The sequence below is a fragment of the Stylophora pistillata genome, chromosome 3 (assembly GCF_964205215.1).
Source record: "Stylophora pistillata chromosome 3, jaStyPist1.2, whole genome shotgun sequence".
Taxonomy (NCBI): Eukaryota; Metazoa; Cnidaria; class Anthozoa; order Scleractinia; family Pocilloporidae; genus Stylophora; species Stylophora pistillata.
In genome coordinates, this window is record NC_142521.1 from 26433285 (window position 1) to 26504232 (window position 70948).

The 70948-nt window shown below is 38.5% G+C and overlaps 4 protein-coding genes and 1 long non-coding RNA gene across 11 annotated transcripts in view; 3 read left to right on the forward strand and 2 right to left on the reverse strand.

Annotated features, from left to right (window-relative positions):
- The first annotated feature begins 14583 nt into the window (after positions 1-14583).
- On the forward strand, positions 14584-25748 carry LOC148735340 (polycystin-1-like protein 2). 3 transcript variants are annotated; one of them, XM_088752217.1, is made up of 10 exons: positions 14584-15128; positions 15614-15754; positions 16091-16216; positions 17788-17976; positions 18248-18481; positions 18922-19557; positions 20174-20410; positions 20856-22085; positions 22484-22622; positions 22699-25748. In XM_088752217.1, the coding sequence occupies exons 3-10, from the start codon at positions 16124-16126 to the stop codon at positions 24252-24254; spliced, it is 4314 nt and encodes a 1437-aa protein (XP_088608343.1). In that variant the 5' UTR covers positions 14584-15128; positions 15614-15754; positions 16091-16123; the 3' UTR covers positions 24255-25748. The 3 variants fall into 3 exon arrangements, with proteins under 3 accessions (XP_088608343.1, XP_088608345.1, XP_088608344.1); XM_088752219.1 differs by lacking the exon at positions 17788-17976 and having other exon boundaries at positions 14585-15128; XM_088752218.1 differs by lacking the exons at positions 14584-15128; positions 15614-15754; positions 16091-16216 and adding an exon at positions 16551-16646.
- LOC148735341 (uncharacterized) lies at positions 25742-30210 on the reverse strand. Its single transcript, XR_015998452.1, has 2 exons — positions 29836-30210; positions 25742-27955 (listed from the first exon to the last, which is right to left on the reverse strand). It is a non-coding gene; the product is annotated as an uncharacterized LOC148735341 (long non-coding RNA).
- A 532-nt stretch (positions 30211-30742) lies between these two features.
- Positions 30743-45610, forward strand: LOC148735342 (splicing factor 3A subunit 1-like). 3 transcript variants are annotated; one of them, XM_088752221.1, is made up of 19 exons: positions 30743-31755; positions 33221-33423; positions 33791-33829; positions 35064-35195; positions 36037-36074; positions 36494-36606; positions 36955-37033; positions 37762-37842; positions 37950-38012; positions 38446-38536; positions 39110-39181; positions 39834-39910; positions 40008-40130; positions 40397-40706; positions 41263-41497; positions 42382-42596; positions 43232-43530; positions 43783-43854; positions 45142-45610. In XM_088752221.1, the coding sequence occupies exons 2-19, from the start codon at positions 33381-33383 to the stop codon at positions 45241-45243; spliced, it is 2184 nt and encodes a 727-aa protein (XP_088608347.1). In that variant the 5' UTR covers positions 30743-31755; positions 33221-33380; the 3' UTR covers positions 45244-45610. The 3 variants fall into 3 exon arrangements, with proteins under 3 accessions (XP_088608347.1, XP_088608348.1, XP_088608346.1); XM_088752220.1 differs by lacking the exon at positions 30743-31755 and adding an exon at positions 32812-32966; XM_088752222.1 differs by lacking the exons at positions 30743-31755; positions 39110-39181 and adding an exon at positions 32810-32966.
- Positions 45611-49405: 3795 nt separating this feature from the next.
- LOC148735343 (uncharacterized) lies at positions 49406-60004 on the forward strand. 2 transcript variants are annotated; one of them, XR_015998453.1, is made up of 6 exons: positions 49406-49563; positions 49761-49924; positions 53355-55307; positions 56069-56144; positions 57067-57173; positions 57882-60004. XR_015998453.1 is itself a non-coding variant. In XM_088752223.1 (5 exons), exons 1-4 carry the CDS (start codon positions 49536-49538, stop codon positions 56120-56122), a joined length of 2199 nt encoding a protein of 732 aa, XP_088608349.1. In that variant the 5' UTR covers positions 49406-49535; the 3' UTR covers positions 56123-56144; positions 57067-60004. The 2 variants fall into 2 exon arrangements, 1 of the variants encoding a protein (XP_088608349.1); XM_088752223.1 differs by having other exon boundaries at positions 57067-60004.
- Positions 60005-66455: 6451 nt separating this feature from the next.
- LOC111340514 (polycystin-2) overlaps positions 66456-70948 on the reverse strand; it is a 7915-nt gene continuing 3422 nt past the window's right edge. For both annotated transcript variants that reach the window (XM_022947373.2, XM_088755002.1), the window contains 3 exons: positions 70742-70948; positions 69372-69510; positions 66456-69297 (listed from right to left, as the gene is read on the reverse strand). The exon at positions 70742-70948 is cut by the window's right edge. Coding sequence is in view for 1 of the 2 variants with exons in the window: in XM_088755002.1 (XP_088611128.1) it covers positions 68411-69297; positions 69372-69510; positions 70742-70948 (1233 nt within the window). In the remaining variant the exon portion in view is untranslated. The remainder of the gene's footprint in view (positions 69298-69371; positions 69511-70741) is intronic.

Here is a 70948-nt window from a genome sequence, read left to right on the forward strand (position 1 = left end):
TTAAACATTTTATACCAATCTCTGTTTCGAGAACTACTGTAGAAAAAGATAGATCACCCTACTTGCCAAAGAAATATGATTGCCAATCTTATTCCATCCATGCCTGTACTTATCCCGTGCGTTTCATCGGTTCACGATACATCTTACGGTAGATGGAGGTAAGGGTTAAAAAAAATAACTTGAAAAAATACTTGATAGGAAGAAAGTCTCTTGCGTATGGAGTTAATTTTTCTAATTATCCAACTTGTACACTAAGATTATGACAAAAAGGTCACCTTGTTCATTCCAAAGAAAAAGACCAGCGCACCTGTTTTACCACCTCCATTGATTGAAAAAAAAAACCAATACCATGTTCTCGTAATGCGCACGCACTTATTCGCCTAATTACGTGATGTCATAACAGTTAAGAATGTATAGCGCAATATACTGAAGAGCCACCTTAACCCAGAGCTGTTTAGATTCAACCTATTTCAGTTAGGTATGTACATATGTATGTAACGATGAGCCGACAGTCTGCCTTTACCTCAGACACTAGCAAATTACACTCCAAGAGAACTAATTTTGACGCCAAACCAATCAAAGCTGAGTTTGGCTAGGACGTACATCATAACCTCTAAACAAATATTTTTTCGTCCGGCCCTACAGCCCAGTCAATAAGTACATAATTTATTCTCTGACCCATGAGGAGACTTAGCAATAATTCCACGAGCGCGTGTTGCATCTGAGATGCTGAATATCCAACGAGCCACATGGCACCGAGTCGGCTATAACCAATCTCGTATCCAACAAGCATAGTCGAAAAATTGTCCCATGAAATTTTATCAAATTCCTGAAAGTTTGGATATTTTCAGCAAAAGTTTTCAGCTTCCAACACTTGTCGCAAAGCATTTCCATCTCAGGTTTTCTTCTACTAGTTATGTGAAAAACACAAAAACTGACCGTTTTGAAAAGTTCGTAAAGAACAAGTTTGCCACTTATTTAAATCAAAATGTATAAAAATCCATTATTTATTATTGTATTTTGTAAGCTTACTTCCATGTATACAATTTGCTGACTATACCTGTAGCGGGCCGGTGAGAGGCCTACATGGGATCTGGCACAACTAAAACAATATTTACCTGTAGCATTCATCGCGATTTGACATTTCAAATAATTTATTATGGGTCGATACATGGCTTGAGTGATCCATCAGTTGCAATTTTTAAACGGAAAGAGCATTAACAAACTCGAGAATGTGAGCAAGATGCATTTGCAGTTTTTTTGCGGCATAATCTCTGGCTTTAAGGCCTTATTATCAGAGGAATGTTCCTGCTCTTCGTTATAAGAAATCTCTATTGACTAACAAACGTTTTGAAATATTTTTCATCACAGATACCTCGACTAAGGCTAGCACACCGTCACCAACAAGCCAAACTGGTACCCCTTTTAAAGGTAATCATATCAAAATATGACGGGCTAAACTTTACGTTCTCCCGCCCTTTTTTTACAACGAATAAATACTTCCATTTAAGGTAATTTTAGAAGATGCAGTGGCCTTATGGTCAATGCACTGGACTCCGGGTCCAGAGTCCGGGTTCGACAGCTGACCCGGTCAATGTGTTCTGTTTTTTCATAGAGCCTCTCTCCACTCAGGAAAATAAATGGGTACCGGCGAATGTCAGGGTAGCCTGATGAAATGCTGGGGGGGGAGGGTGACCTTGCAATGGACCAGCATCCCATCCAGGGGAGAGTGGTAATACTGTTAGTCGCTTCATACCACAGGGAAACCGGGATATGTTCCGGCTGAGGAGGGGAAGGGGAGGCAATATGCTTGATTACAGACTTTACCCTTGGGGATAATCCTAAGAACTGAAATTTGTCGAACGATTTCTTTTAAACATTTTATACCAATCTCTGTTTCGAGAACTACTGTAGAAAAAGATAGATCACCCTACTTGCCAAAGAAATATGATTGCCAATCTTATTCCATCCATGCCTGTACTTATCCCGTGCGTTTCATCGGTTCACGATACATCTTACGGTAGATGGAGGTAAGGGTTAAAAAAAATAACTTGAAAAAATACTTGATAGGAAGAAAGTCTCTTGCGTATGGAGTTAATTTTTCTAATTATCCAACTTGTACACTAAGATTATGACAAAAAGGTCACCTTGTTCATTCCAAAGAAAAAGACCAGCGCACCTGTTTTACCACCTCCATTGATTGAAAAAAAAAACCAATACCATGTTCTCGTAATGCGCACGCACTTATTCGCCTAATTACGTGATGTCATAACAGTTAAGAATGTATAGCGCAATATACTGAAGAGCCACCTTAACCCAGAGCTGTTTAGATTCAACCTATTTCAGTTAGGTATGTACATATGTATGTAACGATGAGCCGACAGTCTGCCTTTACCTCAGACACTAGCAAATTACACTCCAAGAGAACTAATTTTGACGCCAAACCAATCAAAGCTGAGTTTGGCTAGGACGTAGATCATAACCTCTAAACAAATATTTTTTCGTCCGGCCCTACAGCCCAGTCAATAAGTACATAATTTATTCTCTGACCCATGAGGAGACTTAGCAATAATTCCACGAGCGCGTGTTGCATCTGAGATGCTGAATATCCAACGAGCCACATGGCACCGAGTCGGCTATAACCAATCTCGTATCCAACAAGCATAGTCGAAAAATTGTCCCATGAAATTTTATCAAATTCCTGAAAGTTTGGATATTTTCAGCAAAAGTTTTCAGCTTCCAACACTTGTCGCAAAGCATTTCCATCTCAGGTTTTCTTCTACTAGTTATGTGAAAAACACAAAAACTGACCGTTTTGAAAAGTTCGTAAAGAACAAGTTTGCCACTTATTTAAATCAAAATGTATAAAAATCCATTATTTATTATTGTATTTTGTAAGCTTACTTCCATGTATACAATTTGCTGACTATACCTGTAGCGGGCCGGTGAGAGGCCTACATGGGATCTGGCACAACTAAAACAATATTTACCTGTAGCATTCATCGCGATTTGACATTTCAAATAATTTATTATGGGTCGATACATGGCTTGAGTGATCCATCAGTTGCAATTTTTAAACGGAAAGAGCATTAACAAACTCGAGAATGTGAGCAAGATGCATTTGCAGTTTTTTTGCGGCATAATCTCTGGCTTTAAGGCCTTATTATCAGAGGAATGTTCCTGCTCTTCGTTATAAGAAATCTCTATTGACTAACAAACGTTTTGAAATATTTTTCATCACAGATACCTCGACTAAGGCTAGCACACCGTCACCAACAAGCCAAACTGGTACCCCTTTTAAAGGTAATCATATCAAAATATGACGGGCTAAACTTTACGTTCTCCCGCCCTTTTTTTACAACGAATAAATACTTCCATTTAAGGTAATTTTAGAAGATGCAGTGGCCTTATGGTCAATGCACTGGACTCCGGGTCCAGAGTCCGGGTTCGACAGCTGACCCGGTCAATGTGTTCTGTTTTTTCATAGAGCCTCTCTCCACTCAGGAAAATAAATGGGTACCGGCGAATGTCAGGGTAGCCTGATGAAATGCTGGGGGGGGAGGGTGACCTTGCAATGGACCAGCATCCCATCCAGGGGAGAGTGGTAATACTGTTAGTCGCTTCATACCACAGGGAAACCGGGATATGTTCCGGCTGAGGAGGGGAAGGGGAGGCAATATGCTTGATTACAGACTTTACCCTTGGGGATAATCCTAAGAACTGAAATTTGTCGAACGATTTCTTTTAAACATTTTATACCAATCTCTGTTTCGAGAACTACTGTAGAAAAAGATAGATCACCCTACTTGCCAAAGAAATATGATTGCCAATCTTATTCCATTCATGCCTGTACTTATCCCGTGCGTTTCATCGGTTCACGATACATCTTACGGTAGATGGAGGTAAGGGTTAAAAAAAATAACTTGAAAAAATACTTGATAGGAAGAAAGTCTCTTGCGTATGGAGTTAATTTTTCTAATTATCCAACTTGTACACTAAGATTATGACAAAAAGGTCACCTTGTTCATTCCAAAGAAAAAGACCAGCGCACCTGTTTTACCACCTCCATTGATTGAAAAAAAAAACCAATACCATGTTCTCGTAATGCGCACGCACTTATTCGCCTAATTACGTGATGTCATAACAGTTAAGAATGTATAGCGCAATATACTGAAGAGCCACCTTAACCCAGAGCTGTTTAGATTCAACCTATTTCAGTTAGGTATGTACATATGTATGTAACGATGAGCCGACAGTCTGCCTTTACCTCAGACACTAGCAAATTACACTCCAAGAGAACTAATTTTGACGCCAAACCAATCAAAGCTGAGTTTGGCTAGGACGTACATCATAACCTCTAAACAAATATTTTTTCGTCCGGCCCTACAGCCCAGTCAATAAGTACATAATTTATTCTCTGACCCATGAGGAGACTTAGCAATAATTCCACGAGCGCGTGTTGCATCTGAGATGCTGAATATCCAACGAGCCACATGGCACCGAGTCGGCTATAACCAATCTCGTATCCAACAAGCATAGTCGAAAAATTGTCCCATGAAATTTTATCAAATTCCTGAAAGTTTGGATATTTTCAGCAAAAGTTTTCAGCTTCCAACACTTGTCGCAAAGCATTTCCATCTCAGGTTTTCTTCTACTAGTTATGTGAAAAACACAAAAACTGACCGTTTTGAAAAGTTCGTAAAGAACAAGTTTGCCACTTATTTAAATCAAAATGTATAAAAATCCATTATTTATTATTGTATTTTGTAAGCTTACTTCCATGTATACAATTTGCTGACTATACCTGTAGCGGGCCGGTGAGAGGCCTACATGGGATCTGGCACAACTAAAACAATATTTACCTGTAGCATTCATCGCGATTTGACATTTCAAATAATTTATTATGGGTCGATACATGGCTTGAGTGATCCATCAGTTGCAATTTTTAAACGGAAAGAGCATTAACAAACTCGAGAATGTGAGCAAGATGCATTTGCAGTTTTTTTGCGGCATAATCTCTGGCTTTAAGGCCTTATTATCAGAGGAATGTTCCTGCTCTTCGTTATAAGAAATCTCTATTGACTAACAAACGTTTTGAAATATTTTTCATCACAGATACCTCGACTAAGGCTAGCACACCGTCACCAACAAGCCAAACTGGTACCCCTTTTAAAGGTAATCATATCAAAATATGACGGGCTAAACTTTACGTTCTCCCGCCCTTTTTTTACAACGAATAAATACTTCCATTTAAGGTAATTTTAGAAGATGCAGTGGCCTTATGGTCAATGCACTGGACTCCGGGTCCAGAGTCCGGGTTCGACAGCTGACCCGGTCAATGTGTTCTGTTTTTTCATAGAGCCTCTCTCCACTCAGGAAAATAAATGGGTACCGGCGAATGTCAGGGTAGCCTGATGAAATGCTGGGGGGGGGAGGGTGACCTTGCAATGGACCAGCATCCCATCCAGGGGAGAGTGGTAATACTGTTAGTCGCTTCATACCACAGGGAAACCGGGATATGTTCCGGCTGAGGAGGGGAAGGGGAGGCAATATGCTTGATTACAGACTTTACCCTTGGGGATAATCCTAAGAACTGAAATTTGTCGAACGATTTCTTTTAAACATTTTATACCAATCTCTGTTTCGAGAACTACTGTAGAAAAAGATAGATCACCCTACTTGCCAAAGAAATATGATTGCCAATCTTATTCCATTCATGCCTGTACTTATCCCGTGCGTTTCATCGGTTCACGATACATCTTACGGTAGATGGAGGTAAGGGTTAAAAAAAATAACTTGAAAAAATACTTGATAGGAAGAAAGTCTCTTGCGTATGGAGTTAATTTTTCTAATTATCCAACTTGTACACTAAGATTATGACAAAAAGGTCACCTTGTTCATTCCAAAGAAAAAGACCAGCGCACCTGTTTTACCACCTCCATTGATTGAAAAAAAAAACCAATACCATGTTCTCGTAATGCGCACGCACTTATTCGCCTAATTACGTGATGTCATAACAGTTAAGAATGTATAGCGCAATATACTGAAGAGCCACCTTAACCCAGAGCTGTTTAGATTCAACCTATTTCAGTTAGGTATGTACATATGTATGTAACGATGAGCCGACAGTCTGCCTTTACCTCAGACACTAGCAAATTACACTCCAAGAGAACTAATTTTGACGCCAAACCAATCAAAGCTGAGTTTGGCTAGGACGTACATCATAACCTCTAAACAAATATTTTTTCGTCCGGCCCTACAGCCCAGTCAATAAGTACATAATTTATTCTCTGACCCATGAGGAGACTTAGCAATAATTCCACGAGCGCGTGTTGCATCTGAGATGCTGAATATCCAACGAGCCACATGGCACCGAGTCGGCTATAACCAATCTCGTATCCAACAAGCATAGTCGAAAAATTGTCCCATGAAATTTTATCAAATTCCTGAAAGTTTGGATATTTTCAGCAAAAGTTTTCAGCTTCCAACACTTGTCGCAAAGCATTTCCATCTCAGGTTTTCTTCTACTAGTTATGTGAAAAACACAAAAACTGACCGTTTTGAAAAGTTCGTAAAGAACAAGTTTGCCACTTATTTAAATCAAAATGTATAAAAATCCATTATTTATTATTGTATTTTGTAAGCTTACTTCCATGTATACAATTTGCTGACTATACCTGTAGCGGGCCGGTGAGAGGCCTACATGGGATCTGGCACAACTAAAACAATATTTACCTGTAGCATTCATCGCGATTTGACATTTCAAATAATTTATTATGGGTCGATACATGGCTTGAGTGATCCATCAGTTGCAATTTTTAAACGGAAAGAGCATTAACAAACTCGAGAATGTGAGCAAGATGCATTTGCAGTTTTTTTGCGGCATAATCTCTGGCTTTAAGGCCTTATTATCAGAGGAATGTTCCTGCTCTTCGTTATAAGAAATCTCTATTGACTAACAAACGTTTTGAAATATTTTTCATCACAGATACCTCGACTAAGGCTAGCACACCGTCACCAACAAGCCAAACTGGTACCCCTTTTAAAGGTAATCATATCAAAATATGACGGGCTAAACTTTACGTTCTCCCGCCCTTTTTTTACAACGAATAAATACTTCCATTTAAGGTAATTTTAGAAGATGCAGTGGCCTTATGGTCAATGCACTGGACTCCGGGTCCAGAGTCCGGGTTCGACAGCTGACCCGGTCAATGTGTTCTGTTTTTTCATAGAGCCTCTCTCCACTCAGGAAAATAAATGGGTACCGGCGAATGTCAGGGTAGCCTGATGAAATGCTGGGGGGGGGAGGGTGACCTTGCAATGGACCAGCATCCCATCCAGGGGAGAGTGGTAATACTGTTAGTCGCTTCATACCACAGGGAAACCGGGATATGTTCCGGCTGAGGAGGGGAAGGGGAGGCAATATGCTTGATTACAGACTTTACCCTTGGGGATAATCCTAAGAACTGAAATTTGTCGAACGATTTCTTTTAAACATTTTATACCAATCTCTGTTTCGAGAACTACTGTAGAAAAAGATAGATCACCCTACTTGCCAAAGAAATATGATTGCCAATCTTATTCCATTCATGCCTGTACTTATCCCGTGCGTTTCATCGGTTCACGATACATCTTACGGTAGATGGAGGTAAGGGTTAAAAAAAATAACTTGAAAAAATACTTGATAGGAAGAAAGTCTCTTGCGTATGGAGTTAATTTTTCTAATTATCCAACTTGTACACTAAGATTATGACAAAAAGGTCACCTTGTTCATTCCAAAGAAAAAGACCAGCGCACCTGTTTTACCACCTCCATTGATTGAAAAAAAAAACCAATACCATGTTCTCGTAATGCGCACGCACTTATTCGCCTAATTACGTGATGTCATAACAGTTAAGAATGTATAGCGCAATATACTGAAGAGCCACCTTAACCCAGAGCTGTTTAGATTCAACCTATTTCAGTTAGGTATGTACATATGTATGTAACGATGAGCCGACAGTCTGCCTTTACCTCAGACACTAGCAAATTACACTCCAAGAGAACTAATTTTGACGCCAAACCAATCAAAGCTGAGTTTGGCTAGGACGTACATCATAACCTCTAAACAAATATTTTTTCGTCCGGTCCTACAGCCCAGTCAATAAGTACATAATTTATTCTCTGACCCATGAGGAGACTTAGCAATCATTCCACGAGCGCGTGTTGCATCTGAGATGCTGAATATCCAACGAGCCACATGGCACCGAGTCGGCTATAACCAATCTCGTATCCAACAAGCATAGTCGAAAAATTGTCCCATGAAATTTTATCAAATTCCTGAAAGTTTGGATATTTTCAGCAAAAGTTTTCAGCTTCCAACACTTGTCGCAAAGCATTTCCATCTCAGGTTTTCTTCTACTAGTTATGTGAAAAACACAAAAACTGACCGTTTTGAAAAGTTCGTAAAGAACAAGTTTGCCACTTATTTAAATCAAAATGTATAAAAATCCATTATTTATTATTGTATTTTGTAAGCTTACTTCCATGTATACAATTTGCTGACTATACCTGTAGTTCAGATTTTCTGCTAATTTACCTCTATCGCGTGGTGTTCGTCAAAATTAATTTTGAGGTAATTGTGAAAGTTCAAACTCACCAAGATGACAGTCTATTTACTCGTTTCTGAGTTTGGAATAAATAAGCACGAGTAAATTTTTTCAAAGACTCACAAAATTGCACAACAGTCGGCCGACAGACATTCTGGGGAGGCTTTCTTCAATTTTACCATAGGTTCCAGTACAAATTTTACCCTTAGGGATAATCCTCAGAAATAAAATTTGTCAAACGATATTCTTGAACATTTCATACCAAGCTCTGTTTCGAGAACTACTGTAAAAAAAAGATAGGTCACCCTACTCGCTAAAGAAATATGATTGCTAATGTTATTTCGTTCATGCCTGTACTTATCCCGTGCGTTATTTCATCGTTTCACAATACACCTTGCAGTAGCTGGAGGTAAGGTTTAAAAAAATAAGTTGAAAAAATACTTGATCTCATCTCCATATTTAAGCAATAAACCAAATTGTCTATCAGTTTACCGGCTAATAAACCGGGCACGACGTTGAGAGAACACGAGAAAAGCCTGTTAACCACTCGGCTGCGCTTCTCGGTTTAAAAAACTTTTCGAGAAATTTTGAAGTTCTTTCACTTTAAATGCACAAGAAAAAATAAATGCTTAAAACGGAGCTAGCAGTAACTTAAACCGCATTTTCAATGTTCGAAAATAACGACCTTCAACAAATTAAAATCTGGTTGTGTTTGTATATATCAGACTTCAAGAACATTGAATTGTTTTAACTTTTTATTTCATTTCTTCCTTTACCTCTCCCTTAAGTAAAGACGACTCTTTCTGGTTTTGACAAAGTCCAAAAATAAGGGTATTTTAAGAGGCCTAATATGACTAACCACTTCTAATCATTATTCCTACATGGGCAGTGAAAGCTATCACTGGACTTCCAAAATCAGTAATAAGATTTTGGGGCAGCTGATTTCCTAACTCGTGCTGACGTGGTCTGTAACATCAAAATTCCGTAAACCACATCTTTATTTTATTAACTTAAAATAACTTAAAATTTACAAGAAATTTCCCATAGAATATCGTTTAAACATGAACGAGGAGAGAATCTTCGAATAGCGCAAGTTGATCCCTTTTAGAGAACTTTTTTTATATTTGGTTTATTCTCGAGGAAACGCAACAGTTGATGATGAACATCAACGGCGCATATAGTCCAACCTTCTAACAAAAGAGATCTAGCAAGAAACTTGATGGTTCATACATGTCTCTTGGGTGCCACAGTTGCAACTCTTGGCTTGACATCATTTGTTAGATGAGTAGCCATTATGCCAACAGAGTACCAGATTCGATTTGCTTTGTTGCCTTGTCGAAATATTAAACGCGGTAAGAGCTCTCGGAAAGATCGATCAAAATCATTTGTCTTCCACTGCGTGATACTTATCGATTTACATGATATGTGTTGGTGGCAAAAGGATAATTTGATGCCCTGAAAGCTGATGTAAATCAAAAGGACAATCCGCCATCGTTGATCACATAGCGCCCGCAATTTTGTTCAGCGGTTAACTTTGAAATTCATTTGGCATGCTTTGTTTCTAGCTCACAAAGTTTAAAATGTAACAAAGATTTACGGCTACAAAAATATTTTACTTGTTATTTGTTAAGCTTGAGATGGTTGCTGTTCACAGAAAAACAAATAAGCCAGTGATATATTAGTCTCCTCTCAGCACAAGGAAAAAGAAAATGGTTGAAAAACTGACACGTACATAGAAATCACTTACGTATTTTATATGAGGTTTTCTTCATACATTTGATATGTAATCTCTTGCTATCTACCATCATATCTGGCCTCGGAGTGCATAATATATTCCGGCAGCCTCTTTCCTCGGCCACATCAGTTCTAACTGATTATATAGCATTCAAAAACTCATTAATAGTTCTTGAGCTGATTAGCCTATCACACGAGGCAAATCGATCACAGGTATGAACCTTTATAGCCGGTATAGAATGATCATTAGGGACTTTAAGCAAACCACGACGGCTACGGCAACGAGAACGTGGAAAAACAATGGATCTAATTGGCAGAAAAATAGCCCAGCACGTGCATTTTCAAACTTTGTACATTTCTTAGCCGTCCTTTGCAAAACAACAACCTGAAATCACCAAAATTTGCGTCGTCTGTGAAGCTAAACCGCGGCGGCAAATTATTTTAATTTACATTTGGAACTCAACGCTACTTTTATGCGCTATGTTGAGTTTGAGGTCTGGCGCCCTATGAGACGGTAAACACATCCAGCCATTTTCGAAATTCTAACTAAAAGTAGAAACTCATTTTTTAATCGAAGTCTTCCGTGGCGTTGCCGTCCTGACTGCTTCAAGTCCCTATTCTGAAAAGCCCGGAAAGGGTTTTGATTTCGATCTCGGGGGAAATCGGGTTACAATTCATAAACAACGGGATCATCACTGAATTATTAATGAAATTATGATTACTGTGATCTTTATATAAAGAACACCAGAGATCTTTATATAAAGATCACGTTAATTATAATACCAAATTATTCCCCAAAAGGCAGCGTACAAAACATTAACCGCAGTAAACAACAGAGTTTATTTTCCTGATAAATTGGAACAGAAATTCGTTCTTTTAAAATTTCCCACTGTTCACAAAATTAATTGTGCAGTTTTGAATACTCCCAACTTCAACTCTAAATCCTATTTCCTCCAAGTTGGCGTCTTTATTTCTTCTTGAACTTTGCCACTCGCCAAAAGTTTTGTAAGCCCACTTCGTGGCATACCGAGTAGCCCTTGGAACACAACTATCCAAGTAATCTTTCGGAAAGAGTTCCATATGACCCCATACATTAATTATGTACTGAGAGTGTTGCAAAGAAACCTATATTTAGTCTTTATGAAATGAATGCATCATTAATGTTTCGGGTTGTATGGAACTCTTTCCAATCTTTCTCTTCCTTCGCATTTTTTGGTTCTCGAAACCCGAGTTTGGGCGGCATTTCAAGAAAAAGCTTTCTGAACTTTAACAGCAGCCGAACAAGGAGCACTTTCCCCTCTGTATGTAATTAACTTTTAATGCATTCAAATCACGTTTAGAAAAATCCCTAGAGAGGCACGGGCTTTTGAAGCTATTAAATGCATTAATATTATGTTTTAAAACCGATAAAACACCACTGCTCGTTTTTTAAATAGTACTACACGCTCGACCACTGATTAATATTGCCGGCTTGGTAAAGGATGGCGGGGCGTTGATCATGTAGACGCAGAAACTGTGAGAATTAGTTTACCACGGGATCCCGTGATCCTTTAGCAACCTTCCAACGTAGTATGTGATTGGAAACCTGCAATGTTACGGGAAAATTTAGTGGTTTTTCCGTATGGTTGTTTAAGCATATTTATTTTCGTTGTTTTCATTATTCTAGCATTCTCGATTCATGCGAGTTTCTTTCGTTTCAGTGAGTCAAAGAAAATCTAGAAAAGCCACAGTAGTTTTTGGAAATAGATTTTGCATTGTTACTTTGTTTTCATTGTGCAGCTGCCTATTGCTACTTTTCTTGTTCAATTCTAGTGAAATTTTAGGTAATAAATGTCTTTCTGGCAAAATTGGTTCTCATGGTGGTTGGCAGCTGAGTTTATACTTGTAACTTTCAATGCGATCAAACTTAACACCAACCTTGCTAAGATTAGCAGAAACTTTCAATTGTATTTTTCGTTTTATTTTATAAGGTGCTCTGTTGTAATTACCATTGGTATATTTTCAATATCAAAGCTGTGAATCTCAGCAAGGTTTGCTATGATTGCATTAGGTTTATTGAACCTGCTCTTTCATTTTCGGCATATGAGTATTTCAATATAGCTCGTTTAGCTTCAAATGGAACCACGCGCTCGATAGTACTAAAGTAAGTACATTTTAAAGCTTTGTTGATTACATCGCTATTACATCCTCGATTACCAACTTGAGTACACTAGAGGTCATGTCAGTTGTTCGCCTGACCTAGAACAAAAGTTACTGTGAAACCAAAAGATTGTCTCGTCCTTGACGTCCATACAAGCTCGCTCGAAGAGGTCACCTTACCATTCTCGGTGCCGAGTCGCTCTACAAAGCTAGTTCCCCACGTTGTTGTTGTGCCGTTCGCGAAAAGTTCAGTTTCACACGCGAAAAACTATCGTCACAGCAATATTATTTTCCTCATGTCAATAAAAGCGTTATTTCTGTAATGCATGTAAGCCAAAAATGTTTGGCCATCTTTAAGCGTTAGAGGCGGAATAGTAGGAACGCGACAAAAACATAGGTAATTTTTTGGTCAGAAGTTCTTTTCAGACTAATGACCAACCAGGCACTTTTAAATGCGCTCGTGCACGATGCAAAACGTGTCCTTTCATTCACAACACTGATAAAATATCGGGACCTAAACGATCCATTAAGATCACCGATCACTTCACGGGCACCTCCGCCAATGTAATCTATTGCATAACTTGCACTTAGTGCAAAAAGATATACATCGGCGAAACAGGCAGAAGACTAGGTGACCGATTCCGAGAACACCTTCGAGACGTGGAAAGGACTGCCAAGGACACATCGAAACCAGTCGCTGGGCATTTTAATTTACCTAATCATTCTAAGCAACACATGGCAATCTGCGGTCTTTCCTTACACTTAGGTAACACGGAAAGCCGTAAAGATCTTGAACAAAAGCTCATCTTTCAAACCGGCAGTCTAAATCCCACAGGGATCGACGAACGCTTTTCATTCCACTAATTTGTTCTTGTTTTTCTCGTTGCCATGTTCCCACCAATAACGTAGCTCCATTTTCTGCCTTTAAAAGCACACACAATCCACTATTCGCTCCGACGAAGGGCTAACGCTCGAAACGTAAGTTTTTGTAATCGTTACGGTGGCCAATTTACCATTTCAACTTTGTTGATATATCCAAATTATTTGATTATAAAAGACATCGGTAGTAATTTATAGTTATAACGTGCACTGAGACTCGGGATGTTATATAAAAAAATTTATATAACTGATTTCGCGAGCGGGTAACAATTTTAAAAAAAAATTGCGATCTGATTGGTTCCGAGAGCGGGCAGTATTCTCCCATCCGGCCCGTTTTCAGCAAGCGGTATCCGTTTTGTGTTGAGTCACTTTGGAGAACATCTCTTGCATCGGCCGTAGGCCTCGAGCGGTATCCAAGACCTCGGACACAGTTTTTTCCCGATACGGACCTCCTGTATAGTAAATAACAAATACATATATTTGATGATAGACGAGTCAAAATACAGAACTTCTACTTGAGGTCCTATAGTTCTTTACCTTTTTTCCTTTTGAGCTATTAAAGTATGCTATTGAGCTATTGAGCTATTAAGTTATTAAGCGATTGAGCTATTAAGTTATTAAGTTATTAAGCTATTGAGCTATTAAGTTATTAAGCTATTGAGCTATTAAGTTATTAAGCTATTGAGCTATTAAGTTATTAAGCTATTGATCTATTAAGTTATTAAGCTATTGAGATATTAAGTTATTAAGCTATTGAGCTATTAAGTTATTAAGCTATTAAGCTATTAAGTTATTAAGCTATTGAGCTATTAAGTTATTAAGCTATTGAGCTATTAAGTTATTAAGCTATTGAGCTATTAATTTATTAAGCTATTGAGCTATTAAGTTATTAAGCTATTGAGCTATTAAGTTATTAAGCTATTGATCTATTAAGTTATTAAGCTATTGAGCTATTAAGTTATTAAGCTATTGAGCTATTAAGTTATTAAGCTATTGAGCTATTAAGTTATTAAGCTATTGAGCTATTAAGTTATTAAGCTATTGAGCTATTAAGTTATTAAGCTATTGAGCTATTAAGTTATTAAGCTATTGAGCTATTAAGTTATTAAGCTATTGAGCTATTAAGTTATTAAGCTATTGAGCTATTAAGTTATTAAGCTATTGAGCTATTAAGTTATTAAGCTATTGAGCTATTAAGTTATTAAGCTATTGAGCTATTAAGTTATTAAGCTATTGAGCTATTAAGTTATTAAGCTATTGAGCTATTAAGTTATTAAGCTATTGAGCTATTAAGTTATTAAGCTATTGAGCTATTGAGCTACTAAGTTATTAAGCTATTAAGTTATTAAGCTATTGAGCTATTAAGTTATTAAGCTATTTAGCTATTAAGTTATTAAGCTATTGAGCTACTAAGTTATTAAGCTATTAAGTTATTAAGCTATTGAGCTATTAAGTTATTAAGCTATTGAGTCAGCGAGAAGAGACAGCAGCGAGCATTCATGTTTTGTATTTCCCTTTCTATTGTCTTGATCAGAGTCGTGTAAAGTTAAACCGAATGAAGGCCAAAGTCTTAACACGAGCTTCAAAATCACTTGCACTGGTGGAAATCCTCTTTATGATTTAAAATACCAGTTTGGCTACACTCTTCCAAATGGCCTACGCGTGGTACTATACGAAGGAAGTGACCGTAGCTATCATACGGTGTTAGTCAGCGGCATTTCTACGATAGAGGCTGTGATTATCAATGTCGGAGGAGCCAGAAGAGAGCGGTTTAGTTTGAACGTAAAGGTTGGTGGGTCTTTTTTTACAACTTGAGTGATATGCCTTTCAAGATTCCCACGAAGAAACGAAATTATAGATTCCTGGGCTGACATAAATTTGAACCTGTCTAATAATAAAATAAATAAATAATAATAATAAATACGTAAATTAAAGCCCCTTCTTAGGGGCTTTTCAGCCATAATGTAGACTAACTAAGTGCTTAAAAATCCCCACCGGTAGGAGGCAGACCAGTGGGTTATTTACAGAGCGCAGCCGAGGATTTGAACTCGGGGCAACCGAGAACAAATCCAGTGAGTGGCAGGGTGAAGGACTTGAACCCAGGACACCGGATTACAAGTCCAGCACCCTAACCACTCGGCCGCGCCGCCTCCTCGTACAACGGCTTTGAAAGGGTTTAGGTTTTTTTTAAATTAGAATAAACTCCGTTCCATATATCAGCTGAAGAAATTTTTTGAACTATTGAATATATTTGAAATGTTTACACTGTTCAGGTTAAATCCACAACATCAACTTGCGAAGACTGGATTGAGAAAATATATGAATACATTGGAAAGGGAAATAAAACTCTTGGAACATGGTTGGTGCTAGAAAGTTTACTTTCAATCAATGGAGGCGTTCAGAGATGTCCTCAGGTTGGTATATTAGTTTCAGCTTAAATTTCTGACGTATACAGCTAATATTCCCAGAAAAGACAAACTCCAACATCGGACCGATTGATACGTTCTTTTTTTTAGAATTGGTTTTTACTTACCAGTACTATCCTAGCTTGGAAGAAGTCCGAGCCCACCTAAGAGAGTGAACCAAAATCAGTTTCTTTCTCTAAATGATCACATTTCATACTCGCACATTCCTGAGTAAGGTGGTTCTTGCTGGATTTTAGTGTATTAAAAACTCCAAATTGTCCCACGGTGTAATTTAGAAAATAGAGAATCGCTGCGACATAAACTCTATTTGTCTTGATTGTACAGCTGGAGGAGATTGTGCTTAATTTGACATCAGACATGACGATGGAAACTGCCCAGGATGTCCTTAGGGTTTCTTTACTTCTTGGCACTCTGTTGGGTGGAATGGAAGATCTCTCTACTTCTGCATTGGTGAGTTTCCCTATGCTTTGTATATCGTAAGTAATTTTAATTTCTAGCAATATCTTTGTTAATTTAAGCTTTTAGCTCGTTTGTTTAGATGGTACAATGAATTGTTAAACTTGAAATAGTAAGTTAATGTCAATAAGGAAAACACGTCGTCAACCAAACATTACCCTTCTAAATAATAAAGTAAGTTCATCTTAAAACTGACGTTTGCAATCCACATTGGCTAGTAAAACCTGTGAGATGACCTTTCGTCTAATTTGAGATAATTCGTTTTCAAAAATTTGTGTTGGAGAGTCTTAAAGCTCATTTGCTGAATCTCCAAAAAATCATAGATGTTATTCCCAGTTAACTCAATGGATAGAGCGCTGGACTGATGTGCGGGAGGTCGAGGGTTCGAGCCCCGGCCGGACCAACACTCAAAGTCTTAAAACAAGTGAGAAGAATATGCTACCTTTCTATATCAAGAAATGATTATTCTCTACAGAAGGCTAAAAGATTAGGAAAAAAGTTATTAGAAAATATTTAAACCAAACGTTTTTGGCTGTTTACCATCATAAGGATTGAAAATGATGAGGCGTGAGTAGTCCAGTGGTCAGTGCGCTGGACTCTGGGTCAGATGGCCCGGGTTCAAGTCCTGGCTGGGGCTTGACGTTGTGTCCTTAAGCAAGACGCTTCACTCCCATTGCTTCGTCTTCTCGGATAGGACGTAAAGCCGGAGTTCCCGTCTCCTGCACCTATCAATTAGTTAATTTCGGCAGGGGACGTTAAAGAACCCACATCACGAGATTACTGTGATGTGGTCTGGCCTGCTTACTGGAAATGGGGGGAGGGGGCATCTGTAAAATTTCTCCTTTATTAATTGTAAACTGCCTCCTGCAGTCTGGAAAAGTCCCTCGCACAATGTTGTAAAGCGCATTAGAGCATTTACATGGAAATGCGCTATAGAAATCGATCTATATTATATTATTATTATTATTATTATAAAATGATGATGTAAACAGCCGAAAACGTCTAGTTTAAACATTTTTTAATAGTTTTTTTTCCTAATCTTTTAGCCTGGTATATAGAATATCTTTTATTAAGCGAACGTTATGGACAAGAAATGGTTAGACACCCTAGTCTTAAAATGATTGAGAAGAATTTGCAACCTTTCTATAACATCAAGAAATGGTTAGATATTCTAGTCTTCTCGGATAGGGACGAATAAACGGAGGTCCCGTCTCTTACAGGGTTAGGGGTAGGAGACGTTAATTTCCCATGCACGAGATTACTGTCCGATGGATGTCCTCCCCTGGGGTGGTTGCCGGGTGGGAATTGGCCCTGAAAAGCTCCCATGGGGAGTGGTCAATTAGTATCTGCATGTATGTATGTATGTTATCAAAAGCCACCTGATGATTTTTCCGTGTTTGATCTGGAGCAATGAGCTCAGAGCTAAGTGTGATATTCAAAAAAGTTATTTAGCCTGACTCGAAGAATTATATCCCACCATAAGTGCAAGTTAGAAGTCTTCGCCGGTAATATCCAGGGTAAGGGCTTAAAAACTTTCCAGTGTATTTCTCACATTTCTTTTTCAGTTAAGAACTACAAATATTTTGAATAACATTGTGGAGAATGTCAGTGATGATATCAGAAGATCTGAATCAAGGCTCAATTCAAGCTTCGCAGCTTTAGTAGAGAACATTCTCTTCAACCTTGGAAAAGCACTTAAAATTGGATCAAAAGAGTCAAATTTTTCACACTACGACAGAACGGTATCGAACAAGGTTTGTTTGATATTAAGTTCCTTTAAAAAATGGTATAAACACATGATTAAGTGAGTAAACAAATTTTAGATGCCTAGGTTTTTAGAGATTTCAAGACAGTAAGAGTGCCGACAGTTTTCTGTAATGAACAATACAACTCATCGACACTGCATGCTAGTCAAGTTTATCAGTCGCTTATTTCTAACAAACAAAAATTTCAACGCTGTGAGGTCTTGATACCTCATATGGTATTATGGTTAAGAATAAGTTACGATTTCTCTTACATCCTCAGAATTTAAACGCCACAAAGACCCTTCTCTCCCTGAAGGATCAGATTATTCGAGTACTACGCCTGTCATTAACAAATGCTACGCCGGGAAATTATACAATACAGTCAAAATATTTGAGCATAACAGTTGTGTCTCTTCGTGGAGGTGAAGTGAACAATTTCACAATTGTTGCAGATGGAAGCAGATTCATAATACCTGATCTAAAACCAAATGGAAAAATCATTTCGTTCCTGGAGGTAGGAGATAAGGTCACTTTTATACGTTGGATTTGTTACGTCAAGGAGAGACAAGGAATAAGACCCAGTAACTGACTTCATTCCCAAAGTCGTGCGAACCTGCAAAGCCAAAGATTTGGAGAACTGAAACATAGAATTTGCTTATCTAATGTTAATTATATTGATTTATCATTATTTACCCGGCTCCGGCAGGATAAGTTGTGCACTTAAGCGTTTAGGCGACAAAGAACGGTATCCAAGTTAATAGGAGCAAAACAAAACCGGGGTATAACCATATGCCTTATCACTTCATTATCACCTTGCCCCTTAACTTTCAATCTACTATTTGTCTTTGGGAGAATGAGAAGACTTGGGAAGCCTCAACCCATGGCAATATTACTTATTAGAGAAAGAGGCTTAGTGGAGCTCATTCATTTATCTTCTGCGCCTTTCTCTTGTAGATGTGGACTACTCCGTTCAACCCTTTCGCTTGGGACCAAACTAGCGGGAGGGTGACGTCACATGTTGCAGGGCTAGAAGTGAGAGACGATAAAGGAGTCATTATAAACATATCTGATCCCTCACGTGAAATCACCGTCATATTACCCCTTCACGTGAGAGCTACTCACAATATATTAAAATGGTCCAGCAATTACCGTAAAATGATAATAAGTCACAACATCATCGTTCAGTATGGACAGTCCTTCGTTAATGTCTCCTTTTTGCCTCAAAGCAGCGACTTGGTCATCTCAAAAGTGAAATTAATTTCAGCCACAACTCAGAATTATTCAGAATGTGAAAACGTTAGGGACAAGTGGATCAAAAGAGGCCGAATACACTGCCACGGTAATGTTGCTGTATCGTTTATGGCGATCAATCCCGGAAGGTACCTCGTTGATGCTATTTTTATTGTCAAAGAGAGAAAGACGAGGAAAATGACTCAGTCGTCCACGCTGGAACGAGGCAATGCTACCTGTATCACAATAAAAAAACCACATGCAGTGAATGAAGTAAAATATATCCGTGTCCAAGTAAGTGAGTCAGCTTGCCTTTTCTGGGAAACAGAAACATCTGCTTGGAAAACTACAGGATGCAGGGTGAGGAAATAAGAATTAGCAATAAATCGCTTTGAAAAATGATCGATAATAAATGCGTTTATCGCTCTATAGATTCTATTACTGTCGACCTACCTGCGATCACGTTGAAAAACTAAGCTAAATGTACCTTTATTTTCAATCTATAATGATATTTCCCACTCTTGCTCATTTCCCTTTATCGACGTTATTTGTAAAAACCATATTTGATGATATTTTAATTTAGGAAAGGATGTAGAAGGGTATCTTTTTTGTTTTCTTTTGTTTTTTTTCAAGTCAGTAAGTAATGTTTGGAAAAGTGAATCTATGCAAGTAACAAAATTGCTTGAACGAGTTTTTGCAGCGATTGTAACTGTCACTGTGAACATGAAATGATGAAATCAAAGCAATGCTTACCCTCCGTCTTTTTTGTGGCGCCTCGAACCAAGTTTTATTTCATACGTAGCCACACTACTGGCTAGCGATTCGCGAGAGGTCTCATTACCAAACAACACAGCGTGGAGAAAGTTTACTTTGGTGTAATTCACTGTCTTTGTATTTGCATTTTTGATTCAGAAAGGAACACATCTGTCGTAAAGTTTGCCTTTACAACCACACTGACTATAGCTTTCGTTCAAAGGTTGCGGAGGTCATCGGCAATTCAGGTTTGAAATGTGCCTGCAACCACTTGACGTCGTTTGGCGGAGCCTACCTGGTGCATCCAAATCCCGTCAGTTTTTTCAAAATTTTACGAGCGCTTCGTTCACCAGATGACAGCGGAAAGTTCCTCGTCCTTGTGATCCTGTTTGGAACTTTTCTTCTCCACCTGGTTGCGATCGTTTTCGCAAGAAGGGAAGACCGAAAAGATAAAGCTAAGGTTAATTGAAATAACGATTTTGACAATTAAAGAACTTGGCATGATGTTGCTTTATGCAGCTATTTTTACGATTATTCTCTTTAGGATTTATTGGAAAATTATCTAATATGTTTCTCTAAACACGATGTAGTGAGATATAAGTCGCCAAAACTAGTTTGAAGCATGCTACTTTTTGTTTTTTAAGCAATTGCTCTTAAAAGAATTTTTCAGCAAACTACATATGTCTTGGTTTGCTTTACCTATAGGCTCACCTAATACTAGAATAAAAGCCAATTCGATTTTTTGACTGTTGCCGGTGAATGTTTGATTTTTCGTGACAACCTCTCTGAGATAAGAATTGTTTTCCTACATGGTAACGGATGGCCCAGCACTAAGAAAAATCAACACACCCCAAATCCCGAGAATCACTACGATAACTAAATTTACTTTCAACTTCTATTTTAAGGTGCAAGATTCAGACCCCCCAGTGTTCTATCGAGCATCGGAGTCAGCTAATTGTCGTTACGAGTTGACCGTTAGGACTGGTGTCTGGTTAGGATCCGGTACAACCGCTAGCGTGTCCTTCATACTCTTTGGAGTCGAAGGCAGGAGCAGTACCCTCACCATCCAACAAGACTTCGATGCCGGGTTCCAGCCGAAGTTTGCAAGAGGAACTGAGCACAGGTTCGCTGCCATTTTAGACAAAGACCTCGGTGATATCTACAAACTTCACGTCAGCCATGATAACTCTGGTAATAATCCCTCTTGGTTTTTAGATTACATTAAGATTGTTCATACGGGGACCGACAAAAGTTGGAAATTCTCATTTGACACTTGGTTAAGCTTGGAGGATGAATCTCTATCAAATGAATGTATCCGGAGTCCTTTCAATGCTCAGGGCAGCGTAACAGATAGAGACTTGCGTGAAATGTTCTCCGATGGGCATCTCTGGATGTCGATCATAACCAAAATCCCTGGGAGTTGCTTCTCTAGAGTTCAGAGAATCTCATCGTGCCTCTGTTTGCTCTTCTGTACAATGGCTGCCAATGCTATGTTCTATTCCTGGGGTAACCAGCCTTCTCAAACAATTAACCTTGGACCGCTTCGATTCTCAGCGCGACAAGCTATCACGAGCATTCAGAGTATCCTTCTCACCCTGCCGATTCACATAATCATAACATTGTTTAGGAAGGCCTCAGCAAGTCCTCACAATCGATTTTGGCGATGCTTGCTTTACTTGACGTGGGGCTTACTTTGCCTAGTGACTGCCATGTCGGCGGGTTTGACTGTTTCCTACAGTCTCATATGGGGAAGCGAAAAAGGCCAAGAGTGGATTTCGTCAGTTTCTGTCTCCTTTTTTCAAGATATCTTTATATTGCAGCCCCTTAAGTGCTTTCTGCTCGCTGGGCTGGCGTCAATGTTTTCAAAGTGCAGAGTTAGAAAGGTATCTTGCAGTCAACAGTCCTCTGGGAAAACTGCAGATCATAATCGAAGCTCAGCATCCACAAATTCAGGTGAATTGTCGGCATCGAGGAGAAAGAGTGTGGCAATGGCTAGACGTCGCTTGATGAAAAGACAGACCCTCCTTTACATTTTCTTTCTTGTAGTTGTTGGTGTCCTTACGTACGGAAACAGGGACTTTTCAAGATATCTGCTCTTCAAATCTTTGGCGGACCATACGGAAAGTTTTGAGGAAGTAAGGAAATGAATTGATTTAAAATAACAACAATTCATGCATCCCTTAAGAAATTTATAACCAACAGCTACCGACAAACTATCTACTGCAATTAGATATAACGCTCGGCATCGTTTATCCTTGTTATTGGCTGTTAAGTAGGGAGATCGGTAAAGATTCTGTTGGCAGGGATGAAAGATACCTTAGTCAGTTCAGAAGAAATTAATATGTTAAGCAATAATTTTACTATGATATAGTATTAGAATGAACTCCCCTCTTATGAACCGATAACCAACAAAGACTTCCGGTATCATTGCATGTACATGAACCTAAAGTAATTATTACGCATGAGAAAATGATATCTTCTGTTTTGAGTTGGATAACTCGTCTGCATCATTCTTCTGTACTCATTTTTGTAGGTGAAAGATGAAACTTCATTCTGGAACTGGATAAATGAGTCGTTGATCACATATCTTTACTCAAAAAATCAAGAAAGTAGTGAGCTGGCATCGATGGTGATTGGAATGGTGAGAATACGTCAGCTGAGAGTGAAAAAAGGTATACCTACTTAGACTTTTTGTCATTACTGAGTGCATGGACAAATAATAACGCTGAGTTCTAATTTTCTTCTTAGTTCCATGCCCAAACTGGTGGCAGCACACCTGCTTGGAGTCCTACTCTCGCAAAAATGAATACAGAGAACCTTTTTATCCGAAAAAGGCCGGAACTTCGCCGCTCCAGTTTAATCAGTGTCCAATTCCATGGATGTACAAAACAGGAAAGGAACTTGGATCTTCTTCAAAATGGGGCCGCCATGCTTGGTATGGTGGCGGTGGGTATTTAGCAGAGCTGGGCTATGAAGAAGAAACTGCCCGTGCGATAACAAATCTACTGCAATCAGAAAGTTGGGTCGATCGTCAAACAAGAGCCATCGTCTTAGAGTTTTCGCTCTTAAATTCGAGGACCAACATTTTGGCTGTCTCGTCTTTCTTTGTCGAATTTCTCCCGACAGGCCAGGCAACGGTTAAAAGAAGCATCGATACCATCTCGTTATACAACACAGAACCCGTCCTACAGATTTTTCAAGGGATGTGCTTCGTGTTCTTTACAGCCATGGTTCTCTTCATGATCGGCGAAGCAATAGCTCAGATAGTTAGAAGGAGGTGGCGATACTTTTGCTCTTTTTGGTGTTTGCTTGATCTTGGTCATTTCGCAACAACCATTCTACTCGCTGTATCAAGCTTCATGAAGTCTTATCTCATGACTATGATTGTGCTTAGGCTGAATGAAAACATATTTGCACGTACAAACTTTGAAACACCTCTCCTATGCGCAGAAGTTGAAAACAGTCTCCTCGCCATTCTCACTTTCCTAACAACGTTCAAGCTACTAAAACTTACCTATTTTAATTTCTATACGCGGTTGTTCTCTTGTGCTCTTCGGATCTGGATGCACGACCTTCCCTCGTTCTGTCTAGTCTTATCGATCATATTTCTTGCATTTTTGCACACGGGCATTTTAGTTTTCGGTCCATCCATTGGCAGGTACTCGAGCTTTTGGCGGGCCTTCGCTTTTCAGCTAGAGATAACTCTTGGCAAAGTGAAGGCTCGGCCCATTAAGGAACTGGCTGAAGGTGTCCCAATTTTCGGACACGTTTTTGTAGTTTCGCTTCTTTTTAGCATTACCATAGTTTTGATGAACTTTTTTGTTTCCACCTTAAATGAGGCCCTCGCTGAAGCTAAGATTGCGGAGATAGATAAGGAAGCTGAACAGGTGGTGACTGATGGGCAGCCTGTGAACATAACTGTTGGAAAGGCTGATGGAACTAACGTTTTATTAGAGAATAAAGATAACGGGAGGAAAGCAGAAATAATCAGAGAAGGAGAGACAACCGAAAGAGGGAGTCGCGCGATATTATTTGATAAAATTAGCAAGTGTCTCAAAAGCAAGGCTTTCGTTGATGAAATCAGTGAGCAGCTGAAGACCATTGATACCCTTCAGCTGCCCATACTCCGTTTAAAGGTAGATAAGGTTTGCAGACGTATTGAAAATGCCATTGCTGATGAAATCGATACTAGAGAGTCATCGACAGGCAATCAAAAGGGGAAAAGGAGGGTACATTTTGGAAACAGCGTTACAATACCGTTTACGCAGCACCGTTATCTCTTTCCACATCAGGAGGAACTCTGAGGAAACAATTTTTAGATACTTCGAAATCGTTTTGTCTTAGGGATTTATTGCGTCATTTTTCGTTCATGTCGCCTATTGCGTGAGCTTTTTCAAATGCGTTTACATGGTTGAGATGAAGCACTGCGAACATTTTATTTGGCACTATTCTGATAAGGACTAAATAGAAGCGTAATTGGCTTTGATATTCCATTAACTCGTAAGCTACTTTAGATAGACAATCTGCCTGTAAATACGCGGGAAATTATTAAATAGAGTAAGCTTGGATAACACAAACAGTGTGGGAAAATTTAAGCTTTGGGGATTCCCCTCTTCAATTTTTATAAATACTTAATAATTTGTCCTGAGTATTCTGAAGCAGACTCCACCTCAACTGAGAAACATCATTTAGCCGAGAAGTAAAGATTACCTGCTCTGATGAAAGTTTAGTGAGATGAGATCGAAGAAAGGAATTCCATTGCTTACTTTCCGTATTATATTTCTAGGATGTTGTGAGTAAATCACATCACAGTAAGATCATGGCTCATGTATTACTGGGTCTGGGAATTTTGATAAGTTTCAAAACTGAGTAATCTGTGATGGATTTAGCAACAAACTATAGCTGAACTCAAGAAAACACGAAGAATAAGGATCCATGACAGAAATGGAAAATTAATGGATTATTTCCCAGAAAGCGTGGCGTAGGATGGGTGTAACTCATATTATTTAAAAGTTGCTGAATGAGGCATGATTTTTCCAAGTTAACATTAATTAGTAGCTAAGAACATTTACGATAGGTTAGTCCACCAAATTGAAACTGTAAATATGTTTCTGTGTTATCTTGGATCAGCGAAGAAAAGAATTCTGATTTTACAATCACTATTTGGCAGTATTTGGTATTTCTTTGCGGAGATGGAGCGCAACTTTGCCTTATCATCACCAATTTGTAGAAAGGTTGACGAGAAGTCCTGATAACTGATATATTTAAGTCCAATCTGCGGTTTGTATGGAAGTTATCTAACGTTTAAGCCCAGTAATTTGTTGTATGTCAATTTGGTAAGGTTTGGTAAGGTTTGGTAAGGTTTGGTAAGGTTTGGTAAGGTTTGGTAAGGTTTGGTAAGGTTTGGTAAGGTTTGGTAAGGTTTGGTAAGGTTTGGTAAGGTTTGGTAAGGTTTGGTAAGGTTTGGTAAGGTTTGGTAAGGTTTGGTAAGGTTTGGTAAGGTTTGGTAGTATTTTGAAACCCAAAACAAACAGTAAACCTTGACGATTGTAAATAGTTTTTTCTCCTTGGGAATGTCTTTCTCCTCGTTCTAATTTTTAAACTTGATTATCAAGGTAATCAAGCACGATTTGCTTTTTTCGGTGCTTGATATTCAGAATAAAGTGCCGCTACAGTCGTTCTAAAGTTCTGAGGAAGAAATTCGTTGATTAATCATTTGACTGTAATTAACTATTTGACAGCAGTATACTGTTTGTAAATCAGGGCAATAAAGAGATAAATAAATCATATATAGAATACAGCGAACCATTTAATAAACCTTTATACTAGGTTTGATTATATAGTAACAAGTCTATTAAGAGTAAAGACGCTGCGTCTTAGGGATTTATTTTGACCTTCTCTCAAAGTAGAATTTACAATTTTTATTTTAATTTTCCGAAAGTAAACTGTACCAAAAAAATTGAAAAAAAGGACTCTGAGCTTCTAACTTTCCACTCCAGAGTTGAATAAACTATGATAGAAGATTCTGAAATCTACCTATTTAATGATACTTGATACTCGATCAACGAACACTTTGGTTCAATTAAGGCTTCAATAGAGACATCAGAAATTGTTGTGGATCTTAGTCGTCCATAAGGAACAGTAATAAAGAAGTTTGCCCTTGGTTAGATCACTGAGATTAATGTTATTGGAAACAACTTTCGAAAAGTATTGATCAAAGAGAAAACTGTGGTAGAGAAGGAAAGAAAATTTTATCGAGAAGGAGAGAACTAGATATTAGCAAAGTTGGATTAGACAAAGAAATGATTTAGGAGAGAAATTAGCGGAGGATAGAGAGTTAGTAGAAAGCGGAGTTATCTAAAGAGACTAGTATAGAGCGAGTTAGAGTGGAAATTAGATTAGGAATATCGGCAATGCAGCATATTAGAAATAAGTTTGTGAGCAGGTTAATGTCAGTTAGTTATGATCAGATTGTTACCTTGTTGTAATGTTTATTTTTAGACTGATTACATTGACTAACCATCGTAATAGGTGAGACAGGTAACGAATCATACTCACGGAAAAAAAGGGCGAGAGGGTTAACTTAGTTCGTTATGTTACGTTCAAAGATATTGGCGGGTGTCTTTATCACAAATATATAACAAATTAGTAAGTCGAGTAGTTAAATGGTCAGTTGGTCAGTAGGTTAGTTGCTCAGCCAGGTAGTTGGCCCTTTAATTAGCTTGGCAGTTAATTGGTTAGTTAGTTTTTTAGTCAGTTGGGTTATTACTCAGTCAGTTAGTAAATCAGTTAGTCGGTTATCCTGTTAGTTAGTTGGTAAGTTGATTAGTTGGTTGGATAACAAGTTAGTAAATTTGTAAGTTAATTAGTTAATACCTAAATTAGTTGGTTATTTTGTCAATTGGTAAATTGTTAATAAGAGAATAATTGATAAAGAAGGGACACGCGCAGAACAAAACATATTTCCCAGGCACCGTTCAAGCTATCAGTATGTTAGATAAAGTTATACTGCTGATCTTAGTGAGCCAGTGTGTTAGTTAAATAAGAAAGTTAGCGAGCCGGTTATGTTATGTTTACCTAGGATAATATATAGGAAAACAGAGGAAGATGCTGCTTCGTTGTGTTATTAGTCGTTAGTACATTAGTATGTATTAGTATATATTAGTATGTTAGTTGTGCAGTTAGTCAATTAGTTAGTTTATAAATTTAAGAGTGAGTCAATAAGTATGTGAGTTAGTATAATGAGTCCAATTAAAACAATGGTTAGCTAATGATTGATATCATAATATTACATTTTGCGGATCGGTTTGATCTGTTTAAATCATTGCGTTTGAAACGTGTGAATTAGGCATAAGCTGAAGAGAGTGCTGTGAATTAGTCGCAGGCATGAAAAAGAGTGAACTGAATTGTTGCTGAATACTATCTGATTTGATACAATAGTCCGTGTAAACTAAAAAAGGTAGTAGTAACAGTGACTCATCTGCTTGAATAAAGCCCTGATTTTTCTTAGGAAAAATGATATCAGAGAAATTATCTAAAGACCCGTTGATGTTACAAATTGCCTTATGCAAAAATCAGAATGTTAATCAGAATCACATCTTCCTTAGTAGTGGGTTATGGGTGAAAGTGCTGCTTGGGCAGTTATACTGTGTAAGTATATAACTTTTGAATAAACTATTCGTTCCATTACTACTGAAATTACGGCAACTCTTGGGTCATTTCCATGCACTGCCTTCTCGGATGTCTGTTTTATCTTTACGTCATGATGTGATTAGTTAATCCTAGGGTTGGCTTTATCAGGAGATATTTTGGTATATCTTAGAAGGATCTTGATTTCAGTCATCGTGTGGAACGGCTGGTTTGGTGGAGTTTAGTGAAGGTGGATTGTTCATAAATAATGCTCTCCAAAATCTGCGGTCTTCCCAGATTCAATGATTTCAAGGCTCGTTCCCAGACAGTCAAAGAGGGGCTTTGGTGTAATTACCCCCACTGAAGTTCAGCAAATCTGAAATATAAGATATAAATAAAACGTAAAAATTGCTGCCACGTGATTTTGTGAAGACACAGCGCTCAAAAAGTGCAATTCAAGTTCCAAATTAGAGCAGTTTTCAATTGAGTCCTCGATATTTTAAAATCTAGTATTCATTAGCTTCCCATGAAAACGAGTGATAATAGCCGTCAAGTATTTTATCTCTTTAAACTAGCTCGCAGTTTGACAACTAGGAAGCCTTACAGACGACGCGATCTGTTTGATAAATCCTGATCCGTGCTAATCACAATCCATTAAGCCACGCGCAAGGATAACAAAAGTTTTTGGTTGATGGCAAATTGAAGGTTATTTTGCGAGAAAAACTTCAAAATTTTTTTCACACAGCAAAATTGCCAATTTTACATAGAAATTAATTTTCTCTATAAAATGAATTTTTTTCCAGCAACTGTAGTTCTTTCATTACTTAAGACAGTGTGGTGTGCTCAGAGCATAAAATATTAAAAGGGTCTTGGCTTCCAAGGAGGACAGGCATATTTCAATGAATGATGATAGATGATGAGTTTTTCTCAACTTTTCTTGGCCCACACGCCGAGCACGGCACTTCTCGCAGCAGGACCTTTTCAATTAGAATCATGCCACTAATTTAAGCAAATACGCTTAGAAAGCTTCAAAAATATGTCACAGAATAAGGGTGTAGAGACATTAGAAAGAACACGAAACTTTTATCACCATTTCCATTTGACAGATTGCCTCGTACAGGAGCAGTTTTCATTCATTCAGTTAAAGAGACAACTAACGTCAGATATATCACGCAGGGATTTCTTGTTTTGAATAGTTTTCCTTACGCTTAAAAAACGTCGCGTGTGGCGTGTGTATAACTTAAGCAGGTCGCTTTGGAACTCAGTCATCCGTTACTTGAAAACAACTCGCAAAAGTTTTCTAAATATCACTTAAAGGCTCCGAATCATACACTTCTTAAACGAAATATTGAAGGCAACCTTGGGGTCGCCCTTCATGCAAGCCAAGTTTGATTTTTCTTCACTTTCTAAGATTTCGTGACGGTACAACAATTTTCAAGACCGCAAGTGTTAACAATGGTCTATTCTTCTCTCAACCAGCGTGTATGAATGAAACTCACTGTCAAGTTGAATTTTAAATTGTTTTCGGTTAATCTCGAAGAATGTCATAGAAAATTAAAAACTCCGACTAACAACCTCTTAGTGGGTTCCCGTTATTTAATTGAAAAATTCCGATCGCTGTGATCTCAACTTTGTAATCAAAATCGCAAATGTTTTTTCCTCGTTCCAGCTAACACTTGCTGTTTGCCTGTAAGGATATTTCATAGATGTTTTTATTATCTTGTCGACAAAGACAAAAGCTAATTTTTATATTTTAAAACTTGATTTTCTAAAAGCCAGACTACCCAACTTTTGGTCGTTCGATTGCGTCTCATAGAAGTATTTTGAACTTGTAAAACTTTCCCAGTTTTTGGCGACATATTTCGGTAAATTTAGTATTTTGATAAGGAAGGAAGAGATACAAAATCGTCCCACAAACCTTATTAGTTGAACCAGATTTCATCTGCATAAATTTTTTAGCTGTTTCGCTCAAAGTAAAGATAAGTTTCTTGCTGTGATTTAATTTTCGCAAAGCTCATCGACATGTTCAATTACTGTGTCTGTAGTTACTGTCCTTGATTTTGCTTTAAAATAAAAAAAAAAGGTTATATTCGTGTGGGTTTGATAACAAATTTCACATTTCGGTAATAAAATTTGCAAATTTATCATTCTGTGTGGTGTAAACCTCCTCCCAAACACAGCTGTATCTGCGAAGTGTGTGTCAACACTGAATACGGATAGAAAGTGTGAAATCACGTCAACTACAAGCTCACTTACCATAGATTCTGTCATATTTCCCTTGCGTGAGGTTAGTAAGTGCTAGTTGGCGCATCTGCCCGTGTGAGCCAATGCGTGAGATTAGCAGGATAAGAAAGCTTGCAGCGAACGTGAATGTAGCATGTGTGGAAAGGACCGACTTCACCTGTTGTATTCCGTATAAACAGGACGAGGTAATACCCTGTTGTTTCATTGGCTAACTCTTGTCACGCCCTTGATGCCTGCGATTGTTTCGAGTCAGCGGCGTTCACATTGTGTAAGTATTGATTACAAACAGCAAGTGAAATATTGATGAGGCTTACAAAACAAACTTGTCTAGAAACTTTGCGTTGTCTTATTGCGTTTCTTTTCAGTTCCAAATTTTTTTGAGGAGAAGTCATGTCTATATACAGAACTAAGCATTTGATTAATGCTTAGTTCTGTATAAATTAACGTAATTTTCATATCCAAGATTTTTGCAATACAATAGAGTTTGAACGTTATTTGCAAACGCCGTGTACTTTTTTTGGGCCAACGCATACCGGAAAGTACATTTTTAAGCATTCGAAGTTGACCGGCTGAGATCAAAATTGGCGGCCATCTTGGCGCGGCCAAAACAGCCCTGTGACGTCACTGGTTGTGTACTTCTGTGAAAGAAGGGTAAAAGCATGGAGTGTGGCTTGCATTTTGGGAGGCCGAAAAAGAGGATTTCGGGCAAAATGCCATCCTTGTCTTATTCATCGGCGGCCACATCGGCATCTTGGCTATCTGCGAGAGGTTCGCCTGGATAGGAAGCAAAATTCCCGACTGATACCGAGAACGAATCTCTACCAGTCTATTTTGTTAATCGGCAACTGACGAGATCCACAAGATTAGGATCGAAACCGCGGCCTTGCCTGACCATCTACAGAAAATTCGAAAGACATTATAACGGCAGATGGGCTACTAAACGCCCCGGGCCAAAGCAATGCCATTCAGAGAATGAAGAAAACATGGAAGCCTCATACGACACCGCCACTGAAGATGATCTACTCGGCAAGTCTGAGGATAACGAACAAATCCCTCTGTACCAAATGCCTAGCAGAACATGCCTAGAATCCCTACAATATAGGGCGAGGGCCAAAATAAGAGCAGACGAGGATTTAAAAAATGAGAGAAAGCAAATCCTTAACAACGCGGAGCAAGAAACAGTAAAGGCGATCATGTGCTTCTATGAACGTGAAATCGGTCGTTTTAATACCGAAATAAAGAAAAGAAAACGAGCCAAAACGGCTGGAACACTGAACACTACGAACTGTAGTACGATCGAATCAGCGCGCGTGGTGCAAGCTGAAAGCAATCCAGACAACTTAACGATCGAGACAGTAAAAAAAATAGCTGTACATCTACAAAGGCAAACGATTCGAAAAAGACGCAATCCCTGATGTGCGTACTCAGTGCCACACATAAAGCAAATTCTCATGAAAAACTGGCATTTAATAGAAACACAACCACTACTGTGCGAACTATACAAAAATCCGCCGCTTGTATCTTATAAAAGAGGGCGGTCGCTCAAAGACATACTCGTGAGGGCTAAACTTTGAATAGGCTACTCTAAACACACGCTTGAGAGTCGTGTAGGCCTGTCAACCCCATTTTACGCCACCATCTTCCTCTTCGCTACTGGAGACAACTTCGCTTCGTTCAGAAGAAGATTCACTTGACAAAACTTCAATGTCTGCTATCTCCTTCGCCCCCGAATACAAACAAACAGTGAGTGAAATAAACCACGCTATCGGACTGAACACAACCAGTGACGTCATCAATCCATTTCGCTCGGTACCAGGGCCCGGACATGGTTTTGTGTAAAATTTTTGATTTGAACGGTTAAAAAAGATATCTTTCGCTTCTTTTTGGCCAAAGCAAATTATCTCATGATGATCAGCATATTCAAAACTACAGGTTAGAGCAAATATTTCAGATACGAAAATTTCGTTTCAGTAGCACTTTAAGATTATTGAGCCCAAATGACAAGTGTGTACGTTAGGTATATCAGAAGATAAGATCTTAAGATAAAACTCATTTGATAAGGGTGTGATACTCCATAACATGTAAGCAAACAGAGAATGAACAGGACTTTAGATAACAGCGAATTACGACGAAATTGTGAGGATTAGGGCACGAACAATCAAAGTTAATTCACTTTACCACTTTCTATTCAGGAACAAGTATCTGTTATACAGATTGGTGAACACCTGCCGTTTTTGCCTCCAATGAAAGAAATCTTTGTGAAAAGCAGGAATGCAAAATTAGTCGTGCTGTGTATTCCATGGTTTTCATTCAAACGCGTTGACTTCGCAATACCGTTACCAAATATATATCAAGCACAACGAATAAATCGTCAAGTGTAAAATGCAACTTGTGCATGATTCTGTAGATACATGCTACGCATTTACCAACATTAGAGTTGCAAATTTTGCAAGTCTGACTTAGCGTGCTGTTTTCCGCGGTTTGTGGCTAATTCGAAATTATCTCTACGACATTGTGTTTACTAGAAGACACGAAAATGGAAGTGATGGTTAGAAAACTTTGTCTGAAGTACACTCAAAATAATCAGATAAAGCCCGAAGATAAGGAATTTTTTAGTAGAGTTTCTAAAATATCTCGGGGTTCGATACTTTTGATGTAGTGAAAAACTCGTCGTGATTTATCTTTAAAAAAAAAACTTTACTAGCGACCTACTTATCCAATTAGAACAGAGAATGATATCACAATTGCGTCTTGTTTGTCGGCATTTTTTGCCCGGCATAGCGGTAAACATGTATTCATTTTGATTCATCAGTGGCTCTACTGTTTGCTATAAGCCGCCCATGTTGATGCCTGCGTTTCTCAAAAGCGCGGCAAAGTTGCCAGATACAGTTCTTCAACCACGTTCGCTGCAATTTAAATTAATAACCTCCATTGACTCGAATTCTCCATAGTTGGAAAGGAATATTCCTATAATTCAACCTTCGAAAACTTTAGCCAGATGAGAAGTCGGTCGAAAGAGCACTGTGGTTCCTGAAAACATTGAATTTATTTTGAACCAGCCACGCATTTTTCGTTTTCGCTTCCTTGGATAAAAGAAACGTGTCAAGTGCGTTATTTGACCCTAATGTTGCATAAAAACTCGGGTAGGGTACAGTACTTTTTTTTTTTTTTTTTCATAAAGCTTTCAATACTTAAATGTGAATCGTTTTCTTGATTCAAAACTGTTACATTCTCAGCTGGACCTCTCTGTATTCTGATTGAATTTAACAAGAATGTATTTAGTAGGAATGAAAATGCAGCGACTACCTTTCTCCCTTATTTCCGATAATTTTCCCTCTTCCTCTGAATCGAACGTCGGATCCCATAATTTTAGAATTTTCCTTATTTATATTTATAGCGGAAATTCGCTCGTAAGAAGTCTGGAGCAAGACAGCTATTCATAGCCTCGACATCATGCATGTGTGGAATTTAGTAACCTCGTTGTCATGCAGAAAGATGGCCGCCTCGTGAAGGAGTTATAGCGTTCTGAGTTGTTGCAGTAATCTTCCACTCACAGGATGCCGGCCATCGGAGTTATTTACCCTCCACCGGAGGTGAGAAGTATCTTTCCTTGTGTAGACCACGTTTTGTGGTCACTTGATGGCGAGAATACGGTCAGGCATTTCCAACTTCGTCTTTCACTAATTAGACGTCGCGTTGTAGGAAGACTGATCATATTGTCTCGTTGCTTTCATTTTGGAAAGATCAAACGAAATGAAAATTATGTCCTTTCAGAAAAAGGCCTGTGACAGATGATAGTTTCAACGCTGCTATATAGTGTGGTGCAGAACTTCAAGTTGACGTGCATGACTACATGTAAATATATTTCTCAGAACGAAGCAAAGCTCTTTCTTAACTGGTCGGTAATGAGAGCATTTTATTCAAAGTAGTTATATCAAATACATGTAAACCTTAACTTAAGGTTCAGATATCGTTGACAAGACTGCGAGCTTTGTTGCCAGGAACGGTGAGTAGCAACACTTATAAAATAAACGTGTATCAGTATATCGACACCACGGTAACAGTAGACGTGAGGGCAAGAGTACCATATAACCCCATACATTAATTATGCATTCAGACTAGTACACTTTGTTTTTAAAGTTTTGTCGTGAAAGGCAAAGAAGTGGAATACATAATGTATGGGGTTATATGGTACTCTTGCTATATTTGCATGTGTGGATCGTACACGTGTGTATAGTTGTAAATGTGTGACAGATAAGAGTGGAGTCTTGTTTGGTCCATAAGTATTTGATTTGCTAGATGACCATAAATTACTTTGTTATTACAAGTTTGACAAAAAAACTCCCTAAATAGAGCATCCACTTTTGATTTGGTGTCATGTGACACTATAAAGGAAAGAATCTCAAGGAGAGAAGAGAAGAGAAGAACTCTAAGTAAGAACCATACAGTCACCACACCGACCTGCTCTACTTAAAGGAAATGTGGTGATCGGCTGGCATTTGGTTTTAGTTTTGGACTAGATCAGTTGGGAGGGAGAACAAGTTTTCTTGAGTAGTCACAGAACAAAGTAAAGTAAAAACAATGTAATACCATATTATTTTTGACACTCAATGGAACAGCATTTGTCTCTGTGATTTAAATGCATCTTAACAAAGAGATATTTTACAGCACAGAGCTCTGACTGTTCAGTAACAGTGTTCAGGGAAAAACATGATTCTAAAATGCAACTGGTATCCTTTGTGGTGATCAGGGATTGCAGATGGTAGAATTCTATGGTGATCATGCAGAATTCTCTGTTTAACAGATCAATTCTGCATTGGCATGTATCTGTTTAGTAATAGATCATTGATGATTTTGAAATGTGGCCAGAACAAGGAAGTGGTTCTTACCACAGTTGCTTGTGGTGTCATCAGTGATCCATTGCTGAACAGATACATGCACATGGAAACATGGAATCCACTTATTTTATTTAAAAAAGTAAAATTTTGTTGATGGTGACATCATCTATGCAGTAGTCCAGCAACATATCATAGATAAGAACCAATCAAAATGCAGGTATCCTTTACCTTATTATATAGCTAAATTTTGATGCACTGAGTTATTTTGTTCTGCAATATGGAGAACATCCTCCAGTCACTTTTCACCATTCTAATTTAACCACTACATTTGATGATTTTACTGCTTTGAGAAAAGTGGATTGTGTAAGTAATTATTGTGTCACTGTTATCTATTTGTTGCAGGACCTGAATTTGAATCGCGAATCAGACAGAATGAAATAAACAATCCAAAGTTTAATTTCCTGAATCCTGGAGACCCCTACCATGCATACTTCCAACAAAAAGTTACAGAAATTAAAGAGCAGGATGACAAAGGTGAGAGATAGGAACATGATACATCAGGTCCACTTGTATAGTTTGAAAAGAAAAAGAGGATCATAAGAATGAACAGTATGTGTTACAGGTATATTATGATATGCGGTAATGCAGAATTAACCATTTACAGTATGAACTTGTCTTTTGAAGAGGGCTTGGATGATGCAGTAAGAAGAGCTGTAACATTCCATTGACATGACCCAGGTCTGATCCAGGTCTGATTTTTGGAGCAAGGGTCTCACATTGATTGAGTTTTTTGGTCCCTGCATGTATCTTTGTTGCCAAGGGTTTTTCTGTGGACCCTTTAGTTTTTTCCTTCCAGAAGAGCCAACTCTGCCTACACTTATTTTTACCTGGAATTATTGGGACATTTTTTTCCTACACAGTGGTCCCACTGTTTTTACATTTTCTTTCTTTCTTTTTTTTTTTGTACAGTGTATCTATGTCTTGTGTTTATCTGTACTTCAAACTAGTTCATAAGGTTTTATCTTCTGATTGCTGCCGTAGTGTGTAGTTATCTTCTTCCCTCATTTCAAACCACGCTAAGTGGAATTTCCTTTATTGGGTATTGGATATTCTATATGCATTTGATGAAAATTAATTGTTTTTGCATTTTTAAACACGCAATCGGTGAAAAATAATTATTACCTTCCCAGTGATACAGTGTAGATTGATATACAGTAATTATATTTTAACAACAGCAAAGCAAACTAGATTTGGACCTGTAATTGCTTTGGAACTTAATTTGTCATACATGTACATGTAGTTTGGTCTGCTATAATATAATTAATAAATTTTGTGATACTTTAATGCATTGAATTGATCATAAACTATTTATCAGAACCGGAGGTCATCCCAGCAGCTCCTGTTCCACAAAAGGTAGGAACATTTTTAAAGGATCTTTATGACCCTTATTGACTCTTTCACTTCTGAGATCTGAGAGCAAATTCTCCAAATGAAAGCTACATAGTGTAGATCTTTTGTGTATTAATCTTGAGAATTTGCTGTCACAGGCTACTGTGTTGGTCACTTGTACAGTAAGTGGACAGTCTTGGAGTGAAACTCAATACTCAATTCTCCAAAGTTTCAATTACAAAGTTTTGGGGCTCAAGTCAGTGATTTGCACAGCAAGTTGTGTCAACTAAATCTTTCCAGCCTCCAGGTGACCAAAATGGTTGCAGCTTGGTAAAACGTCAGATGGTTATATCCATTGTCAATTTTTGAGCGTGCTCAAAGATGGATGAATGCGTTACTGTTCACATTTACATCATTTGAACTCTGTTTGTGTTTGGTTTCAGCCAAAACCATTGATGCAGATACCAGTGGCAATTTCAGAGCCACCTGTACCCAAAGAACCTCCCCCTGAGTTTGAATTTATGGCTGATCCACCTTCCATATCTGCATTAGATCTGTGAGTAATAAAATACCTTCATAATATGCTAACTCCTTTTCTTTTTTTTTTAGAATTCTCTGGGTGTAAAATCGGTAACCTTGGGTGTATTTTACCATAAATTGTTATTTACATGTATTAATTAGTAAAGTTGAATTCAACTATAATCTGTGTACTGAATACTGTTACAGTATTGGGAATTATTGAATTCTATGATAATATCAACCTGGGAATACTTTTTGATTCAACACCATATTCTAAAAGCAAAAATAAGGAAAAACACAGGAAGACAGTGTAGAGAATTGATATAGATGTAGGTCTTTCATGGTAATTGCAAGTCATCATTTTTTATCCCTTTTAAACTCACAGGAATATTGTAAAACTAACTGCACAGTTTGTGGCAAGGAATGGGCGTCAGTTCCTAACCAATCTCATGAACCGAGAGCAAGTATGTTTGCCATAAGACACTTTACTATCATGAGACAATTCAGTTGTATATGCACTAGCTAAAATTATTATATTTTTCATTTAGTAGAGTGTAAGTGAATTATCAATTATCAATTGAAAGAACAATCAGCAGATCCATAGGGAAAAGGCTGGTGTAAACCAGTGGTCAGTATAAATACACTGAATGAATGATGAATGAATGAATGAATTCCTGATTTATGTTGCACCCTTTCTAATATACAACATTCAAAGGCGCAGTACCCCCATTAATTTGATAGACACTACACAAAGATAGACCACAACACCGGGCACTATGTGCTCTACTCTTTTCGAACAGTGTGTGGGTTCTTTAATGTCCCACAATTTTTTTTTTTTTCACATACAAGGGCTTGTGAGACAGGACCTCCATTTATCGTCCCTATCCAAGAAGACTAGAAAGTCTAACCATTTGCAGATATTATTACAAAGGCAGCACTTTCTTCTCAGTTATTTAAAGACCCTGAGTGTTGGTCCAGCCGGATTTGAACGCACAACCTCCCCCACAACAGTCCAGCACTCTACCTATTGAGCTAACTGGGAGGCGGGTGAATGATAATGATAGTGATAATGATAATGAGAGAATCACTTTTCTTACTAGAATGAAAATGATATATCTAACAGTTGTACATGTAGATTGCTTTTTGAAACAGCCATTGTGACTTGCAATCACAATCGTCATTTTTATTGCAGAGAAACTATCAGTTTGACTTCTTACGGCCACAGCACAGTTTGTTCAACTACTTCACCAAGCTTGTGGAACAATATACGAAGGTGAGACTTGTTTAGTGATGTTTTGTTTCACACTATTTTCACACAAACACAATCATGTACTGCAGTAGGTGTTGTAACCAGGTTCAATAAATCTTTCATCTCATCAGGTCTTAATTCCCCCAAGTGATATCAAAGAGAAGTTGCAAAAGGATGCCTACAAACCCAAAGAGGTATCACAGAAGTCTACTACACTTAAATAGAGTTTATATCAATTTTTTAACAATGATTTGTTGCTAAGTGAATTGTAATCCTCTTTCGTTTGTGAAAATTAGTAGTCAATATATTAATCTTCCACCCAGGAATATGTAGTTCAAATGTCTGAAAGTTAACTTTCTTTCATATTGTACATTTTTTTTTTTGGGGGGGGGGGGGGGGGTTGGGTGGGTACATTTTTATGATACACTACATTTCTATGTACCACATAAAAACTGGAAAGGAGACAGGCTCCCCTCATATATAATCAGTTATATTCACTAGCATATTCAATACATCAGTGGGCTGTCTTGGTGTAATTAATAGAAAACTGTCAGTCTGTCTGTGGACAAGGTTTTTTTGTATTCTAGTTATCATTCAGAGTAGCTGACATACTTTGCATCTTCTTAGATTCTGGATCGTGTCATGTATCGTGTGGAGTGGATTAAGCAGCAAGAGAGAGAAAAAAAGAAATTGGAGGATGAAAAAGAAAAAGAAAGAGGTTGGTATCTTTGTGAGTAACAATAGCGGTATATTTTAGAAAGCAACATGAAACTCAAAATCTTTGAAACTTGGGAAATGACAGGAATAGCTTGTTATATGGAAACATTTTTGTAAACTTTTGCAAGAATGATCACAATTCTGATGCACCTTGAAAGTTGCAAGTCAGTGCAACTCACTCATAATTATTATGTGACTCTTTGAAAGATATATTCATGTACATTTGCATGTGCATGTCGTTTGAAGGACAGACAGCCAAGAGGGTGTGGTTCTCTTTGAGCATTTGGTTTCTGTTCTAGATCCAACTGTGGTCATGAAGTTCTTTTTTCAAAGAATTTTACATTTTTGTTGCATTTTTATGTGAAGTACTTGTAATTTGTTCTGAGTGTGGTAGTTATTAAAGCCTCTCTTGTTTATGAAATCTTTTCTTACTCTTGGTGAACTGCAAGCTGGGGTAATTACTATGTGTGTGTGTTCCTTAAAATTTCTCCGCGGGCTTAAAGTTGATATGCAGTGCTCAATTGTATGGGAATGAACTATTCCTAAACTGATTATTTTCCTTCTTCAAATTTAGTTGCATTTGCATCAGTGGACTGGCATGACTTTGTTGTGGTGGAAACGGTGGACTTCAAAGACAACGAAACAGGTTGGTTACTCACTTTACAATTCTACCAGGGCTGAACCCTTTAACTCCCAGAGGTGTCTAACATCCACCACTTCTCCCTTTGGTATCCATACATTATTAAAAACTGGATCATTGGATAATGCAATTCAAGAGTTTTTATTGGTTTAGCCATTATGGTATATGAGCCAATATACTCACTTTACAATTCTACGAGGGTCAAACCCTTTAAATCTCAGAAGTGTCGAACACAGAAGTTCTTCCTTTGGTATCCATACATTATCCAGCAAACAGGTTAGGAGCCATTACTCAAACTCGTCTGTTAGAATTTGTTATCTTGATCTACATGTACAGGTGTACTACCAAATTGTCTTACTAATTTACAGGGAAACATGTAGTAGCTAGAAGGGAGATTTAACATTCAGATTTTGAGAGTTATCGTGTTCATGGTTTGATGTAAGAGACACAGGAAGTGAGTAATGTTTTTGAAAAAATGCTGTTTTTAGGTTGTCAGGAGAGACAGCTACAATTTGCAGTTGTCCTAGTTTCACAGCTGCTGAAGGGGAAAGCTGTCAAAAACCTTCACAGAAAAGCACCATTTACACCTGCAACTAAGCATTACTCTGTCAAAACATTTGTTTCTATTTATTAAGATCCTTGTGTTGTGTTATTTTAGCCAACCTGCCTCCACCAGTAAGTAGAGAACAGCTTGGAGCCAGGATATTGGCGCAGGAGCGCTATGAACAAGTTCAGGTGTGTAGGTTGTGATAAATTTAAATTTGATAGTTGCTTTAATGTTTCATGTTCGTTTCGAGGCCAAAACTGAAAAGTTTATCATTACTGTTTGTAGGATGATGGTCCTACGCCAGATGATATGGAAGTCAACATGGATGTGGAGATGGAAGTCGATGAACCAGAGCCGCCATTGTTACAAGTTCCTCCACCTCCCCCTCCTATGAAGGAGCCAACTGGGGTAAGACAATCCTATCTTAAGTTACTACCTACAGTGCTTGTACCTTTTCATCAATCTACATGGTACCTACACCCTCGTCGGCATCCGCTTATGAGCTCGTTCAAATATCAAATTTTGGACGGGGATTGAAACAAGACTTTGTGAAGGAGAATGGGAGAAGAGTTGTTCACATACGAGGTTGTCCGCCAAAGCGTTTAGTGTGTTTGTTTTATTGTTTATGACTCTTTTGCAAAGACCGTGACGGCCATGTTGTTTTAATCTTCTAGAAAAGCACAGACATCAGTGAGGTACCTCTTCCACCGATCCCCTTGGAGCCCGGCCCCAAACCGCCCCTACCTCCCACGGCCCCTGGATCGAACATCCAAATCCGGAGAAATTATGATCCTAAGGCTCCTAAAGCGCCTGCACCCCTGGCACAGACGGACAAGTTCCTGATCTCGCCAATCACAGGCGAGCGGGTCCCTGCAGAGAACATGGCTGAGCACATGAAGATTAGTCTGTTGGATCCACGCTGGAGGGAGCAGAGAGACAGGGTGATGCAGGAGAAGAAGGAGCAGGAACAAGTGTTTGCCGAAGGTAAGAGAATTGCTATTGGTCATTCAATCTGCTCGGTGTGAATACGCTATGAGGTTAAAACAAGAAAAATAGAAGGGGAAGGGGGAAGGTCGTGTTACTAAAGCTAGTTTTTAGAAAAGACTATTGACTGGAAGTCTGTTTTCTGAGACGCCTGTGTGAAGGCACTGTGAGGCCATCTCAGATTAATTACTGTGCCTGAAAACAATATGATTACGAAGAGCATAGAGTCGAAAACGAGTTTGGAAAGTAGGCAATTTTTTTTTCTCGAGCGAGATCTCACGGAGCAGACGTCTCGGTGAAATTCCAGAGCCCAAAACAATTTCAGTAGAATCAACGTTCGTTTGATCTTTGGCGTCTAGAAGTTTGTCAAGCTTGTTCCGTCCAAGTTGTTAGCTAGTCTTTTTTTTTTTTGTTTTCTCCTTTTTTAACCTCTCCGTCTTCTCTCTTTCTCTGTGTGTTTTATTGACCATGACAAAGTCTAGACAAAGTCTTTGCTAAATTCTGGCCATTTTGAATTTCTTTGGATGCCTAAAGCATACTTCCATTTGTCTGCCAGGTATGTCAATTGGAAGCAGTCTAAAGCAGCTGGCCGAGCGCCGTACCGACATCTTTGGAGCTGGTGACGAAGAAACTGTCATCGGTAAGAAGATCGGGGAAGAAGACATCCGAAAACCAGAGAAGGTCACATGGGATGGTCACACTGCTTCCATGGCGGCCACGTCACGCTTGGCTCAACAAGGCGTGACAATTGAACAACAGATCGAGGCCATACACAAATCGAAGGGACTCACGTGAGTATGAACTAAGTCTTAACTCTGTGCTCCATGTTGCGCAAGATTTCCGTCAGCGGACATCTAAGTTGTTTCAAGAGGCAACAGTTTGCGTGAGCGAATCAAACCTCGTTTCTGTGTTATCTGCCGAAGCCTTTGGCCTCGGCAGATACCTCAGACCTCGGTTTTGATAATTCATGAAATCTTGCTCAACCTCATCCAATGATTACTTATAATAATCCATCGAATATTTTTGCTCGCGTGCGATTGGTCTTTGCGAGACCGAATATTCCTAAGTTAAATCTGGTGAAAAGGCGAGGATATACGTCAAGTGATATTCCCAATTTTCACACCTTACCTCTAACACGATAAAAGCGTTCGTTAGCAAACTTTTAATTCAGGAAGAGACAGCGTTTAGCCATCGTTACAGGAGATTGGACATGTTTGTTTGTTTACGAAAGTCGTACCAGATAACACTGACAAATAAACATCCCACTCAGCAAAATGTGGGATTTTGGTAGACATTTTTCCCGCGCATCGAAAAATATTTAAAAGGATGTTAAACAGAGTAGCCTCCAGTTGGCGCGAACATGTGTTCATATCTTTGTCCTTGGACATTATCTGTTCCTCTAAGCTCACAGTTTTCTTCAAACTTCGCTCTCGGAAAACTATCCTCATCTCGTAAAAGATAATCTCCGCGGACAAATATCCGAGCTATTGTTAATTTGGTCGGCCAAGAGGACCGTCAAGGAAAAAAACACTAAGGAACATTTTCAAGTCTGGGTCACAGCTTTAACTAAACGGTTCAGCCATGGTCACATGGATCCTTGCTGATATCGTGTTCTTCGAAGCGACAGTGGCCATACATGTAAGTACTTATTCCCAGTTCTTATGTTGCCCTTCAGGCCCTCAGAAGAACGAGAACGAATCGGACCAAAGGTACCAGAGCAAGATAAACCTCCCGATGCCCCGCTACCACCGACCACAGCTATCCCGCCCCCTCCCTCCCTGGGTACGATGGCCGCATCACGAGCGCCACCTCCGCCCCCTATGTCCGCGATGATGAATCTACCGCCACCTCCACCCATGCTTCCCCCTGGTGCACCCCCACAGTTTATGGGTAAGCACCATTGATTACTGAAGTGAATTTTAATGAGCAAAGCATCCAAAAAAAGTACCAAGTCGTCTGTCCAGGGGCGATTTTCCAGAAATGAGATGTTTAGGAATTACAATCTACGTTTTTCTGATTTGTTGTTCATGACGCGTGAAAATCTTCGGTATCTACAACTATTTTTGATCCTTTCTTAAATATTTTTAGCGACTGAGCTTTATTTGATCGTTCAGGTGAACGAAAGCCATTACTCGATTCCATTACGCATTTATTAAAACCACCAGTCAGTAATTGACACATTTTCTGTGATAACTCTGTGATAGCGTGCTCGCGGGCTCGCATTAGCGCTGCTTCACTAGAATATCGCACTCGCGAGACCCATGGAAGGTTTAAACCTCCTGCTATCAAGCAAGACGGGCCAACCTGACTCTTCCAGACTTCACGAGATGTTCTCACAGGAGCGCTAATGAAAGCTTGCTCACTTTTCTTTCTTTTTCCCTACCTTTGTGAGACTGCTATATGAAAGCACCTCTAGGTGTCTGTCTTGTACAGTGTGCATTGATTTCTTCTTTTTTCCAGCCTTTGTTTTCCGTCTACTCTTAAAGACCTTCCAACAACTTCTTACTTTCATTTTTTATCTTAAGGTATACCGCCCCCTCCACCCCCGGGCGGTCTCCCGCGCATGCCGCCCCCACCGTTTGTTAACCCCAGTCCGCCTGTTGCACCTCCCCCGCTCAATAAGCGAGATATGGACGGAGATGACGCAGCTGGTAAGAAGTCCAGAACTGAGCCGGCTGAAGCGAATCTTGTTCCTGAGGATCAATTCCTTTCCTCCAACCCTAACCCGGTCACCTTTGGTGTCCAGATCCCTAACATGCCCGATAAGTCCGAGTGGAAATTGGACGGCAGCACAGTTCGTCTTACTTTGCCGTTGACGGATCAGGTGAGTGAAGGGTGGGTCTGGTACCGAGAGAAGTGCATGTCCGCGCGAGAAAGCTGGCAAAGTAACTCAGAATAATTCGAAAACTTAGCTTTCATCAAAAGGACTATTTTGGGAAGTAGACCCTGTAAATTTAAACCTCAGCTTTCCCAGTGCTAGCTTCATCTTTTTTTCCTGACCGCTTTAATTTCTTACACCTTGCTATTTTTCGTAACAATTTTTCAGTGCTATTTTGTTTTGTTTATTTCTCGCTAGATTTCTGTCATCAAGGCTAAACTGCACGAGATTACTGGTATGCCAGCTGGAAAGCAGAAACTACAGCTTGGGGTGAGAGTTTTTTCAATATCTCTGTATAGCTAGACACAGTAGGAAAACAGTTATTAGTTTATACACGAGCAAGTTTTTCTTGACTGCATAGATGGAAAATCAAGTTTCTCTTGGGTAAGTTGGCTCGTCTAATACCAGGTTTTCGACGAGGAGACCTTTCAAGAATAAGAAGTGATGACAAGGAAATTTGCTAGAGTAGATAACTCAATAAGGTAACCGTTACCAAGGATATGACAGGGTTTTTAGTGAAATTCTGCTGCATCAGGTTTTCCTAGAGTGTTTTTTTAGTAGATTACTTAGCTAATGTGCACGGTGCTCTCGTGGGTCACAGCTTTTAAGTAGATTCAAGCAAAAGTCAAGAAAAATTTCCATATTGTTTTTTTGTGCGAACTATTGACCTCTCTTAAAAATCTTCATGGATAAATTACAGTAGAATTATTAAACTCCACGTTCTGACCATATACGCCATGCACGCCCTTACATCTGACAACTGTAACGTGAAAGTCACGAAGTCTCGTGCGACCTCCCAAATAGTTTTAGTAGGCGATAGATTAGCAGGTTTATCTCTTTAAACTGATCCGGTGATGAAGCTTATTCACCGCGTTGACAATCCGCCTACGACTAGACATACATTTATTAACGTCTGCTCAAGTACAAATATTGACTTAAGAGAAAAGAGCAAACACTTGCGTAACAGTTCATGGCCGGGACTAAAAGCGAATTGGGTTAAGATGGCTGCTTTCACTTCCCTTGAACTGTTTTACTCATTCAATTTCTCATTCAATTCGTTATTCTGAAATTCGTGTCAGAAACAAGTCGCCGAAGAGTTAAGTTGTTTACTTTGGCTGAGAATGCGGCCGGAAAGGTCCACTGTTTTCGCTTGTTTTCTTTTCTTTCTTTTTCTGAGGTCAAGTGCTTACTGGGGCTCTGTTTTTTGTTTCATTCTTTGTACATTGGTTTTTGTGAAGCACGGGAGAAATTTGAACACGATTTTTTTGTGTTGCATACATCTGACAGGTCATATCAGCGTTACAATTTAGCAATTTTGACGGGAAAGAGAAGTGTTTGTTAGTCTATCTTTCAATATTCCTAGTGGCAGAGTAGAATAGAACTAAGGATGAAAGCAGATCAGACGGTTTAAAGCAGCGAGGTTTTTGTCAACCTTGCAATAATTTCCCTCTATTTTCGACCACATCTATCCAAAGTTTTGGCAAAGGACGAACTTCAATGTGCCAATTCGTCTCTCATTTTCTGTAAAAACCTCAAATATGTCTTTTTGTCTCTTAGGGAATTTTCATCAAAGATTCCAACTCGTTGGCATATTACAATGTCACTCCAGCCAGTGTAGTGCAGCTACAACTCAAAGAACGTGGTGGACGAAAGAAATAAAAGACTTCGCCGTCTCAGAGGCCGAAAAGTTGCCTGATTCGTTCTGTTGTTTTTGTCTTACTTCAACTGTTTATACAAGTGTAGCCCCGTCTCCGTTAGTCAACACCTCCAGTGAGCGCCCCATGTAGAACCACAAATATCCAGTAAGCTTCCTCCCTACTCTTTATTAAACCTCTCTCCACTTTCTGTACCCTAAAGAGAAACTCCAACTAGTACTGGGTAGTTATGTTGTTTCCCATTTAGGCTCGGTAGCCTTTCAGTACGAGATATTCTGGTATGTGATAGTCAGTATATCAGTTTCTGTAAGTTTTAGACCAAAGAAGTACGTACTTTTTGTGGTAATTAAATAAAATTTGCTCAGACTTTGGCACGTGTTGGATTGTTTTACCAGGGGCTTTGCATGACTTTTACGGCAAGCCGCAAAGTTCTGTTGTTCTCAGTTCGCCTTTCTATACTCTGTATCTAGTGTCAAATAAAAAATAAGTCATAGAGGGAAAAATTGCCAACTGCTGATTGGCTGAGGCCGAGGGTAATTGCACCCAAGAAAAATTATTTGCAACTAATGGCTTTACAGTATTGTAATTTCCCTGAGGCGAATGGTTTTCAGTCATCAGGATTAGTTTCCGATTGCTTTGGGCGTTGTTGTTTCAAAAGTAACATTTTCTAGAGCTGATTCGTGCGTTTTCAGTACAGTTCATTGTCGCTATCTGAAAACTAAAAATGGCCTCATTTGAAATTTCCCAACGGCGTGCGTTTTTAATCGAGAAGAAATTTAACACATTCCAGAATACAAGTGACATCAATCTTCAATTTTACGCGGTCCTCTTTACACGATTACCCATGTTTATTAAAATAAGGAGTGTTTGCTTTAGTAGCAAAACGCATACCTACACTTGATTTTCTCAAACCTATAGAGCTAAATGGTACTCTGGCCTGGGATATTTCCTTTTTGGCCAAATTAATTCGAGATGTCCAAAGTTAGGGTCAAATTTGTGAATGGCTGCTGCCAAAGAGGGAAGCCGTAGAAAGTCGTCAATATGCGGCTCTTCAAACTCTGAGGTCTAATTGTATCAGGAGGTCGTAATTGATATACCTGTACACGCCAAGTGATTTTCAAAGCTACACAGTCCTTTGAAAAATTGTCGATGGCTACAAAACCATGGAATCGTCAAAGGAACTGAAAGGGGTAAGTTTGTATAGGAACTGTGGTGCGGCGTCGATGAGGGGTTTACATACATACTTTATTAGCGAGGCCGACACTTAGCTATATAAAGCTAGTTTACAGGTCAGTCACAAAAGTAAAAATAGATAAATAAACCTAGAAGCTATTTAAAAATGTTCAAAATGATTTAGTATTATGGAACTGCATAAAACTATAGAACTATCAAACTTATAGAAACTAGGTTAAATTGCGAATAAGGTCTATGAACTTACAACTATATAAAAGTGCTTAAAATGATTATAGTATATGGAGCTACAGAAATTATAAAACTATAGTAAAAGAAAAATAAATAAATACAAGTTAAGTTGCAAATAAGGGACTATAAACTTGGAAGTTCGAGCCCTTTGAGTCCACATTTAAAACTGCGGTAGCCATCGACATTTCTTAAATGATTAGGATAGTATGAAATACATATATATGAACTGCGGTTATGAAACGTATATGTGCACGATCCTTCGCAGTAAAGCACTATTTAAGCAATAGTGAAAATCAGACCTGAAAAAAATTCAGGCCTGTACGGGATTCGAACCACTGACCTCTGCGATACTAGTGCAGCGCTCTACCAATTGAGCTAACAAGCCAACAGGGAGCAGGCCATCAAATTAATTCGACATAAACCCGTAGATGATAAATCAAACAACAAACATATGAAATACATATATATGAACTGCGGTTATGAAACGTATATGTGCACGATCCTTCGCAGTAAAGCACTATTTAAGCAATAGTGAAAATCAGACCTGAAAAAAATTCAGGCCTGTACGGGGTTCGAACCACTGACCTCTGCGATACTAGTGCAGCGCTCTACCAATTGAGCTAACAAGCCAAAGTCATATATATGTATTTCATATGTTTGTTGTTTGATTTATCATCTACGGGTTTATGTCGAATTAATTTGATGGCCTGCTCCCAGTTGACTTGTTAGCTCAATTGGTAGAGCGCTGCACTAGTATCGCAGAGGTCAGTGGCTCGAATCCCGTACAGGCCTGAATTTTTTTCAGGTCTGATTTTCACTATTGCTTAAATAGTGCTTTACTGCGAAGGATCGTGCACATATACGATTAGGATAGTGTTCCATAGTCGGGCAGCCTGGCCATGACTTGATGCCGTACTTTGTAGAATTTACTTCAGGTAATTTTGAAATAGCATCACCACGTAAATTATAGTTAGAATTACGTGCCGTCAGTAACTCGGAAATACTTGTAGGTGCGTTTCCATTCCCAATTAATCCAAACACTGTGTTTAACATTTTTGCAAGTCTTTGATTTGCTAATGTGCTATATCCATCTTAACAACTAGTGTCTCATAAGTAGAGATTTTGTCCTGGTAAACGAAGCGGAGTGCCCGCTCGTTCAGTTTTTCGAGTTTTTCTGTTCAGCGTGAGGCGTGAGTAGTCCAGTGGTCAGTGCGCTGGACTCGGGGTTAATCGGCCCGGGTTCAAGTTCTGGCTGGGGCTTAACGTTGTGTCCTTAAGCAAGACACTTCACTCACATTGTTTCGTCTTCTCGGATAGGACGTAAAGCCGGAGGTCCCGTCTCTTAAAGGTGTAAGGGGTAAAAGACGTTAATTTCCCACGCACGAGATTACTGTGTGCTGGATGTCCTTCCCTGGGGTGGGTTGGGTGGGAAAAAAGCAGGTCCACATCAGCTTATACAGTTGCCAATAAATTCAACCTGCTTGAACAAATAAACATGATGATGATGATGATGATGATGATGATTATTGCCAAGACTCGGCACAGTAATTACAATGTGGAGCAATAAATAAGCGCTCTATAAAGCTTTTCGCGCAGCTTTAACGGAAGCAACTTCCTTGTCCTTTTCAAAACGGCGATTTGCCGGCTCACTTTGCGAAATCATGATTTTCTTAATTTAACTTTCAAACTGCAGTGTAATTTGAGTTGATAGAAGTAAAATATCATGGAATAGTCAGGGTGTGTGTGCGCTTGGGTGTAATTGTCATGCAGAACATCTTACGCAAGATGCACGTCTCCCAACGAACAGACATCTCAATCGGATATGCAATGTCCGCCCGTTTGTGTACGTGTAATGTACGTGCAGTTAGAGATCGTTTTGAAGTGCCCGCAGGCGAACGTAATCGGGGTAAGAAGTCTAATTCGGGTTCACTGTTGTTTTCAATAGGCGTCACTCACTATTTAGTGGTTTCACTTTGTAAGAAGTTATTCTTGATGCAGTTCATGTCAGATGTGATTTGATCGGAGCCTTTGTTTTTCGACGAAGGTTGTTACGAAAAGTTGAGAACAAGAATAAAGAATGTTCTCAAAAATGTCACAGTCTGAAAGCCCAATTTCAATCGTATCGAAATATTTCTATAAATATGTCCTCAAAATATAACTGTTAAAAGAATTGTACATTCTATTGACCATCGACCTCAGATCGTCAGCTGAGCTCCTAAGAGACTATCACACGCTATCAAGAGGAAATAGTGCGTGTAACCTTTTGTTTGTCCCGTAGGCATTAGTTTCTTCACTTCCCTTAGCGTATACAGAAAGAGAAACACTTAAATTTTGAAGAATCCTCGCCAGTTTATCCTCTATTTTTGTAGATATTCTCTCAGTTACGTTGATGTAGTGCTGATATTGATGCTTAAATTAAGTCTCATCGCCTTTACTGACACAACATGGTCCCAATCAAAGCGTTACGAATAGTAAACAAGCACAGCATGCGTGACATCACGATAGGTCTATTTGGACACTGCTGTCGAGAATCTCTCCTGGGGAGGAGGGGATAGTAATCAAACATTATTTTTCTTCTCTCTAAAATTTCTTAAGCATGACTTGAACTCTTTCGACCGATTTTAGCTTTTTTGGCATAAGAATGTGTCGTCTACTGCAGATTTTGTCCTTTCATGTTGTGTTGATATAATTTTTATTGCTAAATTTTGTTTTTGTAAGCTAAGAGACCCTCCCGTCCCTGGTCATGTTCAACTTTGTACACGTCCTCCGAATCGAAGTTGATCGGCGATTCTTTGTTCTCGCGCGCGAGCAAAGCTCCCGCGTTGTCACTTTCACACATCTTTGATTCATTTCGTCGTCGTTAGAGGATTTGCTATGTGGGTTGTGAGAGTTCTAAACACTGGTAAGCCGTCGATAATGTTGAATTATTATGTTTTGCTTCCATCGAAGAGCACATTCAGTGACACTGTTTCACCACCTGCTAGTGAAACTTTCGGGGTCCTTTCACCGATTCCGCGGGGACTTCGCAAACGCCGCTACACGTGGGGATCGATCGTCCAGTCGACTTAAATGTGATTTTCTTTGTTGTTTTTATTACAGATGTGTACTGTTTGCCGGTGTTAGTAGCGGTAGTGGTGTGTGTTCTCGCTCTTCTCCTCATGGTCCGAGATAAACCTCGAAGAGGAAAAGTTAACCACAGGCCTTTTATCAAAACAAGAGGTCGTCGTCCTTCGCCTAGGATAACTCTTCTCTTCGGCAACAGGGTCAGTTCGAATATTTTTTATTTTGAATATTGTTGGTTTCCCTGACGCAGTTTCTCTTTCATCGAATTAATGAACCGTTGAAAGCATTGGACGCATTTTGATTTCAAGTGTTATTGTTTTATTCATACGGCGAAATTTACAACTGGGCTGAAAGCGGAATGTCGTGTTCGCTAACTTGTTAGATAGATTAACCTTGTGTAATAAGACAGGAGTTGCTCGAAAACTTCCCAAAACCTAACTGTTTATGAAGTGTGTAAGCAAACAATCCCTGTTCCCCTCTGTTTTATTTATAATCAAATCTAAATATTCATGTTGTGCTGGCTCGCTTTTTCTACGAATGAGGTCATCTAGATCCTATCTCCGTCCAAGAAATTAGATAGCTTGATCGCCGTAGAATATTGACTTATGTTTTATTTGCGATTACCTAGTCGAGAACAGTCAAAGAAAGTTCGAGTTTCCGTTTTGCGGTTTTAAAATTTGCATTTTTTGCGTACTCGCAAATACTATGGAAGACACATAGACCCGATCAGGTGATTTCTGGTTACCACATGATTCGGTGTTTCATATTAAAATTGCTAAAAGTCTTAAAACGTCACTTTGAGTTTTCTCGAAAAGATCTCTTCAGTTTAGACGTAAACAATGAACCGTCTCATTGTCTTCTCATTTTTGGCACCAACAATTCATTTTCCTTCCACCTGCTGATATCATTCTAAACATCACGCAGGAAAATAAAATTATTAATAAACGTTTTGGTGAAGTGTACGTTCTTGCCGCTTCCATTGTCATACAGTCTCTACAGGCATCGCAGAAATCTATGACAGCGATCGCTGACTTTCTCACAATATGCCCACACTAATTTGTGAACTCTGTTAATAGATGCAAATGTGTTTATATTTTGAAAATAGTATTGAATTTAGACAATATTGTAATTGGGCTTTTTGTCGAAGGTCTGATTGTGGAAAACGAGTACCAGTTTACAAAGTGAAGAAAAAATCGTTTGCTGCATTTGCAAAATAATTACTAGAAAAATCGTCCATTCTGAATCGATTTTATCTGTTAACAATTCAAGCAACCATCTTGTGTATTCCTTGCCAAATAGATATGCAAATTTTCTCAAAGTTTATATTTCACCCAGTCTGCTTTGATTCTCAAGAGGTTGTTCTACATTTTAAGTCCCTTTAAGATAACTCACGATAAAAGTGATAATGAATGTTCTTTTGCCATGCTTTGACCCAAACCATCAAAAATTATAACCTAGGAGATAAATAAACAAGTACATAAAGTATGATAAAATATGCAGTAAATATCAATGGTCTGATTACATGGGTCGACTTGCAAGCCAAATTATGCATAAAAATGTGCATAATACTGCAGATTTGAGAAACTTTTAATGGAAAAGCAAAGCACATTTTACTACAGGCTATGATCCATTTTTAGCTATAAACTTTACTTAAGTGAACATCTGTAACTGATCCTGAAATGATAAAAGCTGACACAAAACTTGAAATTTATTCTCTTACTAAGGAATGCATCAATTAGCTGTAATATTTTGAATTTTTGTGATATGAGTTGAGGTGTTTAGAACTTTCAGGAATAATCATGTTTTTGTGTTAGAACATAATTGCAGTTTGAACTCATAAAATGGGCTAAGTGGTTGAAAAAAAAGTTCTGATTTCGAGAGTTCTCCACCTTTATTTAGTCCAACTTTAAAAACTGTCACAGGGTTGTTCTCGGTAGAAATAAATTTGGTATAAATAGCTACATGTAACTTCAATTGATTCGAATATTTCCAAATCCAATCAAGAGCTTAATCAAGTGTTGGGGGCTTAATTACTCTTCCAACTCAATAAGCAAAAGTTTATCAAAATGCATGCCCTATTTTGATGCTATTTTATTTTGAACCTAATGAATTAGTAGGTGCCAAATGTATTTATTTAATCCCTTAAAAATTTTAGCTAAGCTGCTTACCTTTGTAGCCTATTTATTATTAATTTTCTGCAGTGCCATTCACAATGTGTGGTCACTGCTTCCTGTGGGTCAGAAATTGTGGTTTGTTATTTTTCATTTTGGGAACAAAAATAACAGAAACAATGTCTCTGTTGCTACTCATTGTTCTTCATGTTTATCTCAAGGTTAAGAAAATGTATAATTTTATAGACCTTCCCAGAGCATTATTAATACTTATGTCACAAAACAGCTGAACAAAAGCTAAGATGCCATGCTAGCTTATCTTAGAATAATAAGAGGCAATTCTCAGCTGTTCTTTATTGTCAATAGGATGAAATGTAAACAATGCAAATTTTAATGAGGCAGTTTTGATGTTTAGTATGAAAATAGACGAAGTTTCCCATTGACTAAATTCAGTCTAGTTACAAAGGTGAACACTTTACACCATTGCATCAGGGTACCTAAAGTGCTGATAAGAAAAAAAATTGTTTAACAATCATGCAAGAACTTCTGTAGTTGGTGATCATTTCCTTTATTTTTATGACCTCAATGTGCGATACAGGTGTGTCTGTAAACTTTGTGGTAATTAAGTGCTCAAAGGGTTCAGAAAAAGTAACGTCTTGATTTTGCATCTGATATCCAGAATCAAACAGGAAAGAATTAATAAGCCTCATAATATTTATAAGAAAAACTAATGATGGTTAAAAAAAGTAAAAATTTTACAAATGAATGTAGTTTGAATTGCTGCATTGGACAGTAGTACATATAATGGAGTTTTAGTGCTGCATTGTTTGCCAATGTTTTGTTTTTCCAATTGTGCCTGGATCTTAAACCAGTCCAAAAATTTAAAAAATACATTATGGTTCCTGGGTTTTTTGTGTACCCTTCCCTTCCAGGAGTTACATTAATGGATTTCTCATGACAATACCTATCTCTTGCTAAGTAGAAAGGTGATAAGAAGATTGATAACTACTGGCTCTTAGTTATTGCTTGATTCAACCCTTTCTGACTCCTCTGACAGTTTACGATTCTAGATATAGAGAATTTGATGTTGAATTAAGCAATATGTTTGGTTGATACTTTCCTCTTCTCTTAATTCCTGCTTGTTCCTGCTTGACAATGTTTCATATTCCCAGGGGGATAAATTAATTACCCCGAGGCCTAAATGCTGTGCCTGGCCAGATGAGTGTCAGACATTTGTTTGACATTCTTGTTTGTTTATTGGATTGTTGTAGTTATTTTTTTAGTGAGGTATTGTATCCTGTAAATACATGTAGCCTGCTGCTCTTCAAGAGAACCCTGCTGTAACATTGACTGAGATAAAAAAAAATTGCAGAGTTGCAACCTGTTAGCAAATTCATTCATTAGAATTTGGCATGAAACTTCACACAGAGCAAAATGGAAAAACAGAACTGAGGATAGAATTTAATTCATACCTGTGAATTATCAATTGTATCTGATATTCTGTTGTTTTTATGACCAGGAATTTCCAAATGGCCTGACATTTACTCCCTCAAATTCCACAAGTCAACCACAGCTGTCATTTAGATCTTCTCCTGTCAAATCAAGGTATGTAAACATCCCAGAAAAGTGTCGTGGAAACTACACATGGCCAAATGTCTTGACTTCTGCTGATCACAGCCTGAAGCAAAAGGTTCCTCAGCCAAAAAAGAAAAAAATAATCAATGACAAAAAGATAAAACCAAGAGTGCTGTTTGCTTCTCAATCTGTCCATGAAAAGCAGGTTGGTTGGGAGAAAGATAAAGCTGAACTCATTTTACAGTACAGGCTAAAAGGCAGGGACGGTGGACTTATTGAACAAGCTAAGACTGGTGGTTTGTGTGAGACAGACCCACCTTTATCATCAAATGTTGTGGAAAGTTGTGAGCATGTACACAGTCAGAGTAAATCAATTTCTGCATCAAATACAAAGGTTCCACTGGTTAATGGACAAGCTGCTCAAAACAAATCAGCAAGCACAGGAAATAGTGTACTTTCACCTGAGCTTAAGTCAAAAGTTGGTACAATGTGCTTGCCTGCAGATGTGCCTAAAAGAGAAAAACCCTATCAAGTTAAATGGGATGAACAAATTGAACAAGCTAAGACTGGTGGTTTGTGTGAGACAGACCCACCTTTGCCATTAAATGGTGAGGAAAGTTGCAAGCATGTACAAAGTGAGGGTAAATCAATATCTACATCAAATATAAAGGTTCCACTGGCTAATGGACAAGTTGCTCAAAACAGATCAGCAAGGACAGGAAATAGTGTACTTTCACCTGAGCTTAAGTCAAAAGTTGGTACAATTCACTTGCCTGCAGATGTAGCTAAAAGAGGAAAGCCCTATCAAGTTAAATGGGATGAACAAATTTCCAGAGCGTCTTGTGAACGATTTCCATATTTTTTAACTCTTAGAGACATTGAGACTAATTCACATGTATCTTCAGAACATTGCTCGTCATTTGCAACTTTTCTTCCCACTGGAGGTCACACCTGTAGGCGAGGTCAGAGTTGGGAAAAGTTGGCATCAACAACAACTTATACAAGTTTACGCCAAACTCTGCAGACTAATGGCTCCCATACAGATAAGGTAGAGCACAAAGCTCCTAGAACTTCCCAAAAATTAGCAGCATCTCATAATGGGGAAGTTGATGAAATTGAATTGATGGATTTGTCTTGGGACAATTCTGATTGTTTTAGTGGAAACAGTGCAGGCTCCAGAGAATCTAGCCCATTGGAACTTATCAAGGAAGTCAGTTGTTCATCTGACAACAGCATCAGCAAGAGTGAACGAAAAATGCGATCACCCAGAAAAAGAGCTGTAAAATCTCACAAGAGAGAGCCGGTTAACTGTCACTGTACCAATTGTGATGCCAGTGATGAAGGTGCACATTTGTCCACGACACCATCGTCTACTGAAAAGGATGGAAAATCTCCCAGTAAGGAGCCAGTAACCTGTAATCATAAGAATTCTGATGCCAATGATGTTGTTGCTCAGGCATCAAAATCTGAAGTGCACTGTATATTGTGTGGTATTACATTGTCAAAACCACAATGTTTTTATAGTTTGGGCTCCCTGTGCACTGATGATGACATTTGTGAGACAACCTCAGATGATATTAATCGTCATCTTGTAAGTGACGTTGACACAAACCCTCCAGCAGCGGAAGGTAAAGGTCATCCTGACACCGGATACACCAGCAGTGAAGAATTTGAAAATGAAAGTGTCTTTCTAAAAGAGGAGGGCTCAATTTTGTCTCGCAAAAAACAAGGGACAGATGGTTATGATGGTGATCATGAGAGCGACAGCAGCTTGGAGTCTTTGGTGCTTACCCAGTCCTCAAGTGAGGATGAGCAAAACACACTTTCAATTAAGGAATATACTAAACAGGAAAGGACTAAGAGACAGGAGATGGCAATATCACAGACTATAGAAAAGGTTTGTGTGTTTAAAATTTTGAATAATTGCAAATCTTGTGGCCATGGGAACTTTCCAATCAGACAAGGTTTTTAAAATTTTAGTCCAAAATTTAATGAAGGAGGACATTCAGAGGACGTTTTTGAAAATGAAAATATCATTGCACTACAGTAATTGTAAAATTTTTACAGTCAAATTTCAGGGACCAATCTTCCTTTTTACTGGTCAGAAAATTTTCCAGAGACTATAACTTAAATATTGTGTTGTTTGGAAAGTTTCCTATAATTACAGTTATATTGTAGTAAGGCTAACATTATAAGACATTTTTGTATTCTATGCAACATTCCTTGAAAAGCCAACTAGGAGCTGGTCATCATGTTGGAAAGGAATATGAAAGTGATCTTCACAGTTATGAACACCAGCTGGCTTGTTAGCTCAGTTGGCAGAGCGCTGCACTGGTATCAGAGAGGTCATGGGTTCAAATCCTGTACAAGCCTGAATTCATTTAGGCCTCTTTTTCACTTGACTGCTTAAGTAGTGTTCATACTCACTGACAATATGAGAGAAGGTCAGATGAGAGGATGTGAAGATATCTCGAAGAAACTTCTGAGCCAATCTTATTGTCAGTTTTTTATCACCAGTTTGAAATTGTAAAGAGAAGCTACTTTTCAATCAGTGGTGGTGACATGTTTTCAATAAGGCTGATGATGACGGAAAATTCTTACATTGAAGCATATGATTTTTTTATTTCATTAATTTTGTACTTCTTTTTTTCCCTAAAGGTCCAGAAATTAATTGCAAAAGCCCCGGCAGAAAAGAGTGAAGTAGTCATGTAAACAAAAGGGGTGGATGGAGCAGGTAAAAACCTTCTTCAAGGGTACCTTTCAGATTTGTTAACATGTTAGATGGTTACACTTGGATTATACTTGTACTTGTATGGTTGTAAAACAGCTAATATGGATAAAATAATAGAATAATCATAGCACGGATAGTCCCTTTTACAGTTGTGGGCTTGGTGGCCAAGCCTTTGAACAGGAGTGAGGCTTAGGGTGACCTTGTTATGATAGAGATGTTGCTGCTTTTCAAATGCAAATTACTTTGTTATCGTGCTAACGAGATACAGGTCTCTATCACAACAGGGTCACCCTTAGCCTCACTCCTGTTCAAAGGTTTGGCCACCAAGCCCACAACTGTCAAAGGGACTATTGTTCTAAACAAATAGTTTTTTATCAAAGAACTGAAACCAACGCTAAACAAACAGTGCGATTCAGTTCGCGCCAAACTATTTGTTTAGAACAATTCGGGCTACGATTATTTTATTAGTTTATTCTTTATTCTTTTATTCTCTTCCATTGTATATTATTGTTTACACTTTTTCACATATTTTAGCGTTCGCCACATTTTATCGTCTTCAACTTGCTTCAACATATTTATGCTGATTTGGAAAACTTACTCACTTGAAAATAACCTCAGAGAGGTCGAAACGTCGTGACTTCTTAGCGCTAGCTTTTATTTTAAAGTTATTATTATTGTCAGCCTTTTACCTGTGACATGTGACTTCATGGGTGATACCATCACTATTTATTTAAATTGAAAGAAGCCTCTGTTGTCAACTTGAGTGTAACTTGCATGAGAATTTAAAAAAATCATCAGAATAAAATGTGTCCTTGTTTTAAAGCAGAGGCTTTATGTTTCTAGGAGGATGAAAAACTTCCTCATGGTATTTACACGTTTAGGCATTATGAATGGAAACCTAATCACTCTTTTTTTCCTTTGTTAGGTGAAATGTGCCTGCTCTGACATACCCTTGGGGCCGCTATTCAAGTTGTCTGCCTTTCTCATTTGGGAAAAGAAGACTGTGGCATAAGTCACCTTTCAATGATTGAGGTAACCAAGAACGCTCCTCGTGTTACATCTGTAGAAGATGACAGAAACTTTGATATTGTAACGTATGAGAAAAAAATGTCAGCTACTGAATATCTGGATATATCATGAATCGAAACCTTCATTGAAGGGACTTCCTCAGGATTAGAAATTGCCATGCTTGTTGCCTCACTGTCCTTGTTTCCTCCTCATTTCTTACTCTCTTCAACTTTGTCCATTGTGGTGTCACTTTCGTGGTGGAGAATGATCGCCTGTTGTAAAAGTATGAGAGTCTAGCTGGTTCATGAAATCCCCGAAATGTTCATCCAATTTACTGTTTTTCGAGATCAATGCTAGTATCTGAGAAACTACGCACCCACCCCTCCCCTAACCCAACAACAGTCAACTAATAACAAGTTACGGTTAATGTTAGGGTAGGAGGGAGGGGTAGGTGCGCAGTTGTTCAGATACTGACTTTAATCCGTTTTCGACTTTGTAAGTAGGAATTTTTTTAGATGAATTTAATTGCAATTGAAGAATTTGATGATGATCTCGGAGGCTCTCTGACGTCTTTGTATGTCGCGTTGGAGTCATGGCAGTAGTCTGAGATTTTTCATATTGTGTCTTCCATTTTTTCTTACTCCTCTGCACCCTTTGCTAACGGCCTTGTCCCAGTCCCTGCCCCAACTAATCACTTGCGACCTGATATATTTTATTTTCTGTCTTCTTTAGCAATAAATCTCCAGGTGTCATCGGATAGCTGCTCTTCTCTGCGTGTACCTCTCCACTGTTCTCTGCTTCAGTACAATCCTTGACTGTCGTTTTATGGTACTTTCACACTCACTTTATTCTGTGAGGCTTCAGAGCTGTTAGACAGCTTTACGCGGAATTTTTGGTTCAGCTACATGGATCTTTTAATATTTGTGTGGAGATTGTGTCCATCTATATAAAACCCTCCATGCTTTTCGTGTTAGTGCCCTTGTGGTCGAAGAATGTATTGCCAACAATTTACATTATGTTTCTGGAATTGATCTTTCCATCATTCCATCTTTCTTCCTCTCCGTCGGCTCTCTCAGTTGGTGCGTAAGCTTGAACTGCGCCTACTTCGGCAAGGAATTACCAGAATCTTGCAGTTGTGATCCGATTGTTGGTTGATTCCAGTCGATTGGTTCTTGTGCAACTATTCTATAGACTAACAGGCTTACTCCCTTCACATGATATTTGCTGTCTCTAAGGCTAAATGGTTAACCCGGTCACTCCACCGCATTTCCTCAATGCCTAGCACATCGGGATCATACACCTTCATCTCTTTTATGTCTTGGGGTGATATTCCGCATTGGTACAAGGTCCTCAAACTCCATGTGGCCACTTCTGTTACTTTTTTTGTAGCCAATAAGCTTCAGCGTGTCCGTTTTCTGAGTGTCTGTTGGATTTCAGTAGCCACATCATTTGTGCAACATGCTGAACCCTGCTGTCATTTCGTCGCTGGTTCCTCAGTCTTCTGTATTTTCTTCTCGCTATTTCTCTAACAGTGTTGGCTCAGGGTTAGAGGGTGAGGTCGCAAGCCTCACGTTAGACCCTCCTCTTTTCTCAACTGGGCTTGAGACCAGAAATGGCATAGTAGCTTGAGTGGAGGCTTTCAACTGTATAAATGTAGAAAACCTCCGCTAAATAATTTAGCCAGTTTTTTTAGTAATTTGATCTTTTTGTTTTCTGAGTCGTGGTGTTTTCTACATTTAATTCAAAACACTTAGCTTATCGCTTATTTAAAAGGGAAGTGCAACACAGCTGTGGTGATGTTTGGCCAACTTTTTAACCACACATCATCAAAGCCGTCCAACTTAAAAATAGAAAGTAATGAGAATATTTATCCTAACTATTATTATAGCTGAATTATTTTAGTTGTGTTTATAAAGTTAGTCCATCCTTAAAAGGAGACAACGATGTTTAAAGAATAAGCCATTTCCTAATTACCTTTGGCCTCCTTTTCAAAACGAGGCCTGGTGCGTAACCATTTTTGCGAAAATGAGATAATTTACATGTGAATGGAAACTTATTATTACATCGAAGATTGAGCCCCAGGACTCGTTGTAAAAAGAGACCAAAGGTAACTTGAAGATGGGCTGTTCTGAATGGAGATGTCGCTTGTAAAATTTAACAAATTTTTTACCATGTAAATTTTTTTTTTATGCTGTTATTTATGTGTAAAGAAAAAAAATTGCTTATTTAAGATGCTTTAAGAACGTTTTGTAAGAGTTTGGTTACAAAAGACAATTAACGTAAATGAACTATACATAAATTATTGTGAGCATAGGAACTGCATAAAAGAATCATAAAGAAATAATTTAATAAAAGTATATATTTAAAATTAAAAGTAAGATTATAAACGTTGAATTTAAAACCACATATGCAAGTTATGTTCTCCGAACAAAAAATATATATTAAGAAATCGCAATACTGAAGCCTTCAGAAGCGAGGAAAGTAAGATTATACAATTATTTCAGGGTTTGAGTAATTTCATAGGCAATAAGGTCTGTCCTTAGACATGCTCAAGGTTTCACTTATCATTCACACATTTAGTGACCTCATTGATCTACTGTTGAACAGAAGAGTTTTTATTTAATGCATCTATTTATATTTAGCGTAGCATTTTAGGTGTGTCCTTAATTGAACACTTATATATTTGGTATAAAGATTTCCAGGGGTTTTTTCTACTGTTAGTTTGGAGGAGGGGGGTGTGTGGAGTATTTTTCATGAAATAGATTTACAGAAACGAAACAAGTCACCATTAATTCTAAATTTCGTGGGTTTCTTACATCTTGTGCGTCGTACCCCATGATATTTGTAAGAATATTTGACGCGAAAATAAAGAATGAAATATTTAACAATGTGTTCTCATCTTTCTAACTGTATTATTAGTGGAGCGCCCAGCGTAACACCATTCATATAAAAAAATTAGTAGGAACCCACCAAGCCGAAAAAATTTGGTAGTGCGTAACCGTGATTGTCCGTTCGCATAGAACGCTACTTTCAGCATGCGCGGCCAGCAGCAATGCGGGCTCATCTATACCACGAGGACTTCTTAAAGGAATGATGCTACCTTAAGCATGCGTGAGAGCTATAGTGGTGGGTTGTCATCATTTGTGTTTGTTCGTTTGCGAATGAACTCCTTCATTCTTTCTGTTTGTGCTGTGTGCTATTTAACCCCAGACGCCCAAAATGAAGACCCCCAAATTGTCCCCTGTAGCTTTATCTAAAACAACCTTCAAGTAGTTGAAAACCTCAAAGGACCTTCAGGGGCTTAAATAAACACAATAAATTTAAAAAATGGTGAATTATTTCAATTTGCAACCAGAGAGCTTCGTATCGACGCCACTTCATCATCTGTCTGAAACAAAAATTCTGGCAACGAGTCGCTCGAATTTTACTACTCAACTGGCTGATGTGATTATTTACAGTAACCGAGTATGAGGCGAGTAGTGGATGGGTTCAAGACATAGTTCTCGACCATGGTAAAGAAGCTCGTCAACACTTGGGTTCTTCAGAATTTCAAAGGTCCAATTGCATCGAGTCACTAACTTCCTACTATATAATTCTTATTCTTACTCGAAGCAAACTCCAAATTTCATAACTGAAAAACTTAATAGACAAACTGGATTTTGCAAGATTCCTGCCCAGTCCCATACTTCATTACGTATTATGTTCTCGGAGAAAGAAAATGGCGAAAATAGTACATTTCCACTAGGACTGCGGCTTTGTTTTAGAATGAAATGGGATTATACGGAAGTCTTTCGCTAAAATTCAACCAAATTCTATCATAACGACTCCACTCCCTACTTCGCTGTCAGGTTTTCGATATGTTTGCTTCTGAGTCAAAAGAAAACCGAACGACATAAATAAAAAACAAAAACAAAAACAAAACAAAAAAAAACAACTGACCGATGTTTCACAAACTTTTACCAGCACTTGTCGCCTAATTTTAAAGAACGATAAACTTCCAAGGGGAGCTGGAGTAACAAGGCACCTGGGTGAGTCTCTTTTTTTTACCGGAACTCCCAAGGAGAGTCGGGAGTTACGTCGTGAGTTCTTAGAACCAGGAGAAATAGCTACTAGTACCCCTATTGTACCTAAGCTACCGTTAAAGGTACCGTAAAAAATCAGTGCAGTCATTACAAGGATTATTAGAGAGTATTTGAGGGAAGTGTACACTTGGGTGTGATTGAAAACATACCCCGCCTCTTTAAGGTAAGTTCTTTGAATAAATAGAAACCTTAATCAGATGTGCACTGTCTGCCCATTTGTAATAATACGTAGAATGAGCTACGTATTAAAAAGTGCCCGCAATCTTAATTTCCAAAGGATAATGGACCAGGCTTTATTCACCTCTTGCGGGGAGGAGGGGGGGGGGGATCGGAGTACTTTGGTTCTGTGTTTTGGTGGAGGGGGGGTTGGGTGCAGCTCTGACCGCTGACAATTAATTTTTTCAAGCTTGCTGGTTGATGGTTAATTTTTCTGCCTTTGACGGTTGACGGCTACATTTCAGGACCTTTGACGGTCGACGTTTATTGGGAGGATATATTTTTAGGGTTGGAAGTTAAATTTTTCTGTTTTTGATATGAATAATGGTCTTTCGCTGACGAAATGAAGTGAATCGTATTGAACGAGATACCAGTAATAGGGTCCTCGTGTTTCATTCGACTGTCACGTTAGTATCTCGTGCACTTTTAAGGTTCTCTTTCATTGGATTGTGACGTAGGTATTTCGTGCACTTTTAGGATTTTCTTTCAATGGTAAGACGTTGGTTTTTCGCACACTTTTGGGATTACCTCAGATTCAGTGGTTACGTTAGTATCTCGCGTTTGTTTCAGACTCTCTTTCATTGGATTGTTACGTCAGTAGTTCGCACACTTTTACGATTTACTTGTTACGTTAATTTTTTTGCGCACTTTTATAATTCTCTTCATGGGTTGTTACGTTTATATCTCGCGCGCTTTTAGAATTTTCTTTCATCGGATTGTCACATTAGTTTTTTGCCCACTTCTAGGATTCTCTTTATGGATTATTTGCGTTCGTATCTCGTGCACTTTTCGAATCTTCTTTCATTGAATTGTTACGTTAGTTTCTCGCACACTAACAGAGTAAAATGGTTCTATTCCTGTAACTGCCAACAAAGCCAGGTTTCAACACGCGCTTTAAAATTTATTCACATTACGGTCGATCGCGGTTGCTAACGGAACAAAATGATTCCAATTTAATACAGAACACAAGTAGAAGGAATAGAAATATGTAAACAACAGACAAGGAAAGACACAGACAAGCGTTGAATGATTTGAGGGCATGAAGGACGGAAAGACTAAGAGTTGAACGCAGTGAAGGAATCTAATGGGCTCTGATACTCCAGTGTTCAATTTTACCGAGAAGCTGATACAAATGAAATTAAAGCAAAATTATACGGAAAAATCTAACAGAATATAAATCGCCGCGAGTGAAAAGAATGCGAAAACAATAAGAAAAATGTGCGTGCAAAACACAAAAAATGTAGTCGGGAACGTAAAAAAGAAATTACTAAGTGGGAATGCTGCAGTAACAATTCCATTAGTCTTTCGGGCGCGCTTAGAGTTCTCTTTCATTCGTTTGTTACGTGAGTCTTTTCGCTCACCTTTGTCTTGTCACGTTCATGCCTGACGCACCTTAAGGATTTTCTTTCATTCGATTGATAGTTTAGTTTCTCACGCCTTTTCAGAATTATCTTTTAATTGAACGTTAGGTTAGTGTTTTGCGCTCTTTTGGGATACTCCTTCATTAGAAAGTTACGTTTCACTTAGTACCTCGTGTATCTTTAATATTTACTTAGATTCGATTGCCACGAAAGTATCTCGCTCACTTTTAGGATTCTCTTTTAATCGATTGTTATGTTGGTATCTCGTGCATTTTAGGCTTCTCTTTCCTAAGAAGGTCACGTTAGTGTCCAACGCATTTTTTGGATTGAATCATATTATTTGGAGTTCATATGCTGGCCTGAATAGCCGCCGGGTATTGCCCCTAAATTACGAGAAAGAGCAGGTTTTCCCTGTGTCACATGATACGTTGAAGGCGCTCACCTCTCCGCCGTGAAACTACCTCACAATGATGGTCTACGTCGACTGCAATTATTCCAAATTTCTGAATGTCGTCATGGTAGCAAGCCCAGACTGCATCATTTTGATAGTACTCTACTGAGATTCGTGGTCTTTTCAACGATTCTGTGGGGAATTTACGAACGCCGTTTCACGTAAAGTGTTGTTCATCCTTATAGTCCGAGAGAAACTCTGCTTCCGAGGTTAACGTAGGAGAGGAAAACTGATCATTAGGCCTCTAATAAAAGCCAAGGGTAGTTATCACTTTCAAAGAAAAAGTCTCCTATTCGGAAATAAGGTTAGTTTGAATGCAATGCTTTACAGTCAATTATGTGCGATGAATTAACTAGGTGTTTTTTATTTTTTATTTTTTGTCTGCTATTAGATGACGTAATGTGGAACTTACAAGAATGATCCAATTTTTGTGCTAGGGATAACTTTTTGTAGGAAAGAGTGGCTTTATTCGGTCCATCTCGTGACTGTAAAATGGTTACTAACTTTTTTTTTATTGGATATAAGGATTCATTTCCCAGTGATAATATAAATAAGCAGACTGTTCGGACCTTTGCCAAGTAAACAGCCACCACCAGCACGGTTATCAACCTTAACCGACCATGGGACCGAGACAGTGAGAGAAGCCGGTAACACGCATGGGTTTGGTAAAGAAGTCAGTATTTTGAGTTAAAAAAATTTTTTTCTCAGCGCCTGCAATATGAACGTTAATAGGTCATTAGTATAAAGCGCACGCAGAAAACATTTCCTTTCTTGTCATCGCACTCCAAGCAAGGAGTGAAACCGTCGCTTTCAATAAGATGTTTCGACCCCAGAAAGAATTGTGAGCTCACGTTGCTGCACGTAGAACAAAATTTGCTCTTCTGGCTCATCAGTGCAAGTGTTGGCTGATTTGTGATGAATTTTCTGTTGACAGTTCAGATTACAATGAGACTATCTTTAATGCATGAATTAAAGATGTCAGAACAGCTATACTCATTTATATCTCACCTTAAAGTCAAATTAAATGTATTTTAATGAAATTTACCATTTCAACTTTGTTGATATATCCAAATTATTCCGTTACTCCTACCGACGCAGCCCCAAACAGTTTCTTTCGAAACTATCAGCCTTTATTCATTTTAATGAAACACCCTCTTTTGTGCCAAAAAAGAAACCACTTAAAGGATACTGAAAGATTTGCGCTATTAAAGTTAAACTTATGTTCAATTAAAGATTCATTAAAGGTTAGAGTTAGCTTTCGGATATTTCATTTGACAATTAAAGACGATTAAAGCTTTACTCAACCTTTAAGACTGCTTTAGATTTTGCCTAAAGGCACTGAAATAAGAACATTCGTCCTGTGAGACAGGGGCACACTGCAGAAGGTTAAAGTACCACCAATGTCTTTGCTCATGATGTTACTAGGTGACAGGGAAGTTCTTCAGATTTGTCTAAGGGTTAAAATGGACCTCGGTTACGCTAAGGGATTGGATTGATTTGACCAAGTTATTGTTGGAGCCACACTCTGTTATAGTACATTTTCAAAGATGTCTAATCCTAAAAATTTCTTTTGGGAATTTGAATTTATCCGAAACATTAAATTTAAGGTTAATAACAAAGGCAAAAATAAGAAAAAAATATTTCTCTACCTTTTTCTATATTTCCTAAATCGGAGCAATAAAGAGATATGGAGGAGCTCTTCTATTAATATTTGGTATAAATCGTCTTTCACTTCCACATTGTGTACGTGATTTGGTACACAAGAGGGCTACGATATATTTTGACGTTTTTTTCACTGGAATCTTACAGTTATGATACGATTGTTTGGTGGTAGCCAGCTGATTAGTGCTTGTTTAGCTACTCCATTTGACAAATGGCTACTAGCCATATGCGAAGATCTCATCCCTGATTTGGGCCGCGGCTAACTTTCAGCACTTCTACCATGTGCTCACTTTCCATGAAGCCAACTTTGTTACATTCTTGATTGAGTGTGTTTGATGTCTGACTTTCTTCTGGATTTCATCAGCTACCATCATTGATGCAATATGCATTGCCCTTTTGCTTAGCGTTAGTTCCATAGTCTTGTGCAATTTTTTATTCATAGCAATGTTGTTCTATAGGGTCAGGTCTTCTTTCCTCAGTTGAGTTTGTTACCAGAACTTGCATGGTGACTTGAATGGAAGCTTTCACATGAATTGTATAAATATGGGAAACCATCGGTTAAATTAATTCGGCATTATCTTTTCTTAGCATTTAGCTCAATCGGAGAGCGCCGGACTGCTGTGCGGGAGATCGAGGGTTCGAGCCCCGGCCGGAACAACACTCAAGGTCTTAAAATAACTGAGGAGAATGTGCTACCTTTCTATAATATCAAGAAATAAGTAGACGTTCTAGACTTCTCAGATAAGGAAGAATTAACCGTAGGTCCTGCATCTATTAATTAGTTAATTTGGTTAGGCAGGGGACGTTAAAGAACCCACTCACGAGATTACTGTGATGTGGTCTGACCTGTTTACTGGGAATTGGTGGGAGGGGGCATCTCCAAATAAGTTCCCTTCGATCGATATTGTAAACTGCTTGATGTAGTCCGGCTAAAATTCCCCCGAAAGTGTTACGCTGTGATGCACCTTTGAATGTTGTGTAGAAAAGGCGCAATAGAAGTAATAAAGATTATTATTAGTTATTATTATTAGTATTATTATCATTAAGGTGAAATATTGTTTTTGCGATACAAGTTTCTTTTCTTATTTGATTCAAAAGTGGTCATCAGCACACTGCCGAATATTCCCCTCTGCTTCTACCTCACCGTGATCTTCATTTCGATTTACAAGCGTAGGGCAAGGTTTTTCAGTCAAACTGGCAATTGATTGACCAGAAGTAAGACGCTATAATTATATGTTGAAGAATTTCAAGTCAATTTGATTTTTACAATAATATCAAGTAACAAATGAGTAGTGAATAGGATTTTGCTTTAATTATATTTTAGTCATACGGCTGCACTATAGATTTGTTTAATAGTATAGCATTAATCATTTAAAAATTTAGTCCCATAGATATGATTATTAATCAAGGATATGTTTCCATTGACGTGATGGAAAACTTAGCGCTACTTAGTACTCCTTGCTACATATCTGAATAGAGAAAAATATTTATTATTATGCAATTTGAACCTAGTATAAAGCCTTAAAAAATGGTGCACTGTTCACTATACATGATTTATTAATCTCCTTCTAACCCTATTCATAAGCCGTCAAATAGCTAATATCCGTCAAGTGATCAAACAACGAATTTCTTCCGCAGAACATTGCTTCGCCTATAGTGACATTTTCTCTAAATTTTAAGTGAAGAAAAAAGCAGATCGTCAAGGCTTACTGTTTGTTTGGTTTAAAATACTACTAAATCTTACCAAATTGACTTATAACAAATAGTTGGGCTTAAACTTAAGTTAACATCCATACAACGTCGCTAATCAAGTCTTCTCAACCGACTTTTTTATAAGTTGGTGACGATAAGGCAAAGTTGCGCTCCATCTCCACAAAGAAACAATTAATTCTGACAAATACTGATTGAAAATCAGAATTCTTTTCTTCGCTGATCCAAGATAACACAGAAACATATTTACAGCCTCAATTTGGTGGACCAGCCTATCGTATATAGTCTCAGTTACTAATGTTAACTTGGCAAAATCGTGCCCCATTTAGCAACTTCTGAATAACAGAAGTTACACCCATACTAAGTCACGCTTATTGCAAAATATGACATTAATGTTCCATTTCTGTCATAGATCCTTGTTCTTGGTGTTTTCTTGAGTTCTGCTATAGGTTGTTGCTAAATCCATCACAGATTGGTCAGTTTTGAAACTTACCAAATTCCCAGACCCAGTAATGCATGAGCTATGATCTTATTGTAATGTGATTTACTCACAACATCATAGAAATATAAGAAAATAAAGCCATGGGATTCCTTTCTTCGATTTCATCTCAATAAACTTACATCAGAGTAGGTGATCATTACTTCCCGGCCAAACGGTATTCATCAGTTTAGAGGAGGAGTCTGCTTCAGAATACTCAGGAACAAATTAGTAAGTATTTATAAAAACTAAAGAGGGGAATTCCCAAGGCTCAATTTTTCGCACATTGCTTGTATTATCCAAACTTACTGTATTCAATAATTTCCCGCGTATTAACAGGAAGATTGTCCTTCTGAAGAAGCTTGCAGGTAAATGGAATATCAAAGCCAATTATGCTTCTCTACAATCGACATCAGATTGGTGCCAAATAAAATATACGTAGAGCTTAATCTCAACTATGTAAACGCATTTGAAAAAGTTCACACAACAAGCCACATGAGCGAAAAATGACTGAATAAATCGCTAAGACAGTGGTTTCTCTTGATCAAATCAAGATTCTGGCACGATCAACAACTTCTAGTAAAGAACAAACGATATCGCACTATCTCAAAATTGTTTTCTTAGAGTTCCTCCTGATGCGGAAAGAGGTAACGGTGCTACGTAAACGGTATTCTAACACTGCTTCCAAAATGTACTCTCCTTTTTCCCTTTTGATTGACTGTCGATGGCTCTCCAGTATCGATTTCATTAGCAATGGCATTTTCAATACGTCTGCAAACCTTATCTACCTTTAAACGGAGTATGGGCAGCTGAAGGGTATCAATGGTCTTCAGCTGCTCACTGATTTCATCAAAGAAAGCCTTTGTTTTGAGACCCTTGCTGACTTTATCAAATAATATCGCGCGACTCCCTCTTTCAGTTTTCTCTCCTCCTCGGATTTTCTCTCCTTTTCTCCCGTTATCCTTATTCTCTGGTGCAACGTTAACTCCGTCAGCCTCTTCAACAGTTATGTTCACAGGCCGCCCAACAGTCATCGCCTGTTCAGCTTCCTTATCCATCTCCGCAGTCTTAGCTTCAGCGAGGGCATCATTTAAGGTGGAAACAAAAAAGTTCATTAAAACTATGGTAATGCTAAAAAGAAGCGAAACCACTAAAACGTGTCCGAAAATTGGGACACCTTCAGCTAGTTCCTTTATGGGCCGAGTCCTCACTTTGCCAAGAGTTATCTCTAGCTGGAAAGCGAAGGCCCGCCAAAAGCTCGAGTACCTGCCGATGGATGGACCGAAAACTAAAACTCCTTTCTACAAAAATGCAAGAAATATGATCGATAAGACCAGACAGAACGAGGGAAGGTCGTGCATCCAGATCCGAAGAGCACAAGAGAACAATCGCGTGTAGAAATTAAAATAGGTAAGTTGTAGCAGCTTTAACGTTGCTAGGAAAGTGAGAATGGCGAGGAGACTGTTTTCAACTTCTGCCCATAGGAGTGGCGTTTCAAAGCTTGTATGTGCAAACATGTTTTCTTTCAGCCTAAGCACACTCGTAGTTGTAAGATAAGACTTCATGAAGCTTGATACAAGTAGTAGAATGGATGTCGCTAAATGACCAAGATCAAGCAAACACCAAAAAGAGCACAAGTATCGCCACCTCCTTCTAACTATGTGTGCTATTGTTTCGCCGATTATGAAGAGAACCATGGCTATAAAGAACACGAGGCACATCCCTTGAAAAATCTGTAGGATGGCTGCGGTGTCGTACAGCGAGATGATATTTATGCTTCTTTTAACCGTTGCCTGGCCTGTCGGGAGAAATTCTACGAAGAAAGACGAGACAGCCAAAATGTTTGTCCCCGAATTTAAAAGCGAAAACTCTAACACGATGGCACTTGTTTGACGATCGACCCAACTTTCTGATTGCAGTAGATTTGTTATCGCACGGGCAGTTTCTTCTTCATAGCCCAGCTCAGCCAAATACCCACCGCCACCATACCAAGCATGGCGGCCCCATTTTGAAGAAGATCCAAGTTCCTTTCCTGTTTTGTACATCCATGGAATTGGACACCGATTAAACTGGAGTGGCGAAGTTCCTTTGGTCGGATGAAAAGGTTCTGAGTGTTCATTTTTGCGAGAGTAGGACTCCAAGCAGGTCTGTTGCCACCAGTTGGTTATTTTGTCCGCAGGGCATTGAGCTAAGCAGAAAATTAGAGCTCATCGTTATTATGTGTTAATGCGCTCAATAATAAGAAAATTCCATTAGGTATACCTTTTCTCACTCTCAGCTGACGTATTCTCACCATTCCGATCACCGTCGATGCTAGCTCACTACTCTCTTGATTTGTTGAGTAGAGATATGTTATCAACGACCCATTTATCCAGTTCCACAATGATGTTTTATCTTTCACCTGCAAAAATTAGTACAGAAATACATTACACTCGAGTTTTCAAACTCAAAATAGAAGATATCATATTCTCTTCTCAAACTCATTAATTATTCATGCAGCTCTTACCCAACCAGAGCATCTTATTCTGGTGAAACCCAATGAAAAACGAGTTGAAAACACGGCCGTGTTTGAAACGATTTCAAACACGGATGCAAATTTTCTTAATCTGCATATTGGTAGAGCAAGAAAAACACGTGGCGATAAACAACTTCGGTGGGTATCTTTCCTTTGACGGTTTGGCAACCTCTTGAACAAACTTCGTCAGCCAATAATTAACGCTTAAAGCATCCATTTGGAATAAAGGAATTTCCAGCGATTGAACTCTGTGCAGATCATATTCTTTAAAAAGACCACTTGGTTCCAAAGTTCCTACTTTCGGAAATCGGGCTTTTGCCCACTCTTCAAAAATACGAGCCGCCCATTCGTTTTTGTTTTGCGTCGACTTTAATACTGCATTAACGACACACTTTTCCTCGTCCTCAAAGGTTTTCGGTTGTCAAAAACGATATTCTGTCATCTTCGAAAGCACCTTGCTTGCTCGATACTCACAATGCAACTAGTAGGTAACAACGTGAAATGCAAATACAAATGAAATTCAGTATTATCAGTAGCCAGCATACAGCAAGTAGGTGACAAATTCACATTCCGCTCACCATAAACAATACTTCAATTGAGAAAACTTATTCAAATGATAATTTAAACTAATTTTTTTTTGTTGGAGAAGTAATTTGAAAAACTCGTGCTTTGTGTTTCATCGGGGTTTCCAAACACTCGAAAACAATAAAAGCACTCGGCCCACGGCCTCGCGCTTTCATCAGTTTTCTCGTGTTTGGAAACCCCGATGAAACACTTGCACTCGTTTTTGAAATATTACATAAAGTTATAATTACTTTACCAACGTGTACATGCAATGATACCTAAGGTCTTGGTTGGTTATCGTTTCATAAGATGGGAGGCCATTTCAATACTTTACCAAAGTAAAATTATTGCTATACATCCTATTTTCTTCTAAATTGATTAAGGCATCATCCATCCCTACCAACAGAATCTTAACAGACCTTAATACTTAAAAGCCATAAACAAACAAAAAAGGTACACGTTATATCTACTTATGATAGATAGTTTGTCCATAAAAGTTCGTATGGGAATGTTTGAGTTGTAATGTTCCTTTTCTATCAATCTATTTCTTTACCTCTTCAAAACTTTCCGTGTGGTCCGCCAAAGATTTGAAGAGCAGATACCTTGAAAAGTCCCTCTTTCCGTACGTAAGGATACCAATAACTACAAAAAAGAAAATGTAAAAGAGAGTCTGTCTCATCATCAAGCGACGTCTAGCCATTGCCACACTCTTTCTCCTCGATGCAGACAATTTACTTGACTTTGTGGATGCCGAGCTTCG

Bases quoted from the DNA above. Each gene is read 5' to 3' on its own strand.
- LOC148735343 (XM_088752223.1), top strand. From the start codon at position 49,536: ATGTGGGTTGTGAGAGTTCTAAACACTG. The intron at 49,925-53,354 runs GTCAGTTCGAAT...TTTTATGACCAG, and splicing joins CTCTTCTCTTCGGCAACAGG to GAATTTCCAAATGGCCTGAC. The intron at 55,308-56,068 runs GTTTGTGTGTTT...TTTTCCCTAAAG, and splicing joins TATCACAGACTATAGAAAAG to GTCCAGAAATTAATTGCAAA.
- LOC148735342 (XM_088752221.1), top strand. From the start codon at position 33,381: ATGCCGGCCATCGGAGTTATTTACCCTCCACCGGAGGTGAGAA. The intron at 36,607-36,954 runs GTGAGTAATAAA...TTAAACTCACAG, and splicing joins TCCATATCTGCATTAGATCT to GAATATTGTAAAACTAACTG. The intron at 41,498-42,381 runs GTGAGTATGAAC...GTTGCCCTTCAG, and splicing joins CACAAATCGAAGGGACTCAC to GCCCTCAGAAGAACGAGAAC.
- LOC148735340 (XM_088752217.1), top strand. From the start codon at position 16,124: ATGACGATGGAAACTGCCCAGGATGTCCTTAGGGTTTCTTTACTTCTT. The intron at 16,217-17,787 runs GTGAGTTTCCCT...TTTCTTTTTCAG, and splicing joins ATCTCTCTACTTCTGCATTG to TTAAGAACTACAAATATTTT. The intron at 17,977-18,247 runs GTTTGTTTGATA...TTACATCCTCAG, and splicing joins ACAGAACGGTATCGAACAAG to AATTTAAACGCCACAAAGAC.